General features: G+C 43.8%; 2 protein-coding genes and 1 pseudogene across 2 annotated transcripts; 1 reads left to right on the top strand and 2 right to left on the bottom strand.

Annotated features, from left to right (window-relative positions):
• Positions 1-5,063: 5,063 nt before the first annotated feature.
• LOC118620440 (olfactory receptor 9A4) lies at positions 5,064-6,005 on the bottom strand. The gene has a single exon (XM_036247527.1). It carries the CDS (start codon positions 6,003-6,005, stop codon positions 5,064-5,066), a length of 942 nt encoding a protein of 313 aa, XP_036103420.1.
• Positions 6,006-18,770: 12,765 nt separating this feature from the next.
• LOC118620413 (olfactory receptor 6V1) lies at positions 18,771-19,715 on the top strand. The gene has a single exon (XM_036247486.1). The coding sequence runs from the start codon at positions 18,771-18,773 to the stop codon at positions 19,713-19,715; it is 945 nt and encodes a 314-aa protein (XP_036103379.1).
• An 8,188-nt stretch (positions 19,716-27,903) lies between these two features.
• On the bottom strand, positions 27,904-45,191 carry LOC118619717 (annotated as a pseudogene).
• Between the last annotated feature and the right edge of the window lie 12,965 nt (positions 45,192-58,156).

Below are 58,156 nucleotides of genomic sequence, written 5' to 3'. Positions count from 1 at the left end.
GAGGCAGCTCTCATATACAAATTGAACTTGACACAAGATTCCAACATCAAACACATTTCAAAGGAGCTGTGAATAAATTAACTGCTTGCGTGTGTCAGGTTACAGCCCTGACTAATCTTCATAAGAATCAGAATATGTCTTACATCCCTTTGTATCTCCCTCTTCTTCTAGTGTCCCCATTACATGTGTCTTGGTGTCCTTAATGCAGTCTCATATTTCTGTGGGGCTCTGTTCATTTTTCTTTTTCTTTTTTTTTCTATTTATTTTGTTCTTTGGATTGCAAGTTCCTACTGATCTATCTTTAAGTCCAGTAATTCATTCCTCTGTCAGTTAAATATCTATTGTTGAGCTCCTCTACTGAATTTTTCATTTAACTTTTTTCATATACTTTTTGACTCTAGAGTTTCCATTTTGGTCCTTTTTATAATTTTGATCTCTTTTGATATTCTCTATGTGGAGAAACATTGTCATCATACCTCTTTTCTTTTAGCCTGTTGCCTTTAGCACTTCAAACATATTTATAATGGCTACTTTGAAGTCTATGACTTTTTATAAAAAATTGGCTTTTGAACTTTTTCTTCTTTTTATTGAATTTATTGGGGTGACACCGGTTAACAAAGTTATACATGTTTCAGATGCACTAGTCTATGACTCTAAATGTGACATCTGGTCCTTCTCATTAGCAGTTTCTGTTGTGTGCTGGGTCATGCCTTCTTGTTTCTTTGTGGGTCTTGTCATTTTTCACTGCAAACTGACAGAAGAATGAATTGGTCACTCAACAATCCTATCATCTCTGGAAAACTGTCTTTCAAAGAATGACCACACAAGACTCTACAGGTAAACTAAAACACAGAACTGGCTGCTAGCGGAAGCAACTTACAAGAAATACCAAAGGAAGTTCTTCCAACTGAACACAATTCGATTCCACACACATAAAAATAAAGCACTGGCAAAGGAAATTCTGTAATTATAAAAGATGGTATACATGCATATTTCTTCTCTTGCCTTCTTTTCACAGACTTAAAAAGCATCTGCATAAAACAATAAATATATAATTGCATTAAGACGATAACACATAAAGATGTAACAGAGAAAAAGAGGTAGGTAGGAACGAAGCTGCTTTAGAGTAAAAAAATTATGCCAGACCTGGCCAGTTTTGTTCAGTGGTTAGAGCGTCGGCCCGCAGACAGGAGAGTCCCAGGCTCAGTTCCCGCTAAGGGCACGTGTCTCGGTTGCAGTTTTTCCTGGACCCCAGCTGGGGTCATGCAGGTGGCAACCAGTCGATGTGTCTCTCTCATGTCGATGTCTCTCTCTCTCTCTCTCTTCCTCCTTCTCTCCCTCCTGCTCTATCTGAAGATAGATGCAAAAATGTCCTTGGGTGAGGATAAAAAAAAAGAAAATCATACCAAACTGCAACTTGAATTTTAGAAATAAATAAGAGGAACAGAAAAGGTAAATAAGTTTAATATAACAAGTAGTATAAAAAAAATATATTTGCTCTCCATTCTTCTCTCAGCCTCTTTCAAAATTATAGAGTGTAGTAAGTATTACTGAGTTTGTAGCTACATAAATGTAATATGTATAATGATAGCAGAAAAGTGAGGAGGGCTCAGAGCTATATGGGACCAATGTTCTATATCTGGCATCATTAGTATAACTCTGAAGTCAATCCTAAATAAAGATGTATATAATAAGTCCTAGAGCATGCACTAAAAAACAAACAAACAAAAAACACAAACTTTAGAAAAGTGAAAAAATCAGTGAAGCATTTAAAATGTTATACTAGAAAATACTTAATTGAAAAGTAATATAACTATTAGTAATATGTTAAATGATATAATGGAAATGGTAGACAACATGCATAAACAAGAAAGGAATTTCAGTAAAGAGGTAAAAACTATAAGACAGATTCAAATTAAAATATTACAAATAGAAAAATATTGTATGAGAGACAAAGACTTCCTCTCTTGATCTCTTCAATAGACTCAACACAGCCGAAGGAAGAATTGACAAACTTGAAAATTGGCCATAGTATATGCACAGTTCATGTTTAACAATTTTGCTATAATCTAATTATTTGGGCCATAATATTTTATACTCCTTTTAGAAATGGACAAAAGCTTATGTTCTCCAGCATTCATATCTACCCTTAGTCTTCCCAGAAATTTATTTCTCTCCCTTCTGATGAATGTGATATTGTTGATGGCTAAGTAATCTTTGGCAAGTTACTTAAACTCTTTGAGCCTTTATTTTCTTATCTGTTAAATGGACAATACTACTTACTTCACAGGTTATTGTCATGATTGAATAAAAAAAGAGATAAATTATAAGATACTTAATATACTGTCAATATATATATGCTCCCAAAGCATTTAACAAAGTTTCTTATATGTAGTAGATAGGTATTCAATACATAAAAACTAATCAAATGATATAAAAGTTATAGTCAGTCTACTGAAAATATGTGCTCATGTTTATGGAACAAAATAACTGAGAAGTTAAAATCAAACTATAGAGTCAAAGGAACCTGCATCAAAGTGTATTTCTGGTCAGTTTTGAGAATTATTATCAATATTAATAAAACATTGGGTCATTTTAATTAGTCACAAAGAAAATAAATAAATGTGGTGGTATACAGAAGGCATAGAGGTTTTAATTATATACCACTCCCTTTTTATTTCTTATCTTCTAATAAAAAACATTAATATAAGACAAAATTTAACATTTTAATTTTCATGATATACACCTATATTTATGCCTCATAAAGTAGAGATATAGAGAAATACCTTTGGAAATAAAACAGAAAAAGTAAATGTCTTGTCAGAGATATGTACCAGATAACATCCGGGAAAGCATTTTACTTTTACCAAGTAATTTTTACCGAGAGACACTATAAAAAACTTTCCTGTTTAGAAGTAGTATTCTCTCTCATTTTGTTGTTGTTATTATTATGATCATATAACTAAGAATACAAAGTGTGAGTTAACAGAGGCCAATATTTAAATTAAGGACAAATTTCAACACATTCAATATAACATACCTCAAATTACACATAAGACTTATTTTGTAGTATGCTAATTACATGTAAATAAGAAATGCAAATAAAAGCCTATAATTCGTGTTTGTTTTTAAATATCTGATTATGTCTGTGCTCTGTTGTGAGGAGTAGAGAAAAAAATAATAGCATAAGAAATTATTGAGGCATCATGGTGTGTACATTGAAGAGGGTGTGTGTTTGAGGATTTCCTTTCATGTTTGTACAGGAGACACCTGCAGCTGGGGAAATGTGAGCCCCCAGTGCACAGACAGCACCCAGTGTGACCACGAAGTGAGCATTCTGGTTGAGGGTAAGCTTGGATTGCAGGGCAGGGCCAGAGTGATGGTGTTATCCACTAAATGTCTGTGTCCCTTTAAAATCCATAGGTCGAAGCCATGAACTCTGGTGCAGCTGTATTTGGAGATGGAACCTCCAAGAAGATAACTAAGGTTAAATGAGGTCATAAGGGTGGGGCCCTGATTGGATAGGATTAGTGTCCCTATAAGAAGAGACACCAGAGTTGACTTTCTCTCTCTCCCAATATGCATATATCAAGGAAAGTCCAAGTGAGAACATAGAGAGAAGGTGGCTACCTACAAGCTACAAAGAGAGCCATCACGAGAAACTGCAGGGGCCAGAACCTTGACCTTGAATTTCCCAGGTTTCAGAACCATGATCAATAAATTTCTGTTGTGTGATCCATCCAGTCCATGGGGTTTGGTTACGGCAGCCCAAGCAGGCTAATACAGACAGTAACCATCCTTCGCTGAGAATCAAAGACCAAATAGAAAAACCTGAGCTTTGACACAGGCGATGTTTGCTGTCCCATTAGCAGTGCCTTGGCCCCAATCCTCCTCCTTCTGGCACATTCTAAACCAGCTGGAGGAATTTCTTCCTCTCCTTAGATCCATCTGAGAAAACATGCCCAGGGCGTTCAGAGAGGTGGTTTGCAATGTTGCATCACTGGAGGCACAGGAGAGGAACGGAAATGTTGATGAAGGAGAGGAACGGAAATGTTGATGAAGGAGGAGAGGAGGCTGGAACATGTTGGCAGTGGGGGGTCAGATTCTTGACTCACGGTGAGATGAGCGGAAGGGAAGGGAAAAGGAGAGAGAGAGAACATGAAAATTGGAGAGCAAAGGGAGGGAAGAAGAAAAACAGGAAAGTTGGTGAGAGAACACAGGGCAGGAGAAGAAGAAGAAGCCTGGATGACCACATGTTGAAGAGCCAGAGGAACTAAATAGGAGGACAGTGAGCCCTCTCCTTTTGTGTCTGTCCCCATACAAGCCACAAGAAGGAAAGGTTTCAGCAATATCCCGACGTTTAGCAAAAGGAACCCCCCCCCCCCGCTTCTTACTCCCAAACAGTTTCATCTTCTTTATAGCACCAAGCTTTTCAGAATGAGAAGCTTTCTAATCTCTCTATCACTGCTCTGGATGGGTTCTGTGGCAACATGTATACAACGCTACATTTACTTTGCAGTAGCAATGGGGCCAGGATTAGAAAATACACAGCCAGAGAAAGAGAGAACCATGGGGTATTCAAAATGCAGATGGCCATCTTGTGGAGAAATTGCATAAAAATGTAGGACAAGACCCAGCAACCGATGATGAAGAAACAAAGCGAGGGTCTCTTCCTTTGGACTCTGATTGTGCCCCCTCTCACCTCACCACCCTCCCCACTTCCTACCTCCCCCAGGAAATCCACTTTCAGAAACAAATTATAAGCAAATTAATTGGGCTAATAGAACTCGACACAGAAGTACACATTTGCTTTCTCTAGTTGTTCCTACACCACAAAGGGTTCATCTGTGGAAAAAAAAGGAGAAACTGAGACTGAGATTCTATGGGCAGAGCACAGGTTTTATTACCTGCCTCGTCTGCTTCCGTGGCATGAGCGGTTGTGGTACCCACTGTTTGTTTGATTTTTGTAATGATGATAACGGTGATGGAGTACTGAGAATCGCCTAAGTTAACCAAATAACCCACAGGAGGAATCATACACCTGAAAATGGCCAAGAGAAGAGTTAATCCTTGAAAAGTTGACAGCAGCGTTTCACACTATCCCGAAGGGCCTCTTTGACCTTGTCATTTCGGAGGGTGAAGATGAATGGGTTCAGAAAAGGGGTCACCACAGAAATCAGCAGGGAGCCAATCTTATTGTACTGGGCTGCCTGCGTTTGACTGGGTTTCACGTAGAGGAACAAGCAGGTGCCGTAGCCGATCACGACAAAGGTGAAGTGGGAGGCGCAGGTGGAGAAGGCTTTCCTCCGGCCGGAGGCTGAGGGGATCTTGAGGATGGTGGAGATGATGTAGGTGTAGGAGACCGCTGTGGGTGCCAGAGAACCAACGATAATAAAAATGGCCATCAAAAACAGAACAAACTCGGTGAGAAGAGTATCCTCGCAGGATAGTGTGAGCAGTTGCCCTCGGTCACAGTAGAAATGGTCTAGCACGTTGGATTTGCAGAAGGGAAGCTGAAACGTGGCATAGACGGGCCAGATCTCAGAAAGGAACCCAAACAGCCACGACACAGTTACCACCCAGATGCAGGTGTGGCTGCTCATAATGCTGCTGTACCTCAGAGGGTTACAGACGGCCACGTAACGGTCCACAGCCATCGCCCCCAGTAATGCAAACTCTGTGGTCCCCAAAGCAAGGTACAGGAAGAGCTGGGCGACACACCCAGCCAGAGATATTGTCTGCATCCCAGGGAGCAGCAACCCCCAAAGCATGACGGGGATGATGATAGAGGTGATCAGGATCTCCAAGGCAGAGAGGTGACCCAGGAAGAAGTACATGGGGGACTGCAGACGTTTATCCACACAGACGATCATGATGATGACCGTGTTTCCTATTACTGTCACTGAGTAGAAGAGGAAGAAGGTAGTAAAGAGGAGATGGTGTAGTTCCTTGGAGCCAGGGAAGCCGAGAAGACAAAATTCAGTGGCACTGGAGTGGTTGCTCATCACAGAGTCCTTGTCCCCGATCTTTGTAAAACACAGATATCAAAAGAGAGGTAACACTGCTCCACATGGTCAGGGTATTGCTGAAACTTTTCCTCTTTGTGGCTCGTATGGGGACAGACACAAAGGAGAGGGGGAGGACCGATTAGTATGAGGAACTCTTTTCTCCTGAGGACAAGGTGAACCTTCCCTACTACTCCGCCCTGCACAAAGACAGACCTAAATATTGTCTCTGAATCCAGCTCAAAGTTCGCTGTGTCGGATGGCTGAGGACAGCTTCTATTCTATTGATGTGAAGAAAACCTTCCTTGTCTTTTTCCCCCACTGGATGTGCCTTCCCACAGGGGACAAAGGCTACGACATTTTAAACTGCTTAGTTTTAAGCTGAATCAGTCAGCCCCGAAGGATGCTGAGGTTGCCCTTTTTCCTCTTAGGTTCACTGTTTATATCAGATGATATAATAGCATTCCAGGTGAGGTTCAAGGCACGGAACTCCGAACCCCAGACTGGCGCTACACAGACCCACCTTGGGGCCCGCAGCAAAGAGACAGGGGGTCCCAGAAAACACCTCTGCTCTCCCCCAGATCGTATAACCTTTCCATTACAGCACAGCAAGATCTCCAAATGGAAACCCTGGAGCTTGGGAGAATGTCCCAGAGCTGAGTCCTCCTGTACTCATTCCATTTTCTCTCCAGAGTCTTGGGAGAAGGGAAAGGTGGCAGGTGGCGCTGACTGAAATAGATCTCTGCCCCTCACTTCATCCGTCTGTTACTCCGCGTCACCTCCTCAGAGGACGCTGTCCAAGTCCTGACCCGAAATAGGAGGGACGCGATCCACCTTGGACTCCGGTTTTCTTCATAGCACTTTCCCCTGATACCATGTGATATGTTTCATTATTTCATTCCTTCATTTCACAGGACATAAATGCAGCAGACCCCGGCCCAGTGGAGCTTATATCCATGTTGCGGGTAAAGCGATAAAATTATATGTAAGTAACAATTATGTAAAAGATGTTAGTTTATTCATCATGCCATAGAAAAAGTAATACAAGGAAGAAAGAAGGATGGGAGATTTATTTGTATTTATTCATTCTTCATCTATGATATTAAAATAATAACTCCATGAGGGCAAAGACATGTCATACATATAGACTATATGTCTATGTGATAGATAGAAAATATTCTTGAGCCAGATAAGTAGTGCTAAAACTTTTTGTAGATGGTTTGTATGCAGACATATGATGTATGAGTAAATAGGTCTTATTCTGGCCAAGGCTAACTAGGCCATGTCCCCTTCATCTCCCTCTCCTTGGCCTCCCTCCGGCCTCACATGCCATCTTCCCTTCCTCTCTCCTTCCTGGTGCAGCCTCCCCGGTATCCCTGTGGCTTCTTTACTGATGGGCAAACATGCCTCAGGACAGAACTGTTGGAAGAGCTCAGCGGCCCTTTTCCACGAACTCTGCACAACCAGCACGAGATGAGGACAGATGAGGGAGAAGGACCCTGACGGGCGTCAGGGAGCTGTGTCCATCCCTGGCTTTGGGTCCGGGGGGAACTGGTCTGCTGTCCGCTGCGCACAGCGGACTTGGAAATGAATGCATCTGCCTTGCTGCTCCCCTGGCCTGCTCTTCAGACTCTGGGTGTCCCCGTGTTAGACAGCAGCCAGACCCCGAACACCCCACCTCACTCGTTCCCCCACAGAGGAGAGACCTGGAGACACTCACCTCTGGGGAAGGTTTCACCACCACTTCTCATTCTTGCCAGGGCTTGGACCAGGTGAGCCAGGTGAGCTCCCCCCTGGCTACTGCTGAGCCAGGCACAGGGGCTACAGCAACTTTCTGCTGTCTCCACTCAGGATGAAAAAGGAAACTGTCCTCAGGGAGGGGCTTAGGAAAAAGCCCCAAAATAAGTGTTGTGGGGAGCTGAGGGGGTCTCTCTCTCTCCCCTTCCCTCCCACTACCTTCTTTCCCAAGGGGACTTATTCACTGAGATACCTGTTCTTAATTGGCCCAGGTTCATGGTGTCCCTGGAGAGAACAGAACACACTTACTTATGCCCATTTTGACCAATTAAGTTTCAGAACTTTTTAAAGTTTTTGTGTAATGGGAAAACATGAAATCTCACCAATCAGTCTCCTCAATACCAAGGCTGCCTTCTCCAAAGCCCCAAGTCTTGGTTTCCAGAAGATGTCTCAAAGTGTCGAAGCAGATCACCCCTTCTGCCCTTTATCCAAGGCTCTCCCTGGGTTCTCCTAGCTACTCGGGGCCAAAATCCGCCCCCACTTCCCAATGGGAGACACCACAACTAACCTCTGAAACATACACCGATATCCAAAAAGCCTGCCTATTGGTCTCGGTCAAAGCCTTGACTTCATCAAAGATCCCCAGCAAAGCCTGATTTCTCTTAACTCATTTTACAGAGACTCCTGTTTCTAACCCTGTGTGCCCTCCAGGACACTGTGGGGTCTACCCCACATTCAGCTCCACCCTCCGGTATTGTCTCAGGTGTCCACTCTTCCAGACATGCGCCCTAGCGAGATCCTTCCTGCCATGTATTTCTATAGCGTGTTCCTGACTACCGCCAGCCGGGCACTTCCATGCACAAGGACAGCCCAGCGAGGCAGCTCTGTTTACAACCGGGCGCAATGGACAGAAAGCGGAGTGGAGATCTGGGTGGCACTGGAGGGAAACAGAAAAACAGGAGAGTCACAGAACAGGTATCATTTCACGTATGCCTGTTAAATCTGAGGATATCGACTGGTGCAGAAGGGTGTAAATTAGGAATAATCTTCCTTCCGATTTCTCAGATTACCCGAATCCATCCAGATTGCCACATAACCTTAGAGGAATGTCTTAAGCCTTCGTCTGCATATTATTTTCGAGAAAATGCTGAGAAAGTTTGTTTTATGCACTTTTCTCTCTCACTTAACAATTTTAAAAGATCACTTAACAATTATAAAAGATGTTCCTGTATCAATACATATGACCTCACTTCTACTGTTTTTTTTCTTGCATAATATTCAATTAAATGGGTGTCCCATTCTTTATTAGTTAGCTCTCTATTGATCAATTTTTGTTGTTTTCAATTTGATTTTGAAAAATGATGCTGCCCTGGACAGTGTGTTCAGTGGTTAGAGCGTCAGCCCTTGGATTGAAGGGTCACGGGTTTGATTCCTGGTCAAGGACACATACCTGGGTTGCAGGGTCACTCCCCAGCCCTGGTCAGGGCACACGTGGAAGGCAACCAATCGAAGTATCTCTCTTCCATCAATGTTTCTCTCTCTCTTACCCTCCCTCCCTTCTTTCCACTCTCTCCAAAAATCAATGAAAAAATATTCTCAGGTGAGGATTAACCAAACAAAAAAAAAAAAAAAAGAAAGAAAGAAAAGTGATGCTATAATATGCTTAGACATGTATAAGTTCATACACATTTATATTGCTGGAAGAAATACCTAGAGTTTAAATTTCTAGGTCAAAGGGGAGATATATTGTAATCATTGCTTTTTATTGGCATCGTTTTATACTCCAATCACTTTGGATCTATTCATAATTAACTACCAGTTAAGATAGTTTTATTGGTATATTTTGTCAAATATTTAAGTAAAAACTTATACCAACCCTACATAAAATCTTCTATAAAATTGAGGAGAAAGGAACACACACTGACCAATTTACCTCATAAGACCAGAGCAAAGGATATCACAAGAATATGAACATACAAACATATATTCCACATAAACATGGGTGCAAAAATGTTTAATGAAGTATTAAAACTCAAATCCACCAATACGTAAAGAGAATAATATGCTATAGCAAGTGATAATTTTATTCCAGAAATGTAAAGCCAGCTTAATGCTAGGGGATTAATCAGTACAATTCACCATGTTAACAGAGCTAAAGAGAAAAACCACAAGATCACTTCAATAAGAGAAGAAAAAGCATCTGAAAAAAATCAACATCCATTGGTGAAAAACTGATAAAACCAGGAACTAAAGTGATCTTCCTCAAACTGATAAATAGCATCGACCAAACATCGTAGTGCTAACATAAAACCTAATGATGAAAGGCCTGATCTTTCCCTCTAAGATAGAGAATAAGGTAAGAATATCTATCCTCTCCACTTCTAGTCAACATTATACGGGGAATCCTAGCTAATGCAATAAAGAAAGAAAATTAAATTAAAAGTATATAGTCAAGAAATAAAGAAATGAAGTTATTTATTTGGAGATACATAATTCTGTATGTAGAAAATCCTAAGAAGTCCACAAAAAAGCTACTAGAACCAATAAGTGATTATCAAGGTCACTGGATAAAGGCTCAACATACAAAAAGCTATTGTATTGCTATACAGTAGCAAGGAACACTAGAAATAGAAATAAAATATTTAATTTATAATAACACTCACAAACATGAAAAACTAAGTAACATATTTAACAAAGTATGTGCAAGACCTATACAACTAAAACTATAAAACATTGATGAAATAATGTTTTATAACTATAGATGAAAAAATACTCTATTTTCACGAATCAGAAGACACAATTTTGTTAGAACATCAGTTCTCTCCAAACTAGTCAATAGGTTCAATACAAATTCAATCAAAATTCCAGGAAGCTTTTTGTTAACATTCAAAAGCTAACTCTAATATTTCTGTGCACATTTTAAAATTGAATAAAATTAATGAAATAAGATCAGGAAAAAATTGACTTACTGTAAAGATACAGTAATCAAGACAATATGTTATTGACATAATATCATGCAGCTCTATTATAAACCAAGGGAATAGATCATTCAAACACAGATCTAAATATATATCTTCCATTGATTTTAACTACACTAACTGTTGATAAATATGTGAAGCCACTGGAAATCCCACACATGGCTGGTAGGAATGTACAATGGTATGAGCAACAACAGTTAAACATACACTTACTGTACAAGCCTGCAATTCAACGCCACTCTTAGATATTCCAGTAAGATAAATGAAAACACATATCCACATGAAGACATGTTTATGAATCTTGATGCAGTTTTAGTCACAGTACACTTCAAACAAACCACATAACTGGTGAATGGATGACTAAATGGTGGAGTCTCCATACAGTGGAATACTACTCAGCTATAAAAAGAAATAAACTATTGATAGATGCATCACCATGGATACATCTCTACAGCATTATATGAAGCAAAAGAATCAGACATAAAGTCAATTTTTTGTTATTCCATAATAAAGCCAAGAAAGTAAAAGTCTACTCTATATTAACAGAAGGTAGCCTGAGGCTGGGGTTGGAAATAAAGGTTCACTCGAAAGGGGCACAGGGAAACCTTTTGGGTGAAGAACGTGTTTCATAATTTGGTTGGGGTGATGATTCGATGTGAGTATACATTTGTAAAAACTCATTGAAACGTACACTTAAAGTAGCTGCATCTATTGTATAAAAGTTAACCTTAATGAAGTTGAAAATATTATCTAAAAATAAACTCTAAATCTACAACACAGGATGTAGTTCGTCATTGGGGGCTTGATGACGAGGGAAATGAGATAAAGTCTGGTGAAGGATACAGATACCACTGGGGTGAATCAGAAGGTATTAGAATAAGTAGATAAAGCAAGATAAGTAGAATCTGGCTGTGCAGTGGGTGTGGGAGAAGTAAACAGAACACAGGGAGAAGAGAGGGTCTAAGTAACCCTCAAAGATGTCAGAGTGTGACAAGTAACATGTAGCCCTCTCCCCAAACAGATGTCTCTTTGGCCAAATTCTAACAACCATTTGAGTAACTTTCTGCAAACACCTCTTAAAGGAATAGAAACTTGTCTTTGTCAAAAGGAAGACTGATATCTCCCACCAGTAGAGCTTATTCGGCCGAGAGCACAGCTTTAAAGTGTCCACCTTTGGCGAAAATGCAAGATCATGGCTGAACCATTGAATCAGGAGCCTGGAAACTCATTCCTTTTCATATTTCTTAGCTGTGTCATAGCCAGTGTGAGCTTTCGCCCCTCTGGCTTTGATTCTTCTCACCTGAACTATCAGGGCATTGGTAGACATGCTGTCTGGTTTTTCTGTCACCTCTATCTTGCCCCAAGTGAAGGGGCAAAGAGCAGAGTCTTTCAATAACATGCGGAGCTTCTCAGCTTCCTGTGGAGGCTCTCCGACCCTTTGCCATGGAATCCCTCGGCAACTCTAACCCTTCGGTCAGAATCAACCCTTTACAGACAACTCCATGAGCAGTTATGGGCTACACCAGCCTCAGTACCCAAACTAAGCCCAGATTAGTAGGTTTCATCGGTGAGCAAAGCTGGTGAACATCCAAACTGCAATTTTGACCCAAGCTCAAGGCCATTCTATATCTGTGTCTGGCTTCCCCACATAAGCATACTGGGGACACAGATAAGAGGTGATGTCATCCTAGCCCAGAAAAAGAAAGAGCCATTTTGATGATCTAGTAGATAGTTGGGTTATTAAAGCCCCAAGTTTTGTGTCCCTGTCTGCAAGAGGAAATGAGAGGGACCTGTCACAAAGCCTCCACATCGCGCTTGCTTTTCTCTTTCTACTCTGTTCCCCAGTCCCAGCCTGAGCAATCTTTGAAAACACAAGATGCCATCAGGTCTCTCCTCTGACTGACACCTTCTCAGTGCCCTTTGGATACAGCCCCAAGTCCTGTAAGAAGGGCTGCAATGCTTTTCCCTAATGTCACCATGAGTTACTCATCCTTCGCTGCCTGCTGTCCAGAAACACTGACATTCTGGCAGACTTCATGGGGGTGGGGAGTGCACACCGCTCCATTTCTGGAAGTGCCCGCTCCATTCCCACCCGCTTTGTCTAGTGAAGCCGGATGTCACTTGCGATTACTCTCCTGCGGAGGCTTTTCCTAACCTTTGCAGACATGTTCCCGGCCAGGTGCTCTCCAAACACCCAGTAGGAGATGCTGTGTACACTGCCGAGGCTCCCTTCAGGACCCAGGCTGTCATTCCCCTAGCTCACAGCGGACATTATAGCCAGAAATTACATTCAGTCAGAGAGAAATGCCTCCCTCTGAGATTATAGCCCTTCCCCTAAGGCCACCCATACCCATGGCCTGTCAAAACAAGTGACCAGCCCCTGTGTTTTCATTAGCAACACAAGTCAGGACCACTGGGCAGGGGCATCTTAGCTCCAGAGTTTCAGGCAGCATTGAAGCCCCTGGTGCAACTAACTCATCACAGCTCAGCCTCTCCCCAACCCCACCGAGACTTCTCCCTCACTCCTTCTCCCTCACTCCTTCTCCCTCACCCCTTGTTCCAAGGATCAGTCTCAGACCTAAGATAACCTCATGGTTCCTTTCTCAAAATGACTCACTATTTGTAATTATGTACGTGTGTGTATTTGGGTGTATGCATTGTGTACATGTTCTCATTTTGTCTGGTTATATTAGTCCTCATCAAATATGCTGTATCAGGGAGGAGACCACGTCTACCATGTTCACGGCTATATTTTCACGGAAAAATCACTGTTGTTTAAAAAATATTCTTGTTAAATTTTCTGTTCTTTAATTTTTAATAAGGCCAAACACTTCATATTTTTAAAAATTATTTATATTTCTGTTTAGTGAACCTATTGTTTTGTAAGAGAACGTTATACATAAATTAAATAAAACTTTGCTTCATGTTTTTACTTTTATACAGTATCATTATACATAAATATTTCATTCTTAGGTAAAGTTACATTGAATAGTCTTAGTATTCTGGGATCTGCATTTTCCTTAGAAAAGCTGATGTTCATATTCTACGGCCACTAAAAAAAAATATATCGTATCTGTTACTTTTTACATTTAAGTCCATTTGAATCATAAAATTTATCATTTTTTTGAAAGCATATGTTATAAATCTATGGTTATGCTTTTTTTAGATATTTTGTAAATGCAATAAATATCTTTGGAATAAAGGCAAAGGAGGGAGGGAGGGAGAATAAAAGACAGATTGAGAGAGAGGAGGAAGAGGAGGAACAGGAGGAGGAGGAGGAAGAAGCAGAATCAACTTAGAGAAATGCCTGGGTAAAAGATGCTTTTTCTCCCTTGGCTGGGACAAGGAGGTGGGTGAACAGGAGATTAGAATGACTAGTGATACCAACAAGGGCCAGAGAGTGTCAGCGATGGAAAGAAAATGTCCTCCACACTTATTTACACATGTTGAACCTGACTCCTAGGCAGACTGAACAGCTGCCTAAAGTCACACAGTAATTTACCAGGGACCCTGACCCCTAGCTCAGCCTTCTGATCAGAAGAGCACAAAGAGCTGCTTTTGGCAGAGAATGATGCAAGGGGTAGAGAAGGGGCAGGAGGGACCTGGAAGGATCCTACCAACTCTGAGATTCTCGGGCCTCAAAAATATACTTTTAAAGATCATTCTGTCCATGAAGTTCTCGTAATCAAAGACAAAAGTTTGGAGTTGAATAAAGTGCATACTGGCACCGAGTAGATGTTCAGTCACCCATATCAATGCATGTGGATTGTCTTTGTCAAAAACAATAATTAAGAGTTCCTCTTTAGATATGAGGAGTGCTAACTGCAAGAGCTCACCTGAGTGGCTTATGGCAATCTCAGTGTCTAGGATGGTTGAGCAGATGCCAAGGACAGTTAGCCCCTTGGTGGGGTAGCAGAGGGGACTTCACAGCTGGGGACCCTCAAGCATCAGGCTCTCATACACCTGTAACATGGTGACAGGTGGTCCAAGAAGCCAGTGGGCAGGCAGAATGATGGTCCCCCAAAGCTGTCCATGCCTGGCCCCTGGGAATGTGTTACCGTATGTAGCAATAAAGAATTGGCAGATGTGATTAAATTAAGGACCTTGAGATGGGGAGATTATCCTGATCCAGGTGGGCTGCATCGAGATCCAGGAATCTACAGAAGTGGAAAACCTTTCCCGATAATGTCAGAGTCAGAGGGAGACGTGACAATGGAAGAAGGGTCAGAGGGATGTAGTGTTTCTGGCTCTGGAGATGGAGGAAGGGAACTAGGAGCCAAGGAACATGGGCAAGGTCTAGCCCTAGACAAAGCAAGAAGCTCCCTGAACAGAGCACAGCCCCGGGGACACCATGGTTTTAGACCACTCAGGCCTGTGTCAAACTCTGAGCTATAGAGTTTGTAAGACAATAAATCTGTAGTGTTTATACCACCAAACTTGCGGTGATTTGCTACAGAAGCAATGGAACACGAGTGCGGTCATGAACGCCCACACCCAGCCGCACACGCGCCTCTCAATTCTCAACATGTCCTGCCTTCCACGCTGCTTTGAACAGCCCTCCCGGCTGCCTGCCTGAACCCCCTAGGAGTAATAGGCTGCTTTCTACCATTATTACCCATTTCTGTCCTGAGTGACTAAAATCTTCCCTGTTGTCAATGGTTCTGTCCTGAAAACCCAGCTCCCGTTCCAGGTCCTACAGGAAGATTGCCTGGCCAGCCCCATCCAGCCCTTGTGGGTCCTAAACTCAGCAGCCATGTACAATGTCTTCACTGGAAAGCTTTTGCTTCATATCATTGTCATCATTTCTGTCTGTGGCTGTGGGGCTAAGTGGGTAGCATCCATAAAGACTGAGCTCTGAGAGAAAGAACTGACTCAGACTTTACTGGGGAGCCCAGTCCTCCACCATCCAGTCTTCACCTTCATCCCCAAGGTGTGTGTCTTCTCAAAGGAGTCAGAGGCAAGCCCTTCCATCTGGCCAGTTCCCAAGATGTGTCTAGCAAGGGACCCTACCTCTGGGAGGAAGATATCTCCTCATAAGCTCACCGTTTCAATTCCCCAACTTCTACAGATGAGCCTGGAGAATTCGGACAAGAAGGTGCTGTGGTCCAGGGTCTACATTCCTGCTTCCAGATCTCAAAACCCTAGATCTGGGAGGGAGACAAAAGTCTCTGAGTGGAAACTTTGGTGCTAACCCTGGCCATGAACCCAGCTGCCATAAACTTAGTCCAGCTGGGAAATTCCTTTGCACCTGTTTTGTCTCATTTTCCTTCCGTAATTCCAGGAGGAAGGAAAGGGTCAGGAGGCAGACGTCGCCATGGGACCGATTCTATGCCGTCAGCTGTTTAGGTGTGTCTAGATCTCTTTCCCTTTCTTTATTCAGGTCTTTTCCTCAAATGTTACTTCCTCAGAACAGACTTCTCATTAATCTAAAGAGTAACACCAGCCTCTCAATCCCCCGAGGACTGGTTGCCTTCCCATCGTTCCCACAGAGATCACTCCGCTGGAGTCTAAGTTCCCATCCGGCATAAGCTCAGCTCTGAACCTCAGCAAGAAATCACGGGCTTGGAGACACAGTGGATAGGGAGAACCAAGAGCGTTCATCCTTGGGAGACCAGGGACAGAAACAGCCCTTTCCCCTCCAGTCTTCCAAAGGACGTGTGTCCCACATCCCAGCCCCTGGACTCGTGACACAGGGGAAGCCTTTATTTAAGATGTCAGTATAAGGGTTGGAGACATCACAGCTTGAGGAGCCGCCCACCCAGATGTGCCACCCTGCTGCAGCTGTGCAGAAGCCCCAGTCCACCCCTGCCAGCTGCAACACACTGACCAATGGCAATGGACCACATACCTTGTGTTGCTCATGTCACAGAGTGGACCATTAGGCAGGAATCTCTAGACATGAATTTCTTAATGTGAGCGGCTCCAGAAGGAGACACTGCTTAGTGGCTCAGGTAAGTGGCTTAGAGTTGATGTGGGACAGGCTCTGTGCTGCACAGACATCAGGATGGGCTTGCATTTCATCAGTGCTAGCTGTAGACCTTCGATCTGTTGTGAAGGATTGCTGGTGGGGTGGGTACAAAATGATGGAGGGACAAACCCTCTTCTTTAAATTGGAATACCATTGCCCTGGATCGTGTGGCTCGGTTGGTTGACCATTGGTTGTCTCATGCACCGAAAGATTGCCTGTTTGATTCCTGGTCACGGCACACGTCCAGGTTATGGGTTTGATCCCCAGTCAGGGTGCTTATAAGAAGCAGCCAATCAATGTTTCTCTCTCATATTGATCTTTTTCTCTTTCTCTCTCCCTCTTCCTTCCTCTCTTTCTAAAATCAATAAAAACATATCTATTTTTAAATTTATTTCTGTTACTGATGTTTCTCCTATTTTCTCCCACTGACACCCTCCTCCCAATCCCACCCTCCCCCTTACCCCCAGCATTATTGTCTATGTCCTTGTTCACGCATACATGCATATAAGTTCTGTGGTTTATCTCTTCCCTCCCCTCACATCCACCTCTTCTGAAGTCTGTCTGTCTGCACCCCACTTCCATGTCTCTGGGTCTGTTTTGTTCCTCAGCTTGTCTTGTTCATTATATTCCACAAATAAGTGAGACTGTGTGATATTAGATGTACAAATTGGAATGCCATTGTTGATGGTCAGGACACAGCTGCAGGTGCAGTTTTTACAGGCCAGAGTGTACCTAAGCACCGTATTGATTTTCTTTGAGAATTGGAAGTTTTAAAAAGTATCCTTTTGGTCACCTAAAACTCCAAGGAACAGCATAAAGCTGTGGAAATATTTACACACAGACACACACACACACACACACACACACACACGTCACACACATGTTGGCCCTAAAGAAGATGGAGAGATGATGGGCCAAGAAAATGTGGATTCACTGGCAGCTGTGACAAGGACAATGAGAGCAATGACAACTGCCTGTGGAGCATGTAGCTGTCACTGCACTGAGCAGCTTACTCATTCATTCTCTGATGCAGCCCTGGAAGCTAATTCTATCATTAGCTGTGTCTTATCACTGAGTAGATGGAGGTCCAGACAGGGAAGTAATAGAGAGGAGCAGGCTTATATTCCACAATAAGCAAGTGTCAGACCAGAATTCAAACCCAGTCCCGGGTCATGCCCCCAGCCACCACGCGAGAGTGAGGGGAGTCGGGAAGGTGCAGGGGACATTCTGCAGAGGCCAAGCAACACCACTGGGCAGAACGCTGATGACCTTGCAGGTACTGGCAGAGCACCGCCTGGTTCTGAGGCTCATCTCTGTGACCCCGTGTCCTTTCTGCTTCCTACCGTCACAAATAATACCAGAAGATCTCCCTAAAGAAAGCTAATTTATTGACTCAAAACTCTGACTTTCCATTAATTGCATGATGATAGCTGGGGCGCTGTGAATGAATGATGGTCCCCAACAGAGAGGCACCCCAGAAAGACGTGAAGGCACCCTTTAAAGGAGGTCCTGGTGCACAGCCTCTGGGTCCTGACACAGACCCCCGCCAGCAGCACCAGCACTCGGGGACTTCTGCGTGACTTCCACTAATTCTCTCCCCTTCTTTCCATGTTCCCTCTTCTCCCCATCTTTTTCTTTTTCTGGCTTTCCCTCTCACGTAGCGGGCCTTCCTCTCTCACTTGTTTCTCTTGTGTCTCCTCCTTGACCTCTCCCTACATGCCCATGTCTGGTGCCCTTTGTCCCCCTCTCTGCCCCTCTCTGTTTTCCTCCTTGTCAGTGGCTTTCCACTCTCTGCTCTATGACTCCCTAACTCTCTTTCCTATGGTTCCCATACTTGCATGTTGTTGTCTTTGTCTTTCTCTCTCTGCCCTTCTGTTTATCACTGACTGCCTCCTTGCCTTGTTCACCCTGATCTGTTTCTCTGTCTCTTTGTTTCCAAGTCAGTAATTCTCCCTCTCCCTCTCTCTGTCTCTCTGTATGTATGTATCTAGCTACCTGTCTGTCTCTCTATATCTGTCTATCGCTCTCTCTGCCTCTCCTTCTGTCTCTTTTCCTTTCCATGCAGGACCTAGCCCCTGGATCATGGCAAATCTGAGCCACCCTTCCGAATTTGTCCTCTTGGGCTTCTCGTCTTTTGGTGAGCTGCAGGTTCTGCTCTATGGGCCCTTCCTCATGCTTTATGTTCTCGCCTTCATGGGAAACATCATCATCATAGGTCTGGTCATAGCTGATGCCCACCTTTGGACTCCCATGTACTTCTTCCTGGGCAATTTCTCCCTGCTGGAGATCTTGGTGACCACGACCTCAGTGCCCAGAATGCTCTCAGACCTGCTGGCCCCCCACAAGGTAATCTCCTTTAGAAGCTGCCTGGTCCAGTTCTACTTCTACTTTTCCCTGGGTTCCACCTCCTTTCTCATCCTTTCAGACATGGCCCTCGACCGCTTTGTGGCCATCTGCCACCCACTGCGCTATGGCGTTTTGATGAGGTGGGCTGTGTGTGTGCGGCTGGCAGGGGCTGCCTGGGCAGCTCCCTTCCTAGCCATGGTGCCCACAGTCCTCTCCCGAGCTCACCTCAACTATTGCCATGGCAACGTCATTAACCACTTCTTCTGTGACAATGCACCTCTGCTGCAGCTGTCCTGCTCAGACACCAGCCTGTTGGAATTCTGGGACTTCCTGCTGGCCTTGGCCTTTGTCCTCAGCTCCTTCCTGGTAACCCTCATCTCCTACGGCTACATTGTGAGCACGGTGCTGCGGATCCCCTCTGCCAGCGGCCGACAGAAGGCGTTCTCGACGTGTGGGTCTCACCTCACCTTGGTCTTCATTGGCTACAGCAGCACCATCTTCCTGTACGTTAGGCCTGGCAAGGCACACGCTGTGGACGTCAACAAGACCATAGCCTTGGTGACATCAGTCCTCACTCCCTTTCTCAACCCCTTTATCCTCACCCTCCGCAATGAGACGTTCAAGGCAGTGCTACGGGGACAGACGCAGAGGCTGAAAGGCCTCCACAAGGCCCTACACTGAGGCCCAGGCACCCGGCCAGGCTCAGTCAAGGAGTTCTGGGAGGCTGCAGAGGACCAGCTGGCTGGGAAGACCACGGCCTGGTTTCTTTAGACTTTTTCCCTCTGTGCCTCTGAGTGATGACGACAGTGGGGCCTCTGTGCTCCTGTCTGGAGCAAAGCGCTCACAGACCATCATGCAGGTGCTCCCCACACCCACTGGCAGCCGCAAGAGCTCAGCAAGTAGCCCCGAGTCTGGGGGCCAGGGTGGGGCTTTCTGTAAAAGAAAGTACACGGGCTTCCTATTCCAGGTAGAGCAACAGGTCATGTTCTCTGATTGAGAGATACGCAGGCACAGGTGGGGTGTGTGCCTCTGTGCGTGCGCATTTGTGCGCCTGTGTGTGTGTGTGTGTGCGCGAGCCTGTGCGCCTGCGTGTGTGTTTGTGCCTGTGTGCGCCTGTGTGTGTGTGTGTGTGTGCATGTACGAGCCTGTGTGCCTGCATGTGTGTATGCGCCTGTGTGTGCCTGTGTGTGTGTGTGTGCGCGAGACTGTGCACCTGCGTACATGTGCATGTGCGCGCCTGTGTGCCTGCGTGCGTGTTTGCGCATGTGTGCGCCTGTGTGTGTGTGCATGTGTGAGCCTGTGTGCCTGCATGTGTGTATGCGCATGTGTGCGCCTGTGTGTGTGTGTGTGCATGTACGAGCCTGTGTGCCTGCATGCTTGTATGCGCATGTGTGTGTGTGTGTGCCTGTGTGTGTGTGTGCGTGTGTGAGCCTGTGCGCCTGCATACGTGTGTGCATGTACGAGCCTGTGTGCCTGCATGCGTGTATGCGCATGTGTGCACCTATGTGTGTGTGTGCATGTGTGCACGCCTGTGCGTTGGGTGCCTGTGCGCCTGCGTGCGTGTATGTGCATGTGTGCGCTGTGTGCCTGTGCGCCTGTGTGTGTGTGTGTGTGTGTGTAAGATTCCTGAAAGCCTAGTTGGTCCCATATTCCCTTTGGAATGAAACATCAGCTCCACTGACTGCACTTTCCTCCCCCCACTGAAAATTTTTTAAAATCTTCCAGTTACTTTGTCCTCAGAGTCATTGTATTCTCGTAGCTTGCACCCAGCCTGGGTTTTCTAAAATAGCCCCAACTTAAAATATGCTGCCAAATCCTTTCTGCAAACACAGTTTGACTTACCAAACTCTATTTCCCAATCAACTACACTGACCTCACTTATCAACAGTACTGCTAGCGGCACTTACTTTAAAACAACAAATCTATGAATTTACCGCAAATGTCAAGCTTTGCAAAAGTCTGCTATGTGGAAATGAAAAGGCAGGGAATCGTGGGCTCATGGGGTGGATGCAGAGTGTGGCTTTGGAATTGTGGCTCCCTTAGTGGTCCACTGGCGTCACCCCAGGCGAACCCCTTCCTAACCGAGGTACTCCTTTCTCTGACATTCTGGAAAGTTCATTTCTTTCATGCTGAGATGCTCCTCACCCAAAGGACAGGTTCGCCTGAGGTCCAAAATCTTGTCTCCTCTAATTACCCATCAGAGCAGTGACACTGGTGTTTGCTGTTGCACCAACTGATTGATTTTCTCTAATTCTTCTCCAATCACCACCTCAAAGAGTAAATGTTTGTAGAATAAATGAAAGAATGAGGAAGAAATTAAAAATAATTCTACTGATCATACATACCTTAGCTGAGTGTGTGTATATGCAAACAAATGTATGTGCATTTTTTTCATGCTTGACGGACCACCTTTACATGTGTTTTCCATTTGATTTTATCCTCACAGTAATTCAGTTATATAAAGATTCACCAATTACTCACCATGAGTGATGCTTTCTTCCTCCACAGTGGCCATTAAAAAATCAAAGACTTGTGGGTTCCAACCTTAGGTGTCTCTGTCTGTGTGAGGGTGCAAATTGTAGAGTTAATTCTAACAGATTTTGATAACGGATTTTCCTACTGATATCAAGTGCCATGAGAGCCCCGAAGGGAAATACTGATTCCTGGGCTGCAGCCCAGCAGTTTCTAAAGCACTCATCAATAAGCTTGAGGGGAAGCATGAGGAAAGAATTGGTCAAAGCAGCGGCCGAGCTGACAGCAGAATCTGAATCTTCAGACTTATCACCTGTCCATGCTCGGAAATTCTTCTTCCATCTGGATCAAAAGCAGATTCATTAGAAGTTGGAATGTCCAGGATCTTTTGCCACTAGAGTCCTCTAGCCCCTAATTCATGTGTATCCACTAAGTTCCCGTTCAATGTATAGACTCACAAGGGCAATGCCTCAAGTAACTCCTCCATAATAGTAATTATATGTTTAATAGCCTCGCTTGAAAGAGACACATACTGTTTCTAAAAGCCACTAGAGAGTCTGTATCACTTTTCAAAAGATTTGTATCTTATCACAAAAGTATCCGCAAACATTTGAAGGGTGGCAACTAACACTTATACATGCAAGAAATATTTTTATTTGGTGCGTACAGAATGTTAATTGCGTGATTGAGTCACACTTTCTTTACTATAACACCATTTTCCCCAGGAGATGAGAACAATTGATCTTATTGTTAGTTTACATAAGGCGATTTGATAATAAAGTCATTGTACAAAGGGCGACAGTCTTCCCCAGAGGTAGTTACACTGGAACATAATTGTGGGGTCAAAGGACAAGACTGTTTGTAACACCCAGAACTAATTTTATTTTTTATTGCAGAGAGAGAGGAAGGGAGGGAGGGAGGGAGGGAGAGAGAGAGAGAGAGAGAGACCTCAGTGTGAGTGAGAAACACCGATTGGTTGCCTCCTGCAAGCACCCCGACAGGGGATCAAACCTGCAACCTGGGTATGTGCCCTGACTGGGAATCGAACCTGCCACCTTCTGGTGCATGGGACGATGCTCCAACCAACTGAGCCACATAGGCCGGGGCCACCCAGAACAAATTTAAATATAGGTAGAATTCATGACTCCAAAATGCCTGCCCTTCTTCCCCACCCACCCTCCGTTTGTCTGGCATCCAGCCCCAGAGATAAAGTGTTCTACTGAGCAACCATGAGAAAGACAGGCTTCTGAAGGGCTAACATAAGAATCCACTGTCACACATGTGAATCCCAGTGGGGAATCCAAAAAGTAGATTTATTCCTTCCAGTTGGGAAGACTAAGGAATGTGAAACTAAGGGTACGCAAGTTTTGATGTGGGAAGATGAAGAAATCAAGTCATTTTTTCAAAACAAAGTCGGGCCTGGGTCTTGTAGTAACCCTGCCAACATGGGATATTTAGCAGTTTGATGAAGTATAAAACCCTCTAACACAGGGCTTCTCAACCTTCCTAATGCCGCAACCCTCTAATGCAGTTCCTCATCTTGTGGTGAACCCCAACCATAAAATTATTTTTGTTGTTACTTCATAACTGTAATTTTGCTACTGTTATGTCTTAGGCGACCCCTGTGAAAGGGCCGTTTGACCCCCAAAGGGGTCGTGACCCACAGATTGAGAACCGCTGCTCTAAGGCCTGGGTAGAAAACCCCAGTGCTGTTGTTGGAGCGCCAGGTTCATATCATTTTAGTTCCCAAGTCTCTTTTTTTGTTTGCTTAATGTTTGTTTTTGTGTTTCTATTTAAATTTTTTTTTTTTTTTTTGGTTACATTGGTTAATAAAACTATAGAGCAAAAAGGCGAAGGGATTAAACAAAACAAAGTTCACAAATTCTGTAAGCGTTAACGTTCCCAGTGTAAATATAATCCTTGCAATAATGCTTAACAGATACTGAAGAAAGGTGTTAGTGATCCAGTGGTCCTCTGGTAAATGTTGAACTACCAGCTATCCACTTGTATTAGCTGACTTCCAGCACTTGCCAATGTCCATGGTGTTAATAGTCCCATCGTGCCCAATCAAACTACCAACATGATACTGCTGCACTTGGACTTGGGCAGAGATGCTCAGCAGCACAACATGATGCAGTGTTGACACTGTACTTATCCAAATAACACAAACAACTTCATAACACAAAGGTAAAATGTAGTAAAATAAATAGGCGTTGGAAGTTTTCATTACCTTTGTTTTTTTGGTTTTGTTTTTTAATTTTTTCCTTTGTTGGTTTTAGAGAGAGAGGAAGGGAGAGGGAGAGAGAGAGAGAAACATTGACTGGCCGCCTCCTGCATGCCCCCCACTGAAGGTTGGGCCCACAACCTGGGCATGTGCCCTGACCAGGAATCAAACTGGTGACCTCTTGGTGCCAGTGAGCCACACCAGCTGGGCTACTATTTACTTTAATGATGGCTATGTTCAATAATCAATTCTCAAGAAGGCTCCATAACATGATGATAGCATCCCACCTCTGGGTTTTCGCTTCGAACCTGTTATTCATTCAAACAAGCATCTTTGTTTTCTCCTTCCCTTGAGTTAGATGTGTGCAAACCTCACAGAACTGTCCTTTGACAGAATTATTCCTACGCTCTTTCTAAACTTAGATCATTTTCAAAACTGGAGGCAATAAAAGCCCAGTGTTGAAGGTAAGTAGTACCTTTCGTGAGTAAAATATAATTGCCCTAGCAGGCAAAGATTTTCACATCAATGCCCCCTGTACCCACTACAAGGCTGGTTGGAATCAGATATGTCCTGAGATTTTGGTGAGTGGAGCATCTTCCAAAGGACACTTACCAATCCCAAGAGACGTGGACCAGCTTAATGAAGACACCCACGACTACTCTCCAGAAAGCTCATTCATTAATTCCACCTCCCGACCTTTTTGTGCCTACACAGTGTATCGTTTTTATGCCTCTGTTGTTTGACACATTCAGTTGCCTCTCTCTGGAGTTCACTTCTCCCCTTCTCGGCCTATGAAGTTGCTCTTCACACTTTGAAACTCAACTCAAATGACACCATGTTTGGGAAGACTTTCAACTGAACCAAAGAGAATAAGGCACTTCCTCCCTGTTTCCCAGAGTGCTTTGCATATGATAGCTACCAACACAGAGCTGTGTCTTCCCACACTAAAATCTGGGCTGCAGCACATAGGCACCATGGCCTCCAGATCTTTGTATGTTCTGTGCCTAGAACATAGTAGATGTTCAATAAACGCCAGCTATCTTTAGTGATGAGGTTTGTAGATGAATTTGGAATATGAATAAACACGGTGACCTAAAACACGGAATGCCAGCGTAGTTGACGGTTAACAGAAGTGTAGTGAATGACGCATGGAAAGAAGGTATGTCCCTGCACTCTGTCTCAGCAAGCTGTCTGATGTGGCCCCACAGCCTATTCCAAGACCCACCTGACAACAGGGAGAGAGGGAGCCATGTGGATGGTGAGAAATCTAGAGATCATTCAACGGCCACATCTGCCTTGTAAACCTGGGTATTTTGTTAGGGGATATGAAGCTGTCTTCACTTAGTTGCTAGTCTGCCTGTATAGCTCAAAATTACAGAATTTGGACAGGAGGGGAATGCTCAAAGGAGTCACGCGGAGATTGGACATGAGGGTTTCATCTTAAAATTCAGAACTGTGCAGCCGAGAAGGGCCTGCCTCCCAGCTGTGAGTGCTCCATCTCTAGACTTGCTTCAAGCAGGGCCTCTGTACCAACCTGGGAAGTGTGTTGTCATGGGGATGCCTGCTCTCAGAGGAGGTGCACCTGTGTGACCTATATATAGCCTTGCAGTTCCATGAGGCAATGTGTTCAGTTACATCATGACTCTCAACCTGGGGGGACTTGGAGCCACGTTGACTTGGAACCGGAATCCCAAGGTTCCTTCCAGTAAGGTGGAAAATATGTCAAAATAATTTTCTCTCCAGGAGCCCCATTTGACACCGAGGGTCCTTGTCACATCAAGACAAACGTGTGGAACCAAAACATGTCTAGGTCGTGCCCAACACAGAATTCTAACAGCAACTCAGAGGCTGAACCACTGGCCAAAGGCTCTCGAGCAGTTTAATGTCAGATGAGGATGAACGTCTTGGGGCCTAAATCCCGGTTCCTGTCTCCAGAATTGAGACCTGGGACGGAAGTCATTATGGAAGGATGGTTCCAACAGTGGCAGGTCCTCCAGTTCCCCTTTCCAGTGCCCTTCGTGTTGCTGAGACCGAGACGAGGACTTCCTTACACAGTCTCCTGACTGCAGCTTCCGCCAGCACACTGTCTAAACCCGGGTCCTCAAATACTGATGCATGAGAACCACCCGGGGTCCTGCTAAAATGCAGACTCTGATTTAGTCGGTCTGGGTGGGCCTGAGGGTCTGCTTATCTCACAAGCTCTCAGGAGACCAGTGCTGTTCCACGGATCACACTTTGAATAGCAAGGGACCGCCATGCCTGTGTGATGCTGGTTGGGATGGGGTGACTATTGTGCATGCCCAAAGCAATCTGGGCCTTTCCCAAACTGACCAGTCAGATTCCACTGCAGAGAGAACATTAGGAAGAAACAGGCAGTAGACTGCTCTTGGAAGTTGATTATTTTTCATTTGTTAAGAAGGGAGTGTGTGCAGAGATGAAAGTAGCAGAAGGGAGTCTCTCAGGGGAAATATCTGAGTGGATTTGTGTGCTGATTATTTTTGGGGGAGAAGGGAAGGAAAGGATTTGCATATCAGAAGGAGATAATTGCTTTCCATTTAGTTCTTCAGTTTTTTCCACAAAGTTTGCAAGGAGGGTAGGTAATTAGGCCCGGGGGAGGTGGAGGAGAGAAAGTTCTCAGAATGAAAAACTGTTTTCCCTGCTGGCCTCTACTGCAGCATCAGAAGTATCTGCCTACTTTTGGAGAGGCCCATAGATACAAACTTGTCTTGTGGTAGTTTGTTTGTTTAAAAAGCTTAATTGAAGATCAAGCTACCTGGTAATAACAAGAGATTCAGGCATCTAAATTGTCCCAGGCACCCTGGGACATTTTCTCCCTCCCAGCACCTCCTTTCTTCACAGCCATGGCTCAGTGGGGTAGCCCCACACTATGACCTGTGACCTTCACGCTGCACATTAGGACCAGGGCTTCTCCTCTCGACACCGTGGGAACCAAGCTAGCATCAGAAGTAAGATGGGGCCGGTATCTACTCTTTGTCCTGTTTGGATCCAGTCCAGATCCAATATGGTGTAAGAAATCACACACCAGACTCTTCCTACGTCTACCGTCTTCCCACGACTTCCCAGCCACCCCCAGGTCGCCCAGGAATGCCTTCCCTCGTCCTGCTCCCACCCCATCATCCACAGCCCCAGTCCCACTCATCTCCTCCTCGTCATCTGGCTCCTGCCAGCTCTGCTTTACACCCCGGGCCCCTGGTGATCTCCAGGCGAGGCTGCTTCCCTGGCACATGGGCCTCAGGACCGTGGGAGGAGAGGCCATCATGTGCAGAGGAAGGCACCCGGCCTGGGACACTGGTCCAGCTTTCCTTCTGTGTCGAGTGCATGAGGATAAAGTCTAGGCCTTGGGACATCGTGACCTTTAGGTGTAAGGGGCCGTGGAGAGTGACCCCTCCCCCAGAGAGTCATTGCTGTTTACAGGCAAGATGTTTTGAGGGGCCAGAGAAAGGGAGTGGACAGGCAGCCTGGGGTGAGTGGTGCTTCTATCCAAGGGAGAAATCCCAGAAAAGGGGATCCCAATGGGAGGAACACAGTTTCTTTTATTTGGGGGATACCAACCCTCTCTGTTCTTCTCAGAGAACCCCACTTTCAGAACCCCATCCTGAAGTCAGTTCCTGAGAAAGAAACACCCCCCCCCCAAAAAAAAATGTTGCACACAAAGGAATGTAAAGGAATGTAGTCAAAATGGTAGAGCAGGACTGGGGAGGGCAGACTTTAACAGCACATTTTTATAATAATAGCCACATTCACTGAGCTCTTACCGTGAACCAGACCCTGGACTAAGAGCTTTATTTGGATTATTTCTTTTAGTTGATTTTTTTTTTTTTTTTGGTACATGCCCCTAGCGGGAACCAAACCCGGGGCTCTCTGGTCTGCAGGCTGATGCTCCAAGCGCTGAGCCAAATGGGCCAGGGCTCTTTTAATTGATATTATTGCAGTGTTTTCTCTCCACAGTTCCCTCAAATCCAACCATTCCTGAACTCTCAGGCTCACAGACACTTGCCTTTGAGACATTCAGATGGTGGGCACTCATTAGCTCTCTATAGTCAGTGAGCAGAGACTTCTTGGGGTGAGGGAGGAGTCCATCCTGGGCGTGTGGAGGTCCACTAATAGGGGAGGTCCTTATGCCTGTGACTTGACAGGTGCCCCCTGGTCCTCTCATCTGTGGGAAGATGAGAAGAGGATCCTCTTGGTCATATCTTCAATGACCTCCTTATTTCGGAAGGTGAAGATGAAGGGATTGAGGAAAGGGGTCACCGCTGCAGTCATCAGGGCCACCTGACGTTGAGGCGTGTGGAGTGGCCCTTGTCCGGCCTCACACAGATAAAAACGGTGCTGCCATAGCCCAAAAGCATCCCGGTGAGGTGAGAGGCACAGGAGGAGAAGGCCTTCTGGTGCCAGAGGACGAGGGGATGAGCAGCACTGCAGTGACGATGAGGACATGGGAGGCCACAGTGAGCAGCATGGTGGCCAGCATGAAGAGCAAGGACAGGAAGCAGTCCATGCGCTCAGTGTGGCAGGAGTCAAGGCAGGACAGGTTGAGGCGGAGGCAGAGTCACAGAAGTAGTGGTTGATGACATTAGGGCCACAGAACCAGAGCCGTGTTTTTTGCAGGGTGGAGGAGACGATGGAGAGGAACCCAACCGCCCAACAGACCACCACCAGCTTCACACAGATGGACCGTTCATGAGGGTTGGGTAGTGCAGAGGGTGGCAGAGGGCCGTAGAGTGGTCGATGGCCATGACTGTGAGGATCAGGAAGTTGGTGGAGCCCAAGGAGAAGTAAAAGAAAGACTGGGTCAGGCATTCGGTCAGGGACATGGTCTTGTGAGTGGACAGTAGCTCTGCCAGCATCTTAGGAACCACAGTTGAGGTGACCACCACCTCCATGAGGGAGAAGTTGCCGAGGAAGAAGTACATGGATGAGTGGAGGCGGGAGTCCAGGCCTGTGAGGGTGATGATGGTCAAGTTCCCCGATACTGTCAGCCTGTATATCAATAGGATGAAAGCGAACAAGAGGCTCTGGAACTCATGAAGGTGAGAAAATCTCAGGAGCACAAACTCCCTGACGATGCTGAATTACTCATTGCACTTGACACCAGTTCTCCGTGCTACCTGTGAGGAGCCAGGAGATCGTAGTGGGAAATAGCCATCATCCTCTCTCTCGACCTTGCTCCCTGATGGCCGGCCCAGCTCCCCCAGCATACTGACCAGTATGCATGGTTAATTTCAGTATCCAGAATACATAGTCCCAAAGGACAGAAGTTCCCCAAGGGCAAGGACAGAGCTGGTTCTAGTTTCTTATACCTGGTTCTGATGAGCTGGTCTAGGAGTTTGCACCTCCACATTCTCACCACTCCTAAACTCTTGCTCTGTGGTATTCCATCATTCATTATTTCATGCAACACATTTGTCAAGTTCCAACTCTCTGTGGGACATTTGGTGGGTCTGGTGAACCCTCCCTAACTTCCATATTTAATAATATTTTAATCATAGTAATACCTGCTATTAACTGAGTTTCTTTCATGTGCCAGGAATTGGGCAAGGTACCTTATACATTACTTCTTTTCTTTGGCTCCGCAGTTAGAGCATCAGCCCATGGACCAACAAGTTGTGGGTTTGGGTCTGGTCAAGGGCAGGTGCCTTGGTTTTGGTTCAATCCCTGGCCCTGGCCCTGGTCGGGGTCATGCAGGAGGCAGCGAGTTAATGTGTTTCTCTCACATCTGTGTTTCTCTCTCCCTCCCTCCCTCTCTTCCTCCCTCCCTCCCTTTCTCTCTCTCTCCATCTGAAAATCAATAGAAAAATATCCTTGGGTTAAAATTAAAAAATAATAATAATAATAATAAAATAAATAAATATGTGCCCATATTTTTCTTCTCATTCTTCTTTTATTCCTTCTGAAATCTCACCATCTCCCTTAAATGTAAATTAATCTGAAATCTGCATGTTTGTTCTCAGCCTATGTGTCTAACTGTCTGGTGACCTCAAATACATACTCAACACATGTGAAAACACACACATAATCCTCCCTTACCCCAAGCCAATATCTTGTTTATGGCTCCCCAAGCCCCAAGTCATCCAGGCTTGAAACCTGAAAGGTATCTCTGACTTTCCTTTCTCTCTTCTGAATCACTTGAATAGCCATTATTGCCATTATTAGAAATACTTTTTTTTTTTTTTTTTTGTCCATCCAGTCCCTTTTCTTTTTCCATAGCCCAAGTTCAAGGATTTGTTCCCTCTTAATCACTGCAACGGCACTCCTAATGGCTTTCCTATTGGGCAATTTCACTGTATCCAACCTACACATATACTGCTGTTATATTACAGCATTTTTGTAAAATACTCTATCCATAGGCTGTTTTTAATAATCTGAGGCATTGTGATTCCATGTATACCTTACTCTCAAAATCAACTCATCACCCTAGCTAGCCATCTACCTTCATGTAGAAAAAGACCAGAAGAGCACATTTAAAAATATTAACAATGGTTATCTCAGGCGTGGATGATAAGCATTTAAATGAATATCTATATCTATCTTGTTCGGCAAATTCTTTTCATTTGAATAAATACTATTTTTACTGATCAAAAAAATTTTTTTTAACATTTATCCCTCCCCGTATCCGCTAAATCGAGTGCAGACTCCCCCTGGACACCCCCAGCTTCCTCAGCTCTGCCCACCTACCCCTCCAGCCTTCCCTCACCTCCTTCTTGCCCTATATTTCGTGCTACCCCGACTCGGACCGCTTGCTGTTCTCCAAATGTTATCCCACCCTGATTTCACGCCCTTTTCCTAACCGTTCTCTGTGCTTGGAATACTCTGGCCTGCCATTTTTGCCTGGCAAACTCTTACCCACCCTCCAGGGACTGTCGCAAATGTCTGTCTTTTATGCAGCTTCATCCTTTATTCAGACGTGAATTGCAGAAGTTAGCATGTCTGCTCTGCATTACGATTATTCTTGCGCCAGCCTCTTCCCCAACGCCAGACTCCTCGCTTGTCAGTGACAGGGTTCTTTTGTCATCCTTAGAGACCCTACAGTACCGAGCACCATGTCTTACACAGTGTTAGGACTCAATACATTTGGGTGAAATAAGTGAATGAGTCCATCTATTGCGTTTTTGTTCCTAGACCTGTGAGGAAAGGTTTTGCCAAATGGAAACTGATGTTTTCTTTCATTGATTATTTGTGTGAATGTTTGCTCTGTGGGTTTCCCAGAAGGCAATGGGACACTCATGGCCTGGCAGTTGCTGATCAGAAAGGTGAGATGAGACCAGGTGTGTTTCAGAATCTAATCCCAGAAGGGTCTGGACAGTACCCTCTAATCAAACACAATACTGTTTCTGCAGCAACACACATGAATATTCACACTCAATGAAATAAAGGCTGTATAATAGGTTCACATCAGGGGATCAGGGGTTTAACTGCCCAATTTGCTTGTCCCCAAAGGGAGGACAAGACAAGACCAATGCAGGGAGTAGAGCCGTGACCCTCAAGGACCAGCACTAGCAGAGTGAACTAGAGGACACAGGCAACTGGAATCATTAGCTTATTTATTCAGTCACTCATTCAGAAAAACACCATTGACTGAGCCAGATACTCTTGGTGCTCAACTGGCAGGGAGCAAGGGCGCTGTGATGTAAGGAATGGGGCGTGGCCAAGGGGGGGTACTCACCAGTGCCAGGCCCTCCTCTTCCACCCAGGTCCCAGATGCAGTACACAGAGAGTGCACAGCAGCAGGATGGAGACACTCCACCCTGCCCGGCCCCTGCCTCCTGCTATATGGACACTCAGTGGAAACCAGAGACCACCGCACATGGGAAAGATGGAGGCTCCAGCTCTCCTCTGTGCTGACCGTGTCCCCAATGGGGTTGAACAGGAGCATGAAAGTGGTTCCCAAGGGGCGCTGCCTCCACAGGGGACACGAGCACATCCCAGGCCTCTCCCCAGTTTGGCAAATGTGAGCTCCAGGGGACAGGCAGGTGACCATGAGTCCCCAGGGGGTTCCTGGGGAACCGGGACTGCTCTCTCTCCTTCCTGTCTCTTGGGGCACGGAGCTCAGTGCAGCCCTGACAGTCCCGGGATCTGGGCTCCAAGATGAGCAGAGCAGGGAGTGGGGTAAGGAGTTGGACACCAGCTCCTTCAGACAGTTCCAGAGCAAAGACAAGGAACTGAGAATTCTCCTGATCCCTGGTTACTTGGGAGGGCAAAACCGGGACCAACAGTCTTGTTTTCTTATAAACTAGGAATGAGAGATGCTGATGTAGTAAAAACATCTCTTTTAGAAAAGGAAGGAAGGAAGGAAGGAAGGAAGGGAGGGAGGGAGGGAGGGAGGGAAGGGAGGGAGGGAAGGGAGGGAGGGAAGGGAGGGAGGGAGGGAGGGAGGACCTGGAACTGAGTGTAAGATATTGGGGGCGGGGCTGGCTCTCCTGACTAAGAGGACCTTCAGAGCATCTTCTCTCTGGGCCTCCGTTGCTCACTGACTGCAGGGAGCTCAGACCGAAACGCACGCTCCTGCCATTGAGGGGAGAGGGAGCCACTGATAAAGGGATCATGGCCACGGTTCCCAGGGAAAAATATTAACTGAAACCAAAACGAGAAATTGAGGACCTGTTTACAATTATGAAATGGTAATTGTACAAACACACACACACACTGTTTGTCATTTTATGTATTACGTAGTCTTAGGAAGAAATGAAAAAAAAATATGACAAAGGAACCCTTTCACAGAGGTAGAATTAAAACATTGTGACTACCAAAACCAAAGGTTTGGTATCTCTTTAGCAGTGAGACCACCCTCCCTGACTTCTCCACCAACCCAAGAACACGCACCACCCCCATGCCTAGGACAACACTGGCGTCCTTCTCCCTCGTCTCTGGCTCTCTCTCATAGCAAGGACACCTTGGTCGGGTGCTGCCCGCGGGCATTGTCTCCTTCGGTTCTCTCAACAACCCATCAGGAGGCTGTTACTGGTGTCACTTCCCTCTGATGGAACAGAGGAAGCCCCACTAAAGGGCACACACCTGCTTAGGGGTACCTGGGTTTGAACCTCAAAGAGCAGACAACAGATGACCTTTGATTTGCACAGTCTAGACTTCTGTAGCACATGACCTTGAACACTCTCTACACTGACATACCTAATTCACCTTGCACAAGTTCCTTTGGCTGCGCAGCTGGGAACATTTCAAGTATCACATAGAGTATCCCCCCTGCCACCTACCAGTTCAGTTTTGTCTCCACAGTTATTTTACAAAGGGAAGATAGAAAACTGGAAAGTAATGATGCTTATAATTTTTTAAAAATAGTGTAAGTCTCATAAATGTAATCATTAGGCATAGGAAGGGTGGAGCATCTTTAGTTTCCATCCAAAGCCCACTGAACTTAAGCTGGTTGATTGTATGTTCATATGTAAGAGAAAAGGACAACATTAAACAACGTTTGTATTTAATCCTGGGATGCATGATCTAACCAGGAATAGATCAGCTAGAAATAGTTTGAGAATAGAGAGTATCTTTTAACCAAAGATTATAGACCACCTTCAGCCCCATCCCAGGAATTGGGAGAACCACTGAGAACTCATTTAGAGATGTCTTACTCACTTTCATCAGAAAAACAGGAGGTTTTCAATCCTGGTACTTAGTGTCCACTGAATTTACTATTTTCTCTTTCTCCAACTTCTCTCGATTACATCCCTTATTGATCTACATTTCTTATTTTAGGACTCTTTGAACTTTCCTGGTAGAACTAAAGAGGAACCTTCTGTTTTCCCATTATTGGGTTGTTCATACATCCAAAAGATAGCAATGGTTACACGTAGATATCGTGTCCTGCGCACATACAGTGAGATGGCTTTGAGTTGCATGGAATAATGAACTTGTTGATTTTTTACTAGAAACCAGACTTTGGAATCCACTGTTTGCCATTAGAATTCCATGCCAGGCTACCCTTTCTCCTTATCTTTTCCTTTTTATTCTTCATCCACCCTCTTTCCAAAACGCCTCTGCTTTCTCTTTGGTTTCTCTTTTCTTGGTCCCCTAAGCATCCTTTTTGCTCTTTAAACTCCCCATCACCTGATATGAAATAGACCTTCCCATTCGAAGATCTGGTTTATAGAGTATGGTCTCCATATATATGGGAGGTGAAATATCCCAAACTTGGTGAACTTCTATTTGCATAATAAATTTACATAAGAATTTTTGAAGAAAAGAGAAGCACAGTACATCTGTCTCAAGGATTGATTCCAGGATAATGTCCCATGAGCACGTGTCTAATCTCTGGAAGGAAAAAGTCTGAAGGTAGAATTTAAAGGAACTCTGAGTCATGTTTCTGGGAGGCAAGCATGACTGGGGCCCTGGATCTTTGGCCCACAATGATTGGTTTGAGCCCAAGGCCGGAACACGCCTCAGGTGTCCATCTCCCGCAGTCTTCTAGGTGACAAAGCTGCCTAGCAGCAGCAGCCCCAGCTCAAAACTGATTTGGGCCCCTGATCAATCCTCAAATCAGATTCACAAATCTCACTCTGGCAGAAGCTCCGTTATAACTGCTTCCTACTCACCCCTGATCGAAGGACATCCCTCATCCATGCTCCCATTCTGCACACCAGCAGAACCTCTGCTCCTAATCAAGCAATCCATTTACCCCCATTATCATGCCAGGTCCTCTCTCCTTGGAACTGCTGCTGAGTCATCTCCTCCCCCTAGAAATGCTGCATCACAACATCCTCCCTCACCTCACATCCTACACACATGGAAGAACTTGCCAGTCTCCTTCACTGTCATAAAAATTCCAACTGCTAGTGCCATTTCATCGTGATTTTCAACTGGGGATTGAGGACTTAGATTACACTAGAGCCAGACCTAGTTTGACATCCTGTAGAGATTGGGACGAAATAAGACAGTGCAATTAGCAGGAATATATAAATCCAAGAGCATTAATAAGGGAGCTAGTACACTGCCTCTCTTAGATATTCAGAAATTAAATTTCCCTGTAATAAGAATAAAACGCTCACTAAGAATTTTCTGCAACCCACAGAACCTCCCGGAGAGGCGGCCTCTCCCCCCTCGGCCCTCAGCTCTCAGTCCGTTTCCAGAGGAATGAAGCACCCCTCTCAGGACACACTGCACGTCCTGCCGTGAGATCGCTGGGAGGGGCTGTGCCTTCCCAGAAGGATGCTCAGGGCTCATGACAGCCACATTATGTGCGTCTGACTGCAGCTTCCTGGCAGATAGTTTCACATTATTTAGGATAAACACTTAGAATGGTAAGTTCAAGAATCTAAGGCAATAGCAGCTCTGGTTCAGGAAGTTCTGTCCAGACCATTCAAGTACAAGTGCTAGGGTAAGAAGACTGCAGTTGGGAACAAAATTCACAAACGTGTTGTAATCATAAAGGGCCTGGTGATCTCTGCCCATCCCTAACACAGTCACCTCTCCTCCTAGAAGGGCGCAGTCGAGAATTCACTGATAAACATCTTTCCAGGCCCCTTCTTCCTCCCACCTCCCTACTGTCCCTTTCACCTCTTCCAGTCCTTAGGCATGCTTTTATTATTATTATGATTGATTTTAGAGAGAGGAAGGAGGGTAAAGAGAGACATCAGTGTGAGAGAGCAGCACCAATCAGTTGCCTCCTGCATGTGCCCTACTGGGGATTGAGCCTGTAACCCGGGTGTGTGGCCTGGCAGGGACTCAAACCCACAACCCTTGGGTGCATGGGACAGCACTCCTACCCCCTGAGCCACACCGGCCAGGCCCCTTAGGCATTCTTTATCACACTTACATTCAGGTCTTCTTTTACTCCCCGTTTCCGAGCTCAGACACGTCCTTTCTACTGACTGAAAGCCCCTCACCAAGACCACGACACATAGGATGGCGGCAGTTCATGTGCCTAACAGGTAAAAACGTGATACTTTCTCTGAGCAACAACTGTGCTCTTTCTCATTATCAGAAGGTAGGAATGAAAATTAGCCATCTACCCAAAGAAAATGACGGTTACCTTTTTTTTTTAACATCATAGGTTTTTAGTCAATTTGGAAATGACAAAAAAAAAAAAAAAAAATTAGAGGACTCACCCCAGAGCCCCTTGGACATGCGCAGAAGCCCCTCACAGAGGACCAGGAAATCCCCCAGCTCTGTCTTCATTCTCCACTTATTAATCAACTCTTCCCAAAGCATCAACTTGCAACACAGAACATTTTTTCTAAGTTTAATTTACTGTTCTTCGGTTTTGCTTAATGACAAGTGTTGTATTAAAAAATAGAAGACTGATCCCAGCACATTTTTGGTTCATTTAGCCCTGAGACATTTTGGGAAACATCACTCTCTTCTTCTCTGGGGAGGGATGGTGTAAGTTTAAACACACAGACACACACACACACACACACACACACACACACACACACGTGTTTTCCCCTCAAGAAAATTGGACTGATTATTATTTCTCATCCTTTGACAGTTGACCCCACACCCCTCTGCCACTGCACCTGCCCAAGCAGGGAGCTGTGTGAGGCTGGACGAGGAATGTAATTGGAAGGCGTTACAACACCAAAGTGAAGTAGGATTCTGCCACCGGTACCACAGATCGCAGGCCACATTTCTCATCCACTTTCTTGTCTTTTTTGCTGCTGTACCCCCTCCTCCCCCCAACATGGATGCATCTTCAGGGGCCATGTTATATGATTCTATCTACATGACATTTTTGAAATATGGCATCGTACTCTTTTTTCAAGATGTTACCATTGGGGGAAACTGGGTTAAGGGTACATGGGATCTATCTGGACCATTTTATGCAAAGTCATGTGATTCTACGATTCCCTCACAAAATTTAAAGGAATACATAAAATAAAATCAACTGCACACCAAACATCATTATGGCCTGGCCAGTGTGGCTCAGTGGATTGAGCATTGTCCCATGGACTGAGAGGTCCTGGTTCGATTCCCTGTCAGGGCACATGCCCGGGTTGCGGGATCGATCCCCAGTAGGGGGCGTGCAGGAGGCGGCCATCAATGTGTCTCTGTCATGGATGTTTCTATCTCTCTCCCCTTCTCCCTTCCTCTAAAAATGCAATAAAAATATATTTTAAAAAAAGAGCCCATCATGACATGTTTTGCAAGGGCATATATAGAACACAGACCCTGAGCAGATTAGAGTAACTGCTTCCTGGGAGGGAGCATGAGGAATGAGGATAAAGAATATATTTTGTTCATAAGAGAAAAAGTTTTACATTTAAAACTACTTTCAATTCAGTGGGTCCAGTTTGGCTCCTACTGGCTTTCTGACTAGCCAAGAATGGATTGTAGCACCACACTCACTACTCCTTCTTGAAGGCATCCAGTCTTAAATCAGGAGTTGCTGCCAAAAAAAAAAAAATCCCTCATTAATCTGAAGTTTACATACTGTCCATGGAGTTCCAGAGAGTCGAACGTATCAGACAATTGGCTCAGGTGGGTATGCGACATAATAGCTCCATTTTAACTCGGGTGGCAAATATTTACACAGCCACCGAGGCCATGCAAGCCATTGTTCACAAGGACAGCCATGCCACTACAGGAACAATTACATTTTCATTTCAAAATCTCCTGTTTTGGGCAGTTCCGCTAACTGCCTTATTTTAATTGTATAGGCATATTGCCATGACATAATAGAACAGGTTCGGTTTAAAACACCAATATCACTATTCTTATGTCTTAGTTCCCTTTTAAATTTTCTATGAAAGTATCATGTTTGAAAACAGAGAGGAAACTTTTCTGCTAAGGGGTCTGAGGAGAGATTTTAAATAAATTACCAGGGAAAATTACTTGCAGGCTTAAGATCTAATTCCAGAAAGATTTATATTTATCAACCCTTTTCTGAGTAGAAAACAGAAAATTCAACAAACTTGGGCCCAGTTGATCTTTAAGAATGTATTATGCCAAGAATTACGTTAGATACTGGTGAAACCTGTAAGTCAGATATACCTCTATCCCCGGACTCAAAATTGAGTAGAAGAGACAAGTAAACAGAAAATTACAATTTAACATGTAAAGGAGTAGAGATAGGAGCAAACTCCTGGGTCAGTAAAGAGTCGGCAAAGAGCGGACTGTAGCTGGGGGACCAAGAAGGAGTGACATTCAAACCATTCTTGAAGCAGGAGTAGGTGTTTGAGTGACAGCAAGGAAGGGAAGGGCATTCCAGACAGGAAAGCAGGTACATGGCCGGCTTCAAGACAGGAGCGGAAACAGCATCTTCCCCCTTATGGTTCTGAGCTCTAGTCAGGATTCTCCTGGGTGCAACGTGATGTAGATGGAGACTCAGCAAGGTGAGGAATCACGGCATCTCTGAGGACTGACCACCCTCCCGGCCCCTGTCCCTGATGTGACTCATCCGCTTCTTCAGCTGCTCTTCATCCCCTTTCCTCTCCTGACCAACTTGCTCTGAGTCTCTCCTACCTGACAAATCTGTAGGTCAATCTAGTTCCCATCGACTCATAATGGTACCATGGCCCAGCTTATCCTGCACGTACAGGTCAGGCATCTACCATTGCTTCTGTTCTTCCTTCCAGTTCCTGACAGGACCATCCAATCAGCCCAGCTCAGTTTTCAGACATGTCCACTGGACATCATAAAAGTCTCACAAGGTAAGTAGTAAACCCAGCATCTCATATAGAAAAAGGAAACATAGTCTCCCATTCAGTTTCTCTTTTGATATCTAGGTACCTCATTGAATATTCTGGGTCCGAGTTTCCAGACTGAGGGGGTCTAGAATGTTGGTGTTTTGCAAGCCTTGCTACCTATTACAACCACTTCTGTAACGTATTTAGTCCTTCCCTAGAAATTGTGATATAATTCGTTGGCCTGGGGTGAGGCTCCCCTGGTGATTTTATTGTGCACACCCATCAAGAACCGTGGAGCCTTGCTCTCAGTGCGTTGCTGAGGCAGAGGTGATCGGCTTCCGGCCAGTGACTGGTGAAGTCCTTCCAGCCTTGATCATCAGCATCAGCCAGAGACCCAGATCCTCTCTGACAACACCCCGCTGATTCTTCATACCTTTGGCATGTATTACTAAAAACAGACCGTATTCAGAAACCCAGACATTCCAGATTATAGAATGAGCTCATGGAGAAAGCAGGATGGTGCATGATAGGCTAAATCCTCACTGAATTTTTGGATTCTATTAACCGATGGTGACATTAGCTATATGGCTATGCAGTGACCCGAGGGCAGCTGACCTTAACAGACAGCACCATTTCACCTTCACTTGCATTTCTCCCTCTTTGGTTTGGAGCCATTTCCCTCAATGCTCAGTGAGGGGCATGTTCTTCCCTCACTATGTCCCATCCCCTAACATGGTCATAAGATTGGAGAGACAGGTCGTTGTCTCTTATCTGCATCATCTTCCTGGTTGGAAAAATACTAGGAGGGGCATGTTTCTTGGGGTGTCTCCTCAGGACTTTAGACAAACTGTTCTTTCTTTTTTGATAGCTAGTGGGTGACTCAGTCCTGCCCATGTTATTTCATGACTAGCAGTCACAGGTTGATTTTCTGTCCCAAAGATTCATGTCTCCCAGATCATCAAAAATCAACACTGGGACTAGCCCACTGTCCTAAATGACGTAGCCCAAGGATTTTTTGGCATGGGCCAGCAGCCAGATATTTATTCTGGGCTTAGACGTTAAGGGATGTCATATGGAAATGAGGTAAAGTAGAAGACATGGAGCTCCTGGGATGTGCATGGTCAGCACCCATATACTGAAACAGACCCTCATGCAGAAAGTCACTGTTTTCAAAACACCAATACACAGACACATGAGCAGGAACATCAGACTGGGGTCACCAGCACTCGGCTACCACATGAGGTAACAATGCACTTGTACTTGAACATCATGCCCCACCCCTGCCCATGACTCATTATCAATAGTTACACAAATTCACATCAGAGGAAAATATGGTGAGCAGTGAATGCTAGCTACTTCTTTCGCACTTCCTTGCGTATCCCCTATACATCCAGGGATGCGGTGCCTTTGGCCATGGAGAAGGAGGTGTACTGCCCTTAGTAGATGAGCTAGCCAGTCTCGCTATTCTTCCCTTTCTAGCAGAAGAGTAGAGCTCCCCTTCGGACACAGGAGAAGCCTGGAGGTGAAACTACACAGTGAAGGCCAGAAGCAGGGCTTAAACATTTTGATGATGAGAAAGTTTTTCTCAAAGCCTCATTAGTGTTACTAGAGAACCACTTGCCACCATAGAGGGCTGAGAACCCTAATTCAGTACACTGCCCCCTCTTCTCTCATATTGCTCTACTTGCCAGAGGTCATCTCATTCATCCTTCTGCTTCCAAGGACTGGTGGTTGCAGCAGTGATAACAGGCATGCTGTCCGGTCCTCTTCTTTCACCCCTTTCCAAGGTATATTGGAGATTGAGGAAGTTTACCTGACTGAATAGCACTCACATGCCACATGCCTATGCCTATAGACTACAGCCAAGCCATGCCCAGCATATATTCCAAAATTGAACTTGGACAATATCCTCAAATAACTTTTCTTTTTCTCCAGAGCCTGGGCAAGTTGTGTAGTTTGGGACAACTGGTCACCTACCGTTTATTCTGAGGTCCAGGCCGGAGAGAAAGAAAATCAAGACTCAGAACTCAGTACGGTTCTTCACAGGTGGCCCAACCAGTGCTGAGTATAAGGAGATGTGCCTTCCATGAGTCAGGACCCAAGGTTGCCAAAGTTAGAGTTCCTTTCTCAGGTTGCCAAAGTTTGCTCAGGTCTCCTGATCATATCATCTAGTCCATGAATAATTGTAAGTTCTACTCTGTGCCAGAAACTGGAGATAGAAAAAAATATAGCATAGACCTGGACCTCAATGATCTCAGAGTAGAACATGTAGCTCTGAGCTCATATTCTGATAAGTGTAATTTGAATTATGTTTCATTATGAGTATTCATGTTCCTTTACTTAATCATATCACCCTCATCAGAAACTTTGCTTTCTATTCATTTTTCTTGAAAACTGTTTTTACATTTAATTATCCCCATCAACTTAACATTCACTATTTGGATAGAGTAGCCAATTCAGCAAGGAGCAGGAAAATTCAGAATTCCAGGATGAAATTCCCCAGGAAAAAAATATATATATTCCCATAGGCTATATGACATATAAAGATGTGTGATAAGAATTAAAAATAGGTGTATAGAAGTTCACACAAATGAAAAAAATATTGCTCTTATATTTCAAAATGCAACATCTAAACTAAAAAAACAAAGAAAGAAAATTATACTTAACTCCACAATGAATAACATTTTCATAATTATAATTATATAGTCACTGATCAATGATTTAATTAAAATGGTAATAATTTGGGGAAGGCTGAGAGGGAGAAGTGGGGTCTAAAAGAGTCAAATCCATATCTATCATAACAGAAAGTGAATAGAAAATATCTAAAATTGATCAATCAACCAATAGCAGTATAAGCGTATCATTAAGAGGTTTGGAAATCAATACTACTCTTTGAAATTGGACTGGAAAGGGGTGGTAGCCTGTGGGTTTCAGTACAGGTCTTTTAGCATTCTTTGTGTTTTTAAACATATATTATATTTCACTTTGATTTAAAAAAAAAAATCTTTTTCTTGTGAGCTTAAGCACTGTAGTCAATCATTAGTTCCAACGTCAACGAAAGAGCAAAAAACTACATATTGTTCCAGCAAGGGAGGGAGCATAAAACAACAGTCCACAGTAGAACAGCCTACAGAGCCCGTCTATTCCTCACTGAACATATGGGTCTGAGGAACCCAGTCGGGGCCAATTCCAAAAAGAAAACTGTCACAACATTTAAATGAAGTGTCCAGCAACACACCAGGGTTCATTGTTGCACACCTCAGTGACTGGTGTGAGCCCAAATGAGCCTTTTACAATCTGACTCCAATTAATTTTTTTAACATGGGTACCCCAAAACTTTATTCAGAAATTATTGGTTCTAGCCATACTTGCCTTCTCACGATTGAAGTATCTTTTTTTCTGTCCCCACAATTTTGGGTTACATCTTTAAGCATACCAACACCTAGATCCTTTCTGAATGCAACCCATCTTTCAATACTCGACAGGTCAACTTCTTACTGCATACCTGTGAAATGCAAAGCCCCGCCAGGTGCTACAGAAGTGAGCCCTCCACAAGCTTTATGTTTCATTAGAACTTGAACACACATAGGCAGATAACCACAGTGCAAGGTGAAGTGGAGAAAGGTCAACTCAAAGTACTGAGCATTCATAATGTGTATCATACAGAGATTTCTCATATATTCCCTATCCCTACACATGCACATATGGCCCCCTCCATTTTCAATATCCCCTGCCAGAGTAAAACATTTGTTACAACAGAGGAGCCTATACCCAGCTGGTGTGGCTCAGTGGTTGAGTGTCAACCCATGCATCAAGAGGTTACCAGTTCGATTCCCAGTCAGGGCACATGCCCAGATTCTGGGCCCGATCCCCAGTGTGGGGCATGTAGGAGGCAGCCAATGGATGTTCTCTCTCATCTATTTTTTTTTTTTTTTTTGTGGTACGTGCCCCTAGCAGGAACTGAACCCGAGACTCTCTGGTCCGCAGGCTGATGCTCAACTGCTGAGCCAAATTGGCCAGGGCTCTCATCGATGTTTCTATCTCTCTCTCCCTCTCCTTTCCACTCTCTTCAAAATCAATAAAGAAAATATTTTTTTAAACATGTACTATGACATCAATTTAGGACTAGAATATATTCCATACAGAGGGAGTTTGTGAACCATGCCTCAAGGGATGCAGAGGACACAGAAGTAGAAATGTGAACTGCGGGAAGGCATTGAGAAGGGTTGGGAGGTAAGGGTTTCTACGGGAGAACAGTAGGTGCACCTGTAAATGCAAGTTGGTGACAGGGTAGAAGGCCTTGAAAGCCAAATTGAGGAATTTTTACTTACCTCAGTAGGTAAGGGAGCTGTGTAGATTTTTGAACCATAAAGTGACCCAGTCGGAGTATCCCTCTATAAAGATTAATTTAGCAGTAGTTTTCAAGATTATTTAAACTGGAAGAAATAGAATATAGAGACAGCAATTGGAAGCCATTCTAGTTATCACTAAAAAGTTCTGAGGATGTGAATGAATGCGGCAAAGAAAGAAAGGAAGGAAGAGGTTGCATGGAGATGGAGTGGAGAAGACCTCCAAGTGCCTGGATGGCTGATGGATCCACCTTTCTGTCTGCCTTGCTCCATGCAAAGAAGAGGCTTTACTCTGGGGAAACGGTAGCAGTCATAGGAGGAAGAGATTGTTTGAGTCGAATATGTTTGGGGTACACTGAATTAGAGTGTAAATGGGACATCCAGATGGAAGTGATCAACAGGCAACTGTAATGAGGATCAGGAGCTCAGGAATGAAGTCAGGGCTGGACATGGAGATATCTCAGCACCAAAGTGATATTTGAAACAGGGGAGAGTATAAATCAAAATACTCATAAGTAATAATTTTTTAAATTCTGTTCACAAGGTTGGGGGAGGGGGAAGAGACAGAATAACAGAGAGGGGCCTTACAATAAAGTGACCCCTCTCTTTTTGCTCTGCATTGCTTTTGCTATGCATTTGTTGTTGCTGTTCATTTCTTGTTCTCTTCATTTATTTCACAGAGAGAAGGAAAGCAAACAAGTACACCAATTTTTCCATCTTGAGCAGAAAGTCCAAAGGAAAAGAACAATTCTGGAGAGGATTCTTTTAGTACTTCCCTGGTAGCATACCACTCCCAGCCAACCAAGACGCCCAGAAATTATCCTGAGAGCTGTAGGACTTAGTGAGCTAGTTGCTGAGACAGAAGGGAAATAGCTTTGCCCTGCTTTGCCTGGCTTTGCCCAGAACCAGGATTTCCCAAACCACAATCCTTTCAGTGCTAAAACTGGGAAAGTTCTAGGCAACCAGGATAAGTTGGTCATCCCCAAAGAGGTGGAATGAAGAATGTGGACAGAAATGCCTCATCTCTCATATCAATTATTTTTCTAAATTAATTTTTTACAAAAGTGTCCAGGGCTCAGAGGCAGACACTTATAAGGAAAGTGTGGGTTAGCTCTGTGCATGTAAAGCTCAGAGGGACTAAGCTCCTGGTTCCCTGGGGGGTCCTGTCAGCAACCATTCACCAGTAGCACTGGAGCCTCAAAGACCTAACCAGGCAACGTGTCTTGAGTCTAATCCTTGCAGATACCACACGGCAGAAAACAGGGTTGAAGTGAGAGGGTGGGGTGTGGGGGCTTGGCTCAGGGCAGTGCCAGACTGGCAAATGGAAATTCAACAGCAACAATTGTCTCGCACAACTGGAGTGGTTGAAATGGCAAGCAAGTAAAGACAGGTGGATTAAATTGATCCCTGAAACAAGGACATTATTTAGTCTATGAAACCAGAAAGAACAGCCTGTCTCCTGCCCTGTGACACATTTATGGTATGTGCCATTGTGCAGATCCTGTTGACGTTTCCTGTAGAAACAGAATCTGTCTCAAAGGGCACCTTGAAAGGTTAAGAAGATGTGTTGGGAACTCCTGTCAACCGGCCTGAAGGGGCTCACAAACCACCCATTCTTCCTGTCCCTTCAGAACCGCCCCCCCCCCCCAGGGCATCACTTGTTCATCCACCTATGTTTAGCTGAACTGTCAGATTAGATGTTAGTGCTGAATTCCAGAAGCAGAGGTTGGCCACAAAGATACACTGTCACTGTCGTTGAAACTGTGAGAAGCAGCACAATGTAATGACGAGAGGATGGCTTTTTGTAGTTAGAAAGACCTAGACATCAATATCGTCTGGCCGCTGACTACCTGTGTCACCTTGGGTGAACTGGCTTACAACCTTGGTTTAATACTATGTATCTCATAAGGAGTTTTGTAAGACAAAGACATAAGCAAATGAAAATGCCAAGCTCATGTCAACAGGTAAAGGGAATTTCCCATCTTCTCCCAGAGTGGCCTGATTTCCTGCACGTCTGTGTGACTGTGGATATGTGACTGTGGGGGGAGGGGGAGGGTGGCTATGGTGGGGATGTGTGTGTGTGTGTGTGTGTGTGTGTGTGTGTGTGTGTTCAGAGCACCTTCTGGCTTAGAATCTTATCCAGTAACGTAAGCCCTCTCTTCTTCGTCCTTCCGCAGTAGCTATATTTTAACTGTGTGCTGAAGCTGCAATCGCAAAGCTAGACTGGCTGGACTTCCCCATCTCCCCATCGAGAAAAGGGGGCGGGAGCTTGTTTCGTCCTAATTTGGAGAGACATGAAACTCCCTCTGCCCCTGAGATATGCTACTCCCAAGGCTTCTCTCGCTGGTTTGGGTAACTGAGTCAGAACGGACCCATCCCCCAATCCCACATACTCAGTTCCCTTGACAAAAACAAGCCGAAGTCCCTCCTTCAGCCCCCGCAGCTCTGCCTCATTCTTCACCTCTGTCCCCCGCTCTCACCTTGGGTCATATACAATGAGCTCCTCGTCAACCATGACGTCTCCCAGGGAAGAATCTCACCGTAGAGGGCCAGCAGGTTTCTGGAGTGAGAAGTCTGAAGAAATCCTTTATAAATGTCCATTTCACAGCATAAATCTGGGAAAGGGAAGGAATCCTTGGGACTCCCAAATGGGGGCATCTAGAACTAGAGAACCTCAGTTCTCCATCTGCGTCTCTGGACTCTGTGTTGGTGAGCAAGGGGAAATGTAAGAGACCTGACACAGAACAGCCTGCCTCATGGGTTTCTGGAGACTTAACCTCTGTTTCCAGGCTGCTGACCTGAGATGCCTAGAAAGAGTCAGACTTTAGAAGGGTTCGATTCCGGGGATTGAGAAATGGCGGCGGAGTGAACGGAGCTACACAGACAGTCTCCCAGAACCAAACTGGAATTACAACTATAACACAGACAAATCGACGGGAAAAAGCAACAGAAAAGCAGCTTGCGAGGACCATACAACAAGGGACACTGACTTGACCCTGGTAGGCTTGTGAAGGCGCGAGATGGGGGTTGGGAGCCCACGCTGCCTTAGCTGGGAGCAGCGCTCTCGGGTCACACTCCCAGGCGGCTCCACAGAGCGGAGCCGGGACAGAGGCTAAAACAGACACAGCCACTCACCTTGGGCTCTGGCAGAGGGAGGGCAGACTGGACTGGAACTGTGTTGGGACACTCGGGATTTGGAGGGCGCTCAGAGCTTTTGCTGAGTTGCAGCCATGCAGGACGGTGACCACATTGCTACTTCCCAGGGCTCTGAGGAGAGGCAGCAGCCCCTCCCTCGGAGATCCAACCCCACCCTGTGGGCCATTGAAATGCTAATTGAGGCTCACTAACAACCAGCATGTGCCCCGCCCTCCTGAAAGCCCCTTGTGCTGAGCACCTGAGGGAGTTTTTTAATCAACTGACAACCCAAAACTCATCAAGTGACCTGGACTGCTAGCCTCCAGGCAAAAAGCTAGAGGATAACAGTACCTTTCCTGGGCTGACAACTTTAACCAGGAAAGTAAGACTTGACAGTGGTGTTTAACGTGGGTCCTCCCTCGCTCATCTAAACATAGGAGAGGGAGCCACAAACAGCAGAACACCCACAGGGAAAACGACAGGCTCAAGCCCACAGAGATAGCCAAAATGGTGAAACACAGAAACAGAAGCCAAATGAAAGAGCAAGAGACCTGCACTGAAGATGAGATCAATGTGGAACAATTAGGCATGTTAACAGAGCTAGAATTCAGAGCCATGATCTTGAGGAAGCTGAACAGCATGAGTAAGGACATTGAGACACTGAAAATAAGCCAACTGGAAATTAAAAACCATCAAGAAGAGATAAAAAATGACATATGAGAAATGAAAAACACATTGGAAGGTTTAAAAAGCAGAGTAGAGGAAGCTGAGGACCGGATCAGTGAATTAGAAGACAGGGTAGAAAAAATCAACCAATCAGAAAAACAAAAGGAAAAACTATTAAAAAACAGGAAGACAGCTTAAGAGAACTGTGGGACAATTGGAAACATAATAATATTCACATCATAGGAGTCCCCGAAGAAGAATAAAAGAGGCAAGGGATAGAGAATATATTCAAAAAAATAGTGACAGAAAACTTCCCTAATTTGGTGAAGGAAGAAGGCATTCAAGTTCAAGAAGCACAGAGAGTCCCAAGTAAGAAGAACCCAAACAGGCCCACACCAAGACACATAGTAATTAAAATGCCACAAATTAAAGACAAAGAGAGAATCCTAAAAGCAGCAAGAGATAAGCAACAGGTTACCTACAAAGGAAACCCCATAAGGCTCTCAGCTGACTTCTCACAAGGAACACTACAGGCCAGAAGGGAATAGCATGAAGTAATCAAAGTCATGAAAAACAAGAATCCGAATTCAAGACTACTCTACCCAGCAAGGCTATCATTCAAAATAGAAGGTCAAATAAAGAGCTTCCCAGACAAAAAAAGGCTAAGGGAATACATTAGCACCAAACCAGCACTGCAAGAAATGTTAAAAGGACTGCTGTAATTACCAGGAGAAATGGGAAGGAAAATAGAACCACACTAAACAAAAATGGCAATAAATAAGTACAGATCAATAATCACCTTAAATGTAAATGGACTGAATGCTCCCATAAAAAGACACAGAGTAGCTGATTGGATAAGAAAGCATGACTCATCTGTAAGTTGTTTACCAGAGACCCACCTCTCAACAAAAGACTCACATAGGTTGAAAGTGAAGGGATGGAAAAAAATTTTCCAAGCAAATGGAAAGCAAAAAAAAGCTGGGGTAGCAATTCTCATATCTGATAAAATAGATTTCAAAATGAAGGCCATAACTAGAGACAAAGAAGGCCACTACATAATATTGAAAGGATCTATCCAACAGGAAGATATAACCTTGATAAACATATATGCACCCAATATAGGAGCACCAAAATATATTAAAAATCTGGAGGACTTCCAAGGAGAAATCGACAACAATACAATCATAGCAGGGGACTTCAACACCCCGTTGACAGCACTGGATAGATCCTCTAGGCAAAAAATTAGCAAGGAAACAGAGACTAAATGAAGCACTAGACCAAATGGATTTAATAGATATCTACAGAGAATTACACCCCAAAACTACAGAATACACATTCTTCTCAAGTGCACATGGGAAATTCTCAAAGATAGACCACATGATAGGACACAAACTAAATCTCTATAAGTTCAAGAAGATTGAAGTCATATCAAGCATCTTCTCAGATCACAATGGCATGAAACTAGAAATCAATTGCAACAAGAACATGCAAAGACATTTCAACATATGGAGGCTAAATAGCATATTATTAAACAATGAATGGGTCACCGAGGAGATCAAGGAAGAAATTAAAAACTTCTTGGAAACCAATGAAAATGAACACACAACAACACAAAATCTATGGGATGCAGCGAAAGCAGTTCTGAGAGGGAAGTTCATAACACTACAGGCCTACCTCAAAAAACAAGAAAAATTTCTAATTGACTGTCTAACCTCACAACTTAAAGAATTAGAAAGCAAACAAAAAGAAAATCCCAGAGCAAGTAGAAGGAAGGAAATAGTTAAGATCAGAGCAGAAATAAATGACATAGAGACCAAAAAAACAATTCAAAGGATCAATGAAACAAAGAGCTGGTTTTTTCGAAAAGATAAACAAGATTGATGGACCCTTAGCTAGACTCACCAAGAAACAAAGAGAGAGAACCCAAATACACAAAATCAGAAATGAAAGAGGAGAAGTAACAACCAACACCATGGAAATACAAAAGATCGTTAACAACTACTATGAACAACTATATGGCAACAAATTCGAAAATCTAAGCTTAATGGACAAATTTCTAGAAACCCACAGACTCCCAAAACTGGACCCGGAAGAGATAGAAAACTTGAACAGACCAATAACAACTAAGGAAATTGAAGAGGTAATCAAGACTCTCCCAGCAAACAAAAGCCCAAGCCCAGATGGCTTCACGGGCGAGTTTTACCAAACATTCAAAAAAGAACTAACACCCATTCTCCTCAAACTATTTCAAAAAATTCAAGAAGAAGGAAGACTTCCAAACACTTTCTATGAGGCCAGCATAATTCTAATTCCAAAACCAGAAAAAGACACTACGAAGAAAGGAAACTACAGGCCAATATCCCTGATGAACATAGACGCCAAAATCCTGAACAAAATATTAGCAAATCGGATCCAGAAATACATCAAAAAAATTATTCACCATGACCAAGTGGGATTCATTCCAGGGATGCAAGGCTGGTACAATATTCGCAAATCAATAAATGTGATACACCACATAAACAAAATGAAGAATAAAAACCACATGATCATATCAATAGATGCTGAAAAAGCATTCGAAAAATCCAGCATCCATTTCTGATAAAAAAAGCTCAGCAATGTGGAAAATAGAGGGATCATATCTCAACATAATAAAGGCCATATATGAAAGACCTACAGCCAACATCATACTCAATGGACAGAAACTAAAAACATTTCCATTAAGAACAGGGATGTCCACTTTCGCCATTTTATTTAACATTGTACTGGAAGTCTTAGCCACAGCAATCAGACATGAAGAAAAAATAAAAGGGATCCAAATTGGAAAGGAGGAAGTGAAACTGTCATTATTTGCAGATGACATGATATTATACATAGAAAACCCTAAAGACTCCATCAAAAATCTACTAGACTTAATAAATGAATGTGGCAAAGTAGCAGGATACACAATTAACGTCAAGAAATCAACGGCATTCTTGTACACCAATGATGAACTCACAGAAAGAGAAACTGAAAAAACAATCCCATTTACCATCGCGCCAAAAAAATTAAGATACCTAGGAATAAACTTAGCCAAAGAAGTAAAGGACCTATTTGCAGAAAACTACAGGTCATTGAAAAAAGAAATAGAGGAAGATATAAAAATGTGGAAGCACATACCTTGTTCATAGATTGGAAGAATTAACATCATTAAAATATCCATACTACCCAAAGCAATCTATAGATTCAATGCAATCCCCATCAAAATACAAACGGCATACTTCACAGAATTAGAACAAGTACTTCAAAAGTTCATATGGAACCAAAATAGACCTCGAATAGCCACAGCAATCTTGAAAAGGAAGAACAAAGTTGGAGGGATCACATTACCAGATTTCAGGTTATACTACAAAGCCACTGTAATCAAAACAACCTGGTACTGGCACAAGAACAGGCATATAGACCAGTGGAACAGAACAGAGAACCCAGAAATGGACCCAAGGCAATATGCTCAATTAATATTTGACAAAGGTGGCAAGAGCATACAGTGGAGTAAAGACAGCCTCTTTAATAAATGGTGTTGGGAAAATTGGACAGCTACATGCAAAAAAATGAAACTTGACCATCAACTTACACCATACACAAAAATAAACTCAAAATGGATAAAAGACTTAAATGTGACCCGTGAATCCATAAAAATTCTAGAAGAGAATGTAGGCCACAAAATTTCGGACATCATACGGAGCAGAATTTTCACTGATACATCACCTAAGGCAACAGAAACAAAGGAAAAAATGAACACATGGGACTACATCAAAATCAAAAGCTTCTGCACAGAGAAAGAAACAATCATTAAAATGGAAAGGCAACCCACTGTATGGGAGAACATCATTGCCAATGATGTATCAGATAAGGGGTTAATTTCCAACATATATAGAGTGCTCATACAACTCAACAAAAGGAAGACAAAGAACCCAATTAAAAAATGGGCAGAGGAGCTGAATAGACACCTCTCCAAACAGAACATACAAATGGCCAAGAGACATATGAAGAAATGCTCAACATCACTAATCATCAGAGAGATGAGAATTAAAACAACTATGAGGTATCACCTCACACCTGTCAGAATGGCCGCCATCAACAAATCATCAAACAACAAGTGTTGGCGAGGGTGTGGAGAAAAGGGGACTCTAATACACTGCTGGTGGGAATGCAGACTGGTGCAGCCGCTATGGAAAACAATATGGTGTTACCTCAAAAAATTAAAAATTGAACTTCCATTTGACCCAGCAATCCCACTTCTAGGAATATACCCTAAGAAGCCTGAAACACCAATCAGGAAGAATATATGTACCCCCATGTTCATAGCAGCACTATTTACAATAGCTAAGATCTGGAAACAGCCCAAGTGTCCATCAGTAGACGAATGGATAAAAAAGCAGTGGTACATATACACAATGGAGTACTATGCAGCGGTAAGAAAGAAAGATCTCTTATCCTTTGAGACGACATGGAGGGACCTGGAAAGTATTATCCTAAGTGAAAGAAGCCAAGCAGAAAAAGACAAATACCACATGATCTCACTTATATACAGAATATAATGAACATAACAGTCTGAGGAATACAGTAGACCCAGAAACATGGAAGTAGGGCACAGACTGACATCCCTCAGAAGAGGGGGTGGGGGGTGGGAAGAGATAAACCACAGAACTTATATGCATGTATGCATGACCAATGGACATGGACAACTAAGCCGGGGACGGGGCGGGGATGGGGTGGGGAGGGGGGTGCCAATGGGGTAAAAAAGGTAAAATATCTGTAACAAAAAATAAATAAATAATTAAAAAAAAAAAAGAAGGGTTCGATTCCAGTCAAGGGCACGTACCTCGGTTGCGGCTCAGTACCCAGTCCTGGTTGGGGTCGTGCAGGGGGCATCAAGTTGATGTGTCTCTCTCACATGGATGTTTCTTTCTCTCTCTCTCCCTCCCTCCCTCCATTTCACTCTATCTGAAGATAAATGGAAAAATATCCTCAGGAGAGGATTTTTAAAAAATTGTGCTATCAGGAAATATTTATTTCTAAAATTATAAAATGTGTTCATAAATATGTCAGTCTACTGGAGTAACAGACAGTTCACAATTGCTTACTTCTTAGTTTTCACTAGACATTAAAGTTTCTAAAGTGTAAGAATTCTTTTTTTTTTTTTTTTAATCCTCACCCAAGGACATTTTTTCATTTTTTGTTCAGACAGAGTGGGAGGGTGAGAGAGGAGGAGGGAGAGAGAGAAACATCAAGGTGAAAGGGACTCATTGAGTGGCTGCCACCCACATGACCAACCAAGGCCGGGGACAAACTGCAACTGAGGTACCCGCCTTTAGCGGGAACCAAACCCAGGTCTCTCTGGACCACAGGCCAACGCTCTAACTGCTGAGCCAAACCGGCCAGCGCAAGAATTCTAATTTATATAAGTAAAGTTACAAAAATTGATAATAATAGGGTAAAACAACTATGTATATAAGAAAAGTAGGATATATTGGCTTTAAAAATGATATGAAATATGAAGATGTGTTTTTGTTAAAGAAAACGAAGTAATTTTGTACCGATTACTTCTCAGTGGGTGAGAGAACAAGACTGTGCACTAAAAGAGATACAGGAAGTTGTAGAAAGTTTGTGAAACAGGAATTCTGAGAAAGGAAATTTTATGTGTGGTCAAGCCAAATAGGACTAAAATAAATGTAATTGAGTAAGTGAATTTAAATATAAAAGGTAAAGCTGATGAAAAATTAGAGATTGCTTCTCTCTGCTAAAAGCACACAGTTTTCTTTGACTATTGGTCTGCTATTGATAAGCTACTGTGAAAAAGTTTTCTGCCATGAAAGCAAAGAGTCTATGTTTTATCAAAATAATATTCTGTGTTTTATGCTGTTTTAATCAGGTCCTCAATTACTTAAGAAAACTGAAGTTCCTCAATAGTAAGAACTTGGTTTGGTTAACAATTACATAAACATTTTGTATATGCCTTAGAAATCTTTTATTGTGACTTTGACTAAATGGATTATTAAGAATTGCTTTCTAGTGAATTCTGATTCTATTTAGTTAAATGTCCCAACCTTTGTATATATTTCCCCAAACTTCCCAAAATTGAAATTTTGAATAGAGTCTTGACTTGGGAATGACTTTGAGGTATTCCAGAAGAGCCCCTTCCTCAAAAGATTTTGTTTTCTCTCCTTACAAAACAGGAACTTGAAATGAATTAGGCTTATTTGGTAGGTTACGTTGCACAGGAAGTACTGTGAAATACGGGATGATAAATTTCTAGGGCATATTGTGTGGGCAAACAATGGCCATACATTAAATGAACAGTTGAGATGATGGGAAAGCCAAGATGGTTCTTCCAGTCTCCCTGGTAACTGCACCCCAACTTTTTTTTGGGGTTACATTCTTTCATTTATCATAGTACATTTAAACTGGATTTCCTTCAACTGCCACTTAGAATGATCAATATGTTCTTGTTTCCGTATGTATGTTTAATGAATAAGTTGAAGCCTTCCCCTGACACAAGGCTGATGTCCTCATAGTGGCAAAGAAACTGTTAGAAAATGTGTTTCCCCTTGAGATGCCCCATTCACAGTGCTGAGTGATTGAGGCGCACACTTTACTGAGTGAGTCATACAAGCCTTGACGAACAGCCTTGCAAATTTCTGGGAATTATCACTGACCCTATCATCCTCAATTATCCAGAGAGCTCATGGAAAAGCAGGATTCAAGCAGAACAAGTTTTAATTACAGGAGACCAAATGATCTGATAAGAATAGTTACAATTTTTATGACTTTGAAACATTGCTAATTCTTTCGTATTTTTGTTTTCCAGATATAAGAAAAAAATTTTTTTTTCTAAATCCAGCTATGACTTAGAGCAATCTGGTAAATTATACCTTTGGAAGCAGAACTGAAACTTTTTCTTTTCTCTCTCTCTCTCTATCTGATCGCTTCCAGAATTTGGAAACTCTTAATAAGTGAGTATTATTATTTTCATGGCAATGTAATTATTTGCATACATTCGATAAGAATCTGTGCCTTCTTTATAACAGGACACAGTTGAAAACTGGGACTATGACCAAGGCTTTGTCCAGAATGTCACGTTGGGTCTTAAGGAACTAGATTGACTTAAGAAAACCAATAAAAAACCCATTTGAAAAACGGGTCTGGTACTTTGTTTACACAGTTCATAGCAACCTTTCTAGGTATGTACACAAAGAACAATTCCCTGGAAGATGCAAAGAACCCCAGGCTATTTGGGGGACATCAAGAAGAAAAGAATTAACCCCAAACCTATAGATACTGCATGCTGTCAACATAAGAAATGTTTAAGTCTGTAGAGAATGTTTATGTGTTTATTTGACCCAAACGGGGGACAAGTGCCAGGAAGCAAAATAGCAACAGATTGAGAAAATCCTCCAGAAAATGATAGTTTTACTTATTTTATTACTTATTTATTTATTACTTATTACTTATTTTATACCAGAATCAAAGGGGAAGAGGTAAGGGGGTGGGGGGTCCATGAAATTTGCTGGTGATAGATTAGGGAGGCGGGAGAAGGAAAGTGGGGAATCTCTGGGATTGCATACAAAATAAAATAAATAGACACAAACTTCTTTTATATTTGCGGGTACAGGATAGATAACAGTCAACAATTAACATGATAACCACAACAATGAGGGTTTTGTGTGGTCTCTGCTCTGGTGGGTGGTTGTGCTCTGAGGGGTCTGGAAAAAGGGGATTACTCTGACTTTCCAAAGGCATGTGATTGGTAGATGAGAAATAGACAGGTTCCATTAAGGTAAAGCTTGACCTTTGTCAAGAAAGATACTGGCCTACGACATGCCTACCGGCCATGACTCGCTTTTAGTTAGAAATTGTTGTATTCAGACCATTCTATGTGGTTGTTTTAGGTCTCTGAGCTTGTCGGGTTCAGTACATGGCCCTTTTCTGTCCACAGGGCAAAGGCTGATCACAAGTATTTGGCCACTTACAGTCCAGAGGCTGTTAAAAGTTAAGTCTAGAGGTTCCTTATTAAAAACAATTAGAGCAGAGCGGATTTTTAAAAGCCCGTGTGGTTAATTATTATTCTTACCGGACTTACACAAATAATCAGGCAAAGTTTATTGAAAGTAGACTTGCTGTCAGTGGAAAAGTAGGCTCCTCCGTGGGTTTGTCAGAAGCATTTCAAGGATCCACCCACAGGAGATTGTGGTATGGCTGAGTTTACTCATGATGCAACAATCAAAGGAGTTCCCCTCCTGGTTTCTCAATGTCCCGTCTCCCTCCATCCGCAATGGAAAAAGTCCAACCATGTTTTCAGCGAGGCCAAGACAAAGGCCAGTCTCTGGAGTTTCTCCTTCAAATGCCTTTGGAAGCAAAAAAATACAGTATTCCACGGGTCCCAGGTGCTCACGAGTTCCCAGGTGGGACCATCCCTGGCTTAGAATATCACGTAAACACGTTTTCCCTCTTTGTCTTTGAACCTCTCGTGTATGTAGGGTCTCTGATGCTCTCATGTATGTGGGGTTCCCATACTGGATAAAAGAACCTTGAGGGTAGAGTAACATACCTTCCTCTCCTATATCATATTCCGAGCACTGGGCCAGCGTTACCTCTCACACCAATCTCAGCTGTTTTGGGCTGGGGAAGGGTGTTGCTGACCCCCAACTTGGATCTGAAGGAGCAGTGCACCAAAGTATCTGAGCTATAGGGTGTATGGACTTTTCAGAGAACAGTACCAGAAAATGCCAAAAGGTTGCTGTGCCGCATTGAATTTGTAAGATTTGCCCATTCTTTTTCTCAAACTGAGAAAATTAGGTCCAAGCTGTCAAGAAATTTAAATTCTGGAAAGAATGTACTCTCCCATGGATTCTATTCTTTCAGCAATTATTGATTGATTACCTACTATTTGACATTTGCTGTTCTATGCCTCTCGATGAAGCAGAAAATGGGAGATAGAAATTCCTCGCCCCCTAAGACTTACATGTGGGAGGGACATGCAAATCATAAAGAAATATACAGTAAACTGCTGAGTAATAAGAGCGTTGGAGAAAAATAAAGTGAGGCAAAGGGATAAAAAGGGCCTGAAGCGATCACCTAAACAAGGTTATGGTGGAGGGGGTCCCTGAAAGGGAAACACTTAGGCCGAGTCGGCCAGCCTTATACACCTAAGGTAGCGGGTGTAAGCAGAGGGAACCACAGTGCAGTCACCCCGAGGCAGGAGTTAGCTTTTGTGTATTTAAAAAGAGCAAGAAGGCCAAGGCACATGGAGCAGAATGAGGGGGAGGAACGATGAGAGGAGTGGACATGAGAAAGTGCTGTAGCGACCAGGTCCCCTAGAACACCCTAGACCAAGACAGGGAAGGGGCATTGAAATGTATTCTCTATATAATGGAAAGCTGTCAGGGAGGGGTTTGTCCTGTTCTGTTCTGTTTTTGGAGTGGGGAATGCAAAGTCTGATTTATTTTCTTTACAGCATCACCCTCTGGCTCCTCGCCATAGCATAGAATATATAAGGACACAGGTAGAAGCAGGGAGAATGGTTAGAACACGAGGACCAGGTGACAGGTTCTGGGGTCTCGACTGAGGAGGCAGCAGTAGAGATGGGCAAGGTGGCATTTCCTAGATACTTTTAAGGTAGAGATACAGGGTGTGCTGGGGGATTGAATGTGAGTTGTAAGAGAAAGAGCATTATCAATGAGGACCCCAAAGTTTTGACCTGAGCAGCTGGGTTCTTGGAGGAGCCGTTTACTGAAATGTGTGGAATACTGCAGAAGGAGCAGTGTGGAAATGTGGACAACCGGGGTTGACCTGGAGGTGTTAGATTTGAGATGCCTGTGACATCCAGGGAAGCTGTTGTGTGGACAGTTAAAGGATCAAGGCTGGAATTCAGGGGCAAGGTCAGGGCTGGAGATCAAGTTTGAGAGTTATCACCATGTAGAAGCATTATGACCGGGAATCCTAGTGAATGAAGGTCATCCAACATTTAGAGGTTAAGGACAGGATGGGAGGATCTACAAAGTTGACAGAGTTTTTACAATTATGCAGAGGAGGGAAGTCAGAACACAATACGTGGCATGAGAACGGAACAATAAATGCGATGGGGAAAAGACAGCATTGTTTTTAATGAGTCTCCATGTCAATAAGAACATTGAGAAAATGCCAATGCCGACCACTGCTGGAGGAAGTGTTGTTTTGGAGCAAGTGGTTTGGAACTAAAACTTTTCATGTAGTAATTCCACTTCCAGAAAGCATGAGTTAGTTATTCTTTCATTTGGCTAATGTTTATTGAGACTTCTTCATCCCAAGCACTGGTCTAGCTACTGAGACTACAGCAGCAAAATATATACATATATGCATAAATATAGAATATAGGTATATATATTCTATCACACACAGATCTGCCGTCCTGGTGCTCATATTCAAGTGAAGATCTTATTATGGTGTTCTTTCGAAGAGTTATAATTGAAAACAACTAAATGTTTAGGGAAGAGATTGGTTAAATAAATTATCTGTGTGCTCATATAATGCAATATTATATAGCCTCTAAAATATGTAGAGGAAATGTAATTATAAGGGCAAATATTTATGAACTATTGTGCATTTTAATAATGATATTAAACACAAGGTTATAATATGGATACACTTATATATGCTATGGTGTGTGTATGTGTGTGTGTGTGTGTGTGTGTGTGTGTGTGCAGGAGCACACACATGCCAGGACAATTCACTGAGATACTGGTTTTTGGGGTACTGGTGTTGCTGCTGCTGCTGTAGGAATAAGTGAGAGAGACTTCGTCCCCATTCTAACACGCCTTGGGTTCTGAGTCTCAGTCCCATAATCTCTCAGGGATGTAGCAGATCAAAACACAAAGGTGGGTATGGAGGCCCCAAAAAGAGGCCTGTGTAAGGGTAGGGGCTACATCAGAGGAATCTAAGTGGATGACGACATTCATGATTCTCAAGCCTAGTAGATAGGTCTGTTCCAGATGTATGTGATGCAGAGAAATAAAAATTAATGTCTCTTTCAGAAAAATAAGTTCTCTCAAACATGTATGTATTCGGGTAGGCATGTGCACATACATACATACATGTCTTAGAATTCTAATTTTAGAATTCCCTCTTGGTCAGCGAAGAACGAGAGAAAGAAACAGAAGCAGTTGAGAGCTCCACCACCAGGATGACGGTGGTGATTAGCTTAGCTTGGCGGTGTTGTGATCAGCTTGCATTTCTTCCATTTGCCTACATTTTCTCTACAATGAGCAGATGTAATTTCCAGGACGATGAGACCCCAGAAGAAAAAGGGCTTACACTGGCTCAGGGAGTCAGGAAAGGCTCTTTGCAGAGATAGGATTTGAGCATCAGGGTGCACAGTGGAAATGGGGGTGGGGGTCATGCAGGGGCAGGCAAGACGTTCACGGAGGCAGAGGTCACAGGGGCAGGTGGAGGACATCACACAAGTTTGGTTTGTGTGGTGCATGGATTCTCACGTGGCCGACGCACAGCTTGTTTCTAACAATCAAGGGAGTTGCCTATGAGCAGGATGGTGGAGAGAAGCACATAGAAAGGCTTCCTTGTACCCTCCCCTCTTCTCTCAGAGTCTTGCTTCCCCATGGTTCCCTCCAAGGTCATTTTAAAATCACGCACTTATCATATCAAACC

The sequence above is a fragment of the Molossus molossus genome, unplaced genomic scaffold, assembly GCF_014108415.1.
Source record: "Molossus molossus isolate mMolMol1 unplaced genomic scaffold, mMolMol1.p scaffold_m16_p_7, whole genome shotgun sequence".
Taxonomy (NCBI): domain Eukaryota; kingdom Metazoa; phylum Chordata; class Mammalia; order Chiroptera; family Molossidae; genus Molossus; species Molossus molossus.
The sequence above is the reverse complement of the archived record's forward strand: the minus strand, read 5'-3'. Positions and strand labels throughout refer to the sequence as shown.

Bases quoted from the DNA above. Each gene is read 5' to 3' on its own strand.
- LOC118620440 (XM_036247527.1), bottom strand. From the start codon at position 6,005: ATGAGCAACCACTCCAGTGCCACTGAATTTTGTCTTCTCGGCTTCCCT.
- LOC118620413 (XM_036247486.1), top strand. From the start codon at position 18,771: ATGGCAAATCTGAGCCACCCTTCCGAATTTGTCCTCTTGGGCTTCTCG.